We start from the raw sequence: 72089 nt of genomic DNA, 5'->3' as shown, positions 1-72089 counted from the left end.
CTACTGGTCGGGGTGAAGATACCCCGAACAAGCCCCTCAGAGGATTACTTTCCATAATAACAAGTGACAGTAAATTTCAGCACACTATATAAAATTTTCCTTACCAAATTCCACCTACCAAAGGCGCTTCACTCCCCGGCAACAGCGCCAGAAAAGAGTCTTGATGACCCACAAGTATAGGGGATCTATCGTAGTCCTTTCGATAATTAAGAGTGTCGAACCCAACGAGGAGCAGAAGGAAATGATAAGCGGTTTCCAGCAAGGTATTCTCTGCAAGTACTGAAATAAGTGGTAACAGATAGTTTTGTGATAGGATAATTTGTAACGAGCAACAAGTAACAAAAGTAAATAAAGTGCATCAAGGTGGCCCAATCCTTTTTGTAGCAAAGGACAAGCCTAGACAAACTCTTATATAGAGAAAAGCGCTCCCGATGACACATGGGAATATCGTCAAGCTAGTTTTCATCACGCTCATATGATTCGCGTTCGGTACTTTGATAATTTGGTATGTGGGTGGACCGGTGCTTGGGTACTGCTCTTACTTGGACAAGCATCCCACTTATGATTAACCTCTATTGCAAGCATCCGCAACTACAACAAAAGTATTAAGGTAAACCTAACCATAGCATGAAACATATGGATCCAAATCAGCCCCTTACGAAGCAACGCATAAACTAGGGTTTAAGCTTCTGTCACTCTAGCAACCCATCATCTACTTATTACTCCCCAATGCCTTCCTCTAGGCCCAAACAATGGTGAAGTGTCATGTAGTCGACGTTCACAGAACACCACTAGAGGAGAGACAACATACATCTCATCAAAATATCGAACGAATACCAAATTCACATGACTACTAATAGCAAGACTTCTCCCATGTCCTCAGGAACAAAAGTAACTACTCACAAAGCATAAACATGTTCATAATCAGAGGGGTATTAATATGCATATAGGATCTGAACATATGAACTTCCACAATTTAAACCAACTAGCATCAACTACAGGGAGTAATTAACACTACTAGCAACCTACTAGCACCAATCCTGGACTTGGAGACAAGAATTGGATACAAGAGATGAACTAGGGTTTTGAGAGGAGATGGTGCTGATGAAGATGTTGATGGAGATTGCCCTCTCCCGATGAGAGGAGCGTTGGCGATGACGATGGCGATGATTTCCCCTTCGGGAGGGAAGTTTCCCCGGCAGAACAGCTCCGCCAGAGCCCTAGATTGGTTCCGCCAAGGTTCCGCCTCGTGGCGGCGGAGTTTCGTCCGAGAAGAAGGCTTATGATTTTTTCCCACCGAAAGACTTCATATAGCAGAAGATGGCCACCGGAGGGCCACCAGGGGGCCCACGAGGTAGGGGGCGCGCCCCCCACCCTCGTGGGCAGGGTGTGGCCCTTGGTGAAGTTCTTGCTCTCAGTATTTTTTATATATTTGGAAAACATCTTCCGTGAAGTTTTAGGACTTTTGGAGCTGTGCAAAATAGGTCTCTAATATTTGCTCCTTTTCCAGCCCAGAATCCTAGCTGTCGGCATTCTCCCTCTTTATGTAAACCTTGTAAAATAAGAGAGAATGGGCATAAGTATTGTGACATAATGTGTAATAACAGCCCGTAATGCAATAAATATCGATATAAAAGCATGATGCAAAATGGACGTATCATGCCGGGACCAGCATCTTTGTCAGCTGGGGTGTGGCTGGGTCTTCGAGCAGCGATTCCAGACACTTGATCCACTCCGCCTTTGCCGTCCAGCCCTGCACGAAAGAGAGATGATATATTATATCTAAACTTATTTACCGAATAGGTACTCGGGAAAATCATGCTTACTGATGAGGCCGGATTCTCGATGTTGATATTGATGTCCTTGGTCTTCTTTGGCCACGTTTTTTGGGCCTTGAAAAGCAACTTCCAAATGTCTTCCTGCATCGTGCCGAAGAAGTGCTTCAAAGTCCGTGGCTCCTCCAGATTAAACTACCACATGTGAGAGGGTCGGAGTTGGCAAGGGAGAGTCCGGCGGAAGAGCATCACCTGAATCACGTCTGTGAGACCGATGTTTTTGCCTATCATGTTGGTGATGCGCTTTTGCAGCATTTGCACCTCCACCGAGGACCCCCAATCAAGGCCCTTAGCGGTCCAGGAAGTGAGCCCAGTGGGGGTCCGAATTTGAAGTCGGGCGTGGCCGCCCAGTTGGCATTGCGGGGTTCGGTGATGTAGAACCACTCCTGCTGCCACACCTTGACCATCTCCACGAATTCCCCTTTAGGCTAGACGGTGTTGGGAAGCTTGCTCACCATGGCCACTCCGCAGTCCGTGTGCTGTTCATCGACCACCTTCGGCTTTAGATTGAAAACCTTGAGCCATAGGCCGAAGTGTGGTGGGATGCGGAGGAGAGCCTCGCACATGACGATGAACGCCGATATGTGGAGGAAGGAGTTTGGGGCTAGATCATGAAAATCCAGCCCATAATAGAACATGAGGCCGCGGACGAAGGGGTGAAGGGGAAACCCTAGCCCGCGGAGGAAGTGGGAAATGAACACTACTCTCTCGCCGGGCTCCGGGGTCGGCATGACCTCACCCTTGTTGGGGAGCCTGTGCGCAATGCCCGTAAACAGATACACCGCGCCTCGAAGCTCCTTGATGTCTTTCTCGGTGACGGAGGAGGCCTCCCACTTGCCCTTGGAGCCAGATCCAGACATGGCTGGGGAGGTTGGTGGCGGTGGGAAAGATTGAGATTTTGGGCGCTGGAGCTCAAAGGAAGGGAAGGCAGGAGCTAGGAGAAAGGCGTGGCGAAAAAGGACGAATCTTTACCCTCTTATAGGCGATGAAATACCAAACGCCCCCCTCTCAAGCCTTAAAACTCGCCTGTTCCCAAAGAGATCGTGCGAATGGCATGGTTGGATTATGCAAAACTGTATTGATGAGGATCCCGCAATGGGCGGGCACGATCTCTGTTTTGACAAGACGTGCCAATGAGGGCTATGCCTCGAAACGTGAAGTGGGAGGCATGAAAATGGTTCGAAATGTAAAAGAGCCAATGTGACACTTCGCCGAAAAAAAGTTGTCAGTAAAAGACACTGTTTTATCTTGATGTCTAGCCTTCATGGCTAAGGGTTGTATTAATTATACAGAGCCGGATACAGATCCTTTGTGCAGGGAGTTATCTTAAAATGTTTGAAGAGAAGGAACCCACCTTGCAATGCCGAAGACAATCCGCATGCCGAACACATCGTCATCGAAGACTGGTTTAGGGGCTACTGAGGGAATCCTAGATTAGGGAGTCCTCGGGTGTCTAGATTATGTGATATGGGCCGGACTGATGGGTCGTGAATAAGACGTTCCCCCGTGTCCGAGTAGGACTCCTATGTGCGTGGAAGGCAAGCTTGGTGTCCGGATATGTTATTTTGTTCCCCCACAAACCGACTCTGTACAACCCTAGATCCCTCTGGTGTGTATATAAACCGGAGGGTTTAGTCCGTAGAGGCTATCCGAATTCTCATAGGCTAGACAACTAGGGTTTAGCCATTACGATCTTGAGGTAGATCAACTCTTGTAACCCCTATACTCATCGAATACAATCAAGTAGGACGTAGGGTTTTGCCACCATTAAGAGGGCCCGAACCTGGGTAAACATTGTGTCCCACTTGTCCCTTGTTACCATCAATCCTCAGACGCATAGTTCGGGACCCCCTACCCGAGGTCTACCAGTTTTGACACCGACAGTGGCTGCCCCCATGTGTCTCCCCCTTCAATATATATGCTAGGGGCGGGGGAGGGCGTCCAAAACCCTCCTAGGGTCAGCCACATGGGAGAAATCCCTTTAAACTTGGAGATAACATCTTATCTCTATATTCAACCATTTAAATTAAGAGATAAGACTTTATCTCTAGGTTTAAACAACACGTGCCCTAGGGAATGGTGCGTCTAGCCCATGTGGGTTATAGCCCCACCCCTCGGTCCATGTGGGCCCTTCCCGGGTCGTTGGGCCCCATAGTGGAACCCTTGGAACCTTCTAGAACCTTCTCGGTACAGTATCGAAAAAATCAAACTTTTTTCGGAATCCAAAATATGACTTACCATATATAAATATTTATGTTTGGACCATTCCGGAGCTCCTCGTCATATCTGGATTTCATCCGGGACTCTAAACAACCATCGGACTTTCCGCTATTAATATTTCATTACTACCCTAGCACTATGAAATGTTAAGCGTGTGACCCTACGGGTTCGGAACATGCCGACATGACCGAGACTCCTCTCCGGTCAATAACCAATAGCGGCACCTAGGTGCCCATATTGGTTCCTACATATTCAACGAAGATCTTTATTGGTTGAACCACGATGTCAAGGATTGAGTTAATCCCGTATGCAATTCCCTTTGTCTAGCGATATGTTCCTTGCCCGAGATTCGATCGCCGGTATCTCCATGCCTAGTTCAATCATTACCGACAAGTCTCTTTACTCGTTTTGTAATACAAGATCCCATGAATAAACTCATTAGGCACATGAAGCTTCTTTTGATTTTGTATTACCAAGAGGGCCTAGAGTTATCTCTCCATCACACGGAGTGACAAACAGACACATTTGAACATACCTATAGAGCACCTTTATGATCACCCAGTTATGAAGTGACATTTGATAGGACACAAGGCATTCCTCTGGTATCCAGGAGTGGCATGATCTCATGGTCTAGGGAGCTGATACTTGACATGAAGAAAGTTGTAGCAAATAACTAAATGATTTGATGCTAAGCTTACGGTTGGGTGTGTCCATCACATCATTTTCCTAATGATGTGATCCCTTTATCGAATGATAACTCATGTCCATGGTTGGGAAACCTTAACCATCTTTGATCAACAAGCTAGGCTAGTAGAGGCTTACTAGGGACACGGTGTAGTTTTATGTATTCACACATGTATTTAAGTTTCTGGTCAATATAATTCTAGCATGAATAATGAACATTTATCATGAACGGGAAATATGATAATCATTGTTGAGGAAATCGTTAACTGGTAGCTGCTCGGTCGGCTGGTGAGTAGGGGATTAATAGGCTAATCGGCAAGTTAATCGGCCACTTAATCAATTAATCGGGTGATTTATCAGGTAATCGGCTACTCGGGGACCCTATGAGTAGGGATTAATCGGCAAGTTAACTGGTTAATCGGATGAATTCTTGAACAGGGATGATAATAACCAATTTCTTATTGCCTCTAGGGCATATTTCCAACACCACTACCGGCCGCACCATTATCTTTGGCCAAGTGCTGGCGCGGGAGGTCCTCTGATTCCTTCATCATTGTTGTAGTGTGGGCGGATCCGGCCTCCCGCCCCCACCTAGCCACACCTGGATGACCTTTAGGTATATCTTCCTTCGAAACCGGCCTAACTCTACTTCCCCAGCTCGCCACGTCGCTGCATGTGCATCATTTTCTACCTGTCATCCCCACGTAGCTAGGCTCAATCAAATGGTCCAACGTCACCTAAATTTTTTTCTATTGTTAGAGGTAAAGCTACTTCAAGGGTTCAAATCTTGTACTTGGTTCAAATAGGAAATAAAAGGGGGGAAAGATGTAGTATGTACATAGGACTTGGTACAAACAGGAAAGAAAGGGGTGAAAATAGTACATACTGGCCATCGAACCGGTCTCTTGGTCGAAAAGGGAAATATAGGGGAAACGTTGTACACACTCGTATGACCAGGACTAGATTTGCAATCCACACATATGAATAGGTGGATAAAGTAAACAAAAATAGGACCAACCCAGATATGTTGCTTCGATGTTTGTTTCTCGAGGCAACAAACTCTGAGTCGCCACTTTGTGCCCTAGTTAAGGTACATGGTGCTAGACTGCTGGTGCACCCACTGTCCCATGCCCTTATAGCAACTATTTAGCTATTCTTAATCTAATGCCCCTGGTAAAATAAAGATATGTTGTTGTTAAAGTAATATGTTATTGTCTTTCTATCCTTCCTCACTAAGCTAATGAAGGTTTCACCTCATTCCTACTTGTGCAAACAGGGATGATGTTGTGTCAACTGTACATTTTAGTTGAAATGCACAAGAGGATACAATGAACTATGTCCTAGCCAGTGCTTTATATCTGCGGGAAGTTCTTGATAATCTCTTCATATAATCTCACCATTGGTAAACAGAGTGATGTCAACCATACATTGGAAGTGCACAAAAAGATATACTATTGAATAATCCCAATCAGTGCTTTATCTTCTCTTTTGGGATTACTTGAATAAGCTTCCTTGCTCAGGTTGGTACCGTCCTAAGGCCTTCATCCATATTAGTGTGTTGTCATCCCTATTTGTATCATGCTACTGTTTTGCTCATGCCATGAGAAAGTCCTTTATCTTTGCACGTTAAATCTTTGCAACCTATGATACATGGCAATGCTTTCAATGTTCAACTAATTGGCACTGATAAAATAAAGTAATACCTCCCTTTAAGCAAGGCTACTGTGTTGCTAACTTTACCTATTAAGATAATGAGGATGTTTTTATTTGTTAGTGTATGTTTTATCAACTAGTGCCACTATTATAGTAATCTCACTTTCTCAATATATGTTCCAACAGGGATGTTCTATTTCAGTGGAACTGCACAAAAACTTTGGGTGGTTCATTGCCTCAACTGCTTACTTCCTTTCCTGTCAGTCGCTTAGCTTAGCTTCCTGTCAAAGGAAGTAAATTGATATGCTTCCTCACACAGGTTGGTACCAGTCTTCATCCTGGCTATTGTGCTTGTCATATCTATTGGTAATTTGGTATTGTGCTACTGTTGGCCGATTTCATAAAGGAGTAACTTGGAGCCTGAACTCGTAGGAAAACAGTTACATTGGCCGATTTCAGTAGAACTGCACAAGAAGATCAGATGGACAAATACTTATGTTGCTTCTATGTATTCCAAAGTTCACCCTGACAAGCATCAATGTTGACAAGACGAAGTGCCGGAGTGAACGCCAACAATATTGCTTGGCGCATAGCCCAGAAAAATGCAGTCTAGTCTTTGGCCCCAACTTGCGCTTTTTGGTTATCGCCATGTATGCTGGTAGTGAACTGTATGCCATGGAGTCTAAAGATTCCAGACAAGTTGGTTGACGCGTATATTCATATGGCACTTAACCAGTCTGTATGCCTCGGATGCTCCATTTCAGTTGAACTGCACAAAAACTTTGGGTGGTTCATTTTGTTGATCACCTCATTTCTTGTCTGCAATGTAGAATTTTGGCGAGCTACAGGACCAAGATGAGCTAGTAAACTAGTTGGATGAAAGTAGTGGCCAAGTTGCTCAAACCTCTCGCAGCATTGAGGCCACTATCATGAGGATAAACCTACAAGCAAAGTTCATATGGTCTGTGTTGCCTCTTCTGTACTCTAAAGTTTGCTCAGACAAGCATTAATTTTAACAAGAAGTACCACCGAGTGAACATCACTTACCAGTCTGTACCCTGAGTAATTAAACTGTGTCGATGGATGATGTTGGTTGTGATCTCTCAATCATTTGAACGGGTAAACATGTTGAACTTGTGTATATCTGAATCTTTTTGTTAATGTTAGCTATGAATATTGGCTTGTGATCTATCAATCATTTGGATGCATAGACATGCTAAACTTGTGTATATATGAATCTTCTGAGTTGTTGATTTTGAATGTTGGCTATGAATATGAACGTATCCCATGAACCTGAGTTTGATCCAAATGTTTACCTTTTCTGTTGTACTTGTGTGTGAACTTGTTAGAATGTATACTGTGGTATTATGACATGTGAGTGTCACATGGCACACCTTCGCCCCGAGAAGAATGGCACCTGTTTGTTAGGGTAGCAATGGCGCATCAACTCTTCTTTTTATTATTTTCTCAGCCCCCCCCCCACCCGGCTCAACCCCCACCATAATGTTTTCGGCCTAAAAAATAGAGTATTGCATTGTTTTTGGGGCTTGATGAGAATCAAGTGCTGTTTTCTGTAGGTTAGCCCGCCCAACAAATGGGTTGTTGGCCCGCCATCGACTAGGAGGCCAAAAATACAAGTTGTATCGTGCAGAGGCAAGTTAAAAATATGCCATCGAGAGCCATCCACTCAAAAAAATCGCATCTAATGTGCTTCTTCAGTCTTCCCTCTACTTGTTCTTCCGCCGCCCAAACCAGCAGCACGACCGAACTGCCAACTACCGCTCAGGGGCCGGTGGCGCTGCCTGCACCGTGCCCCTGCCCACTCTTAAATCCAGTTCGCTCCATTCCCCAACCGCCAGCACGGGATGGAAGTTTCAACTTCTTCCCCCTCGCGCCACCGGGGGATTGAAGAAGCGCAACATCCAATCCACCACCGGCGATGGCTACATGTCCAAGTGATTTTCAAAGAAAAAACTGTAAGTTTCAATTTCGGATAAGAAATTGCATGTTTCAGAGGCAGAGCGTATCAACGTGCCCTTTTTAAACATGGATAACAGCATGTTGCAAATTTTATTCATGGTCAAAAATGGAACTAACAAGTTAACATCATGCTGATCAACATTCATGTATATCACATCTTCATATGATGCACAGTCAAAAAGATATGCTATTTTTAAAATGCCCAGACAATGTTGAGTGTGCGAAAAATTGAGTAAACTAGGGATGAAATTTTGGCAAGTGGTAGAGGTGGTGTGTGTAGGTGACATGGCGGGACCCACATGTCAGTAATAGCCGAGGCAAAAAATTAGATATTTTTCAACTGCACCAGGTGGAATCAAACACGGGCAGTACAACTTTTGGGTGAGAGGGTTGTAGCCACTAGGCTACCGCAGTATGTTCGAAAGAATGAAGGCACGCTATTTCACTACTCTAGGCGTCTTCCTCAGCTCCAGTTCATTCCCATCCGAGTCCATGACGTCGTCCTCCGGCTTTGTGCATTCGTCGTGGCACCGCTGTCTACCGTTGTCAACATGCTCAACAAATGAGAGGAATCCGGAGAGGATTGTATGTCGAGAGGCTGACAGTCGGGACCCACCAGGTCCATGGCTGTACGCAAACAAGTGCCTCATTGAAAAAAAGCTTCATCTTAATTGTATACCGACGTTGGGGCCCATGGGTTTGTCAAACTAGTCAATAAACGAAATAAATTTACAACGAAGACTGTCATCGAAGAGCTTTTTTATGGTATCGGGGATCTAGTAGATATCATTTTTATTAAAGGGCGAACAAGTATCAGCTTGGTTGTGGCCTACCCAGCCTAGGTTTTATTTTGGAACATGCGCACCCCACGACATACCGACACAGTGGTTTCAACTTAATTTTAGGTCCATCATGTATCAACCGGCCTATGGGCCTCCCAGCCTAGGTTTTATTTTTTCTTAAACATCACCACCTCAATTTATCTTTTTTGAATAAAATGCAGATCTATGTTCTATTTTTCTGTATATAAGAATAAGAATGCCAGGTCCAATTTATGTTTTCCCTTCTAACTACATTATATATGTGTGTGTGTAATCATATATTTAATAGAAATTTATATATACATTATAAAAACATCCCACATCTTATTAACTTATAGAAATAAATGTTTAACACAAGTTGGCAAGGAAATCTTGGTTGTTTTTTACTCTAAGGCAACGAAAATCCTGGTAATTGCGTACAAAAGCTTGCCAAGATTGAAGGACCAATATAATAATAACGCGCTCATTTTTCTTTTTAGCAATAACTCACAAATTAGCTAATTTTATATTATCATGTATCAATTCTAACCTAACATTATATTTACAGCAAGCTCAACAAATTTTGTGTATTCGAAGAAAGTTCAAATGGGCTGTGATTTCTTAAAAAAATGAGCCGCATAGACGCTACATCATTTGTTCACAAAACCAACAAATGGACAGTAAATTCTAGAAAACATGCGTTAAATATGTGACACTCGGCATGCATCTTCAATCTATCGTCTTCTTCCTCCAGCGCTGCTGGGACCGCCTGCTCCGGCCTCCGGCGGCTAGCGGCTTTGCTTAGCACGCATCATTGTGAAGCGCTACCCCACCGCCGGCCATGCTAACCCTCCACACCTTCTGTTATTTTCCACCGATTGCAGCTCCACGCCACACCATAACCAGTTAACCCTCGTACTCCTCTCCATCTGCGACTCCACTCCTATGTCTTCCCATCTCTGACTCGTTCCCGTCCGAGGCCTCGCAGTCGTCCACCGCCTTGGTGTGTTCGATGTTGCATTGTGATGAGGACATCAATACCATTGTTACACCGACAGCCCCTGCTACTATACATACTGGACCAATTAGTAGAGCTCGTGCACGCCAATTAATTTACCAGGTACTTTCGTTTCTTGGTAATGATTATAATGTTAATGAGAATATGATGCTGCCTAAATTGGATACATTTGTTTTGCTTACAAATGAAGGGCCTAGTTTGGAGAAGGATAAACATTGGAGCAAGAACAATCATGGAGATGATGGCATGCGCAAGGGAAACAAGAACGGAGTTTCAAGTGATGATTTCAGGACTATGAAGCCACCGTAATGAGTGCATGAAGTCTTGGACGAAATATACAAGATGCCACTTCACAAATTTCATCCAGAGGCTATTATAGGTGCTGTGTCACCTTATTATTGGGCCAGGCCCATGTAATTTCGAAATACATAAGTATAGGCTGTTTTTAGAATCCGTATGTGTGGGGAAACAAGAGATAGGCACTAGTGCAGAACCGGGCAATAGCACCGGTTCGTAAGGCCCTTTAGTGCCGGTTTGGTAACCGGCGCTAAAATGTAGGCACTAAAGGCCCCCCCCTTTAGTACTGGTTCAGCACGAACCGGTGCTAAAGGGCAACCACGTGGCACGAGCCAGCTTCGGGGGCAGGGAGCCCTTTAGTACCGGTTGGTGTCACCAACCGGTATTAAAATGTTGGGGGGGTTTGGGTTTATGATTTCTTTTTCATTTAATTTTGTGTTTTCCATTTAATTATTTTTCGTTTGCTGGTATTTTACGATACTACATATTGTACACGTTATGCATATATATAAATAGAATTTCTAGTAGAACCGATCATAATATATATATATCATCGAATGTCTCACAACCACCATTAATTAATTCACACATATATACACACATGTATATATATATATATATACAATTTCTCCTAATTGGTGCCTTCGGAGCCAGTGGCATTAGCCTAGCTAATTGGTGCCTTCAGAGCACGATAACAATTGGAAGTGGTTCATGGGGGCGGTGGCGGGTAATAGTATTCTCCTTTGGGATCTATGACCTGGTCGAGCAAAAATCCCGCTATTTCCTCTTGAATTGCTTCTATGTGGTCCTATGCTAGGAGCTTGTCCCGCACCTCTTTGAACTGTTAAGAAGGAGATCAATATGCATGTGTATTAGTTGTGTGACTAGATATCGATAATGGTGTAAAAATTGTGAATAGTGTTCTGACAATCGATATCGTACCCACTCCTGTCTTTGAGATTTTCTCCTTTCCGACACCATCATGCGAATGTTCTCGCAAACGTAGTATGCACATAGATCATTCCCCGGCGCCTGCTTCAGGGCCTTTAGGAGAATGGAATTTGATCAGATAATAATTAATCAAGCATGATAATTAAAGAGATGGCAGCTAGCTAGTACTACTTAATTACTTACCTTGGGTCAATACCATTTCAGACTTTGTTTCCATGGGCCTGGAGTGACCCTGATGAACTTTGCCCAAGCCCTGCCCGCCGACAAAGAAAATGAATAAATGGGTTATTAAATAGTTGTTATCAGGAAATGACGAACTAATTAAATAGGCCGAGATATAGTTAATAATGATTGAAATTACCTGTTGACTATCCCCTTCACGATGGTGTAGTCACTTGCTTTCTTAAGTAGCGAGTCTAGTACTTCAACTATTCCTTCATCAACTTTAATGATTAACAAGATCCAGTGAAATCTGCATGCACACACGTTTGCATGTCTTAATTAAGCGGGCATATGTAAGAAAAAACATGTAGCTATAGCTAGTAGGGAAAAACAGAATTTGTAGTACAAGACAGTGTGACTCACTGGAAGTTGTAAGGAAGTAGTATATCTTCATTGTATTTGAGTTCCTTGAAGAACTGTAGCATGCTTTCCTCTACACATTTTGCGTGATATGGATCTATTTTCCATGTGTATTCATTAATGGTATTTGGGTCAACGAACCCAATGCCATAGCGTCCACCTTTTTTCATTTCATAAATCTTCATCCTGCATAATACCACAGAAAAGAATATAGTGAGGATAATTACAGGTAATGATTGATCAAAATGATCAGCTAGCTTGAGACTTAAATTACAGAAAGAAATCACTTAGATACAATAGCAACTGACGATAGATTTGTCCAGTGCGTCTTTATTGTATAGCTGAAAAAGTTCTGAATACTCAACGGTCACAGCTTTCTTATGGTAGTAATGCTCCTCGTTGACATTCACCATGAGGGACTCTCGATTGGAAATCTTGGTAATGTCCATGTACCATTGATGCAATTCATACATTCTTGTTGGGAGCTTATTGACCTCCTCTGGCTCGACCAAAGGTTGGCCCCGGGCATATTTCCGTTTTATTTCCTCCTCTCTAGTCGGAGACATGGGCTCGATATCGAGGAGTTGTCCAACAGTGATCCCGATCGATTCAGCCTGCGCAATATGCTCCCCGGTTATTACCACATCGCCCACCCCGGGAACGTTAACGGTTTGCCCACAATAATATTGGGCGCGCCTACTCTCATGTGTTGTTGGCACAACAAGTGGGGGATTGATTGTGCCGCCTGTTCTCCCAGCTGGGGAACGGTTTTACCGCTCCTTTTGCTAGTTGATTTGATCGATCTCGAGCTCGCCTCTTTCTGTAGACGTGCTCGATTTAACTTCCTGAGGTGGCGCTCATAGTTTGTGTCAACAGGCTTGGGAGCTGGTGGTCTAGCCATACGAATGAAGTGGTCAATCTTTTCCACGGGCACTTTCTCCCTTGGCGGCGGTGGCGGTTTCGGTGCAAAATGGGCTTCCACCTCGGCCTTCGATATGGCTACGTTTTCCTCCTCGGACTTGTCGTAAGGCCTCTACGGAAGAGGCGCGAGGCTTGGACCATATTGAAATGGCTTGCCTCCGCCTGTACCTGCAGTACTACCTCGACTTGTACCGCTACGCACCATAGCTGAGGCGGCTCTCTTCCGTGATTGTTGAGGCGGCGAAGACGGCTGACGTGGCTGAGTTGGAGGAGGAGGAGTGGCCTGAAGCTATGCCGGACTTGGAGGAGGAGTGGCCTGAAGCTGTGCCGGACTTGGAGGAGGAGTGGCCTGATACTTTGCCGGAGTTGGAGGAGGAGTGGCCTGAAGCTGTGTCGGACTTGGAGGAGGAGTGGCCTGACGCGTTGGTGGACTTGGAGGAGCGGGAGTCTGCTGACTCGGTGGTGGACTGCGACGAGGAGTCGGATGACGCGGTGTCGGTGGCCTTCGAAAGATGATGCAATCATTTCTCCATAGGATGATACGATGGTTGGCCTCTCCTAGTGTGTGCTCATCGTCACCTCCAGGAATGTCAAGCTCTAGCCCCGAATATTGGTCCACCACCTCATCAACCAAGACACGAGCATAGCCCGCTGGAATTGGGTTGCAATGGAAGGTTGCCTCGGGGGGATTTGTAAAAGCAAGGGCGTCCGCCACCTTCATGGATATGTTCTTCATTTTGAAGTGTAGCTCGCAGTTAGTGTTCTCCATGATGTCATCCACTGGGTAGCTATCCAGCAATGCGTCGCCCGGGGCGGAACCCATGCTGCTTCTCGGCATGGATGGGACGATGCTATCCATTGGTGGATCATCCGCTAGCTGCTGAGACCCCCTTTGCTGGCTAAGTGAGTCGATCTGCTCCTGCTGCTGCTGGAATTTGATTGCCAAGTCCGCATGCGCTGATTCTAGGCCTTGAAGGCGTTCATAGTCTAGCTTCCTCTGCTCCTCCTCCATCTTCCTCTTCTTCTCCTCTGCAATCTTCTTTCTCGCACGGGTTCTGTAGTCGGCGTTCCAGTCCGAAAACCCCTCATACCACGGAATAGCGCCCATGCCTCGTGTTCTTCCCGGGTGTTCAGGATTTCCCAGGGCACGCATAAGCTCGTCGTTCTCTCTGTTGGGCTCGAACAACACGGATCGAGCCTCTTCTATTGCAACAAGTAGCTTATCTTCGGCTCCGTCCAGACATGCCTTCTTCGAAACTTTGCCTGTCTTCGGGTCCAACTCCCCCCCCCCATGCGCATAGAACCAAGTCCTGCACCTGGGGGGCCAGCTCAATGTTTCTGGAGTGACACCTGCATCCAGCATCTCTTTCTCAGACTTATCCCACTTAGGCATTCCCACCGCATAGCCACCTGGCCCCAGCTTATGGAACTTATCCTTTTTTGCGGCATTGGCCTTATTTATTCTCGACCGTTCCTTAGATAATTCTGAATCCTTGAATTTCACGAAATCGTCCCAATGAGCACTTTGGTTCTCTAGTGTTCCCTCGAATACTGGAGTCTTCCTTCCTCCGTTGACATACTTGACCCATTCACGAATCTTGTGGTTCTTGAATGCAACCGCCATCTTCCTAAGAGCAGCGTCCTTGACTTTCTCCACATCTGCATCTGTGAAATGATCTGGTAGGGTGAAATGTTCCATGAGCGTTTTCCAAAGCAAATGTTTTTGTCTGTCGTCGACAAAAGTAACTCCTGTACGTGGCTTTGCTGGCTCTCTCCATTCTTGAAGGGAGATCGGGAGTTGGTCCTTCACAAGAACTCCGCACTGACAAACGAACTTGTCCGCAATCTTCTTAGGCGCGAATGGTTCGCCATTAGGTCTGATTGCCTCGATATTGTACTTTACGCCCTCCTTCAACTTTTTGTTCGGGCCTCGTTTCGTCCTGTTGCCTGAAGATTTGCTCGATTCAGATGGCTGAAAGAAGAAAGATCGATTCGTTAATATATCTTCAAGTCATTTAAAACATGTGATGATCACCAGATGCCTGCTTATATAAATATATATACCTCGCCGGTCTTTGTTGTTTCAATATCAACATTTTCTTCGTCATGTTCATAGTTCATGACTTCATCAATTCGGTCATCGCGATCGAATATCATATCACCCTCCCCGGTGTTGTTTAGATATTCGGAGCCATCATAATCTTCTTCATTCTGATCATCATCTGGCTCGCGAGGATTGCGTATGATATTGAACAGGGCCTCTTCTCCCTCTCTGTCGGTATTGTCCGCCATAGGTTTTGTTTAACTAATCCAAAAGAAATATATTCAAATTACAATGCATGGATGCAATCAATTAATAAGGAAAAACTGAATCAATCATAGTACATAATAAGCATCATCGAATATAATCTCGAATACGTCATCTCGAATAATAGACATAATCTCGAATACATCGTCTCGAATAATAGATATAATCTCGAATACATCATCTCGAATAATAGATATAATCTCAAATACATCGTCGGATCATGCGGAGCGGGCGGTGGACACCCAAAGAGAAGGAACCCTCACAGGATCATAGCTGAAGCGAGATCCCTGAAGAAACTGCCAGGTATCGGAGAACCTGCCGCCCTCTAACGCAACCATGTAGCGATGGACGTGCTCGTCCTCCTCCCTGACACGGCGACGTACCACCTCCGGCGGGGCCGGCTCCCTCCGCACCAAAACTGGCCCACGCGAACGCCACCAAACGAGATCAGGGTCGACGACCGGGGCCGGGTTCCTCATCAAGCGGCGCGCCCCTCCAGGCAGCACCTCCCAGTGCCAGCCCGGCGGAGCCCAGTCTCGGACATGGGTCACCCGGACGTCGTCGCGGACGGGTCGACGGCGAGGATGCGGGCCGAGCATCGTCGAGAACAAATACTAGCTATATGCCCGCAAAAAGTAACATTTTTTTAATGATTGGATTTTGATAACTAAAATTTCTAACATTTCTATATAACTAACATTTCTAACAATGCTATATAACTAACATTTCTAATATTTCTATAACTAAAAAACAGAAAAAAAATTATAACATTTCTATATATAACTAACATTTGTATAACATTTCTAATATTTCTATAACTAAAAAAAAGAAAAAAATTCTAACTTTTTTCTAACTATTTCTATAACTAAAAAACAGAAAAATTCCTAACAATTCTAACTTTTCTATAACATTTCTAACAATGCTATATTACTAACTATTTCTATAACTAAAAAAAGAAAAATTTCTAACTTTTTTATAACTATTTCTATAACTAAAAAATAGAAAAATTCCTAACAATTCTAACTTTTCTATAACATTTCTAACAATGCTATATAACTAACTATTTCTATAACTAAAAAAGAAAAAAAATCTAACATTTTTATAACTATTTCTATAACTAAAAAACTAAAAAAATGTGTGTGTGTGTGCTCACCGGCGAGGCGAGAGGCGACGGGGGGCGGCGATGGGGACGGCGATGGGCGCGGCGACAACGGGGATGGCGACGACGGGGACAGGGACGGGGCGGCGACAACGGGGACGGGCCGGGGCGGCGACGACGGGGACGGGCCGGGGCGGCGACGACGGGGACGGGGACGACGCGGGACGGGCCGAGACGGCGCGGCGGTGACGACGGGGACGACGGGGCGACAACGACGGGGATGGGGCGGCGACGGGGGCGGCGACGAGGGATATGGAGATGGGGGCGGCAGGCGATGGGGCAGAGGAGAAGAAGCAGATGAGAAACTGAAATTTTTGAAGTGTTTAGTTATATAGGATGGACCTTTAGTACCGGTTGGAGCCACCAACCGGTACTAAAGGCCTGTTTTGGCTAGGCCAAGCGGCGGGAACCGCACACCCTTTAGTACCGGGTGGTGGCTCCAACCGGTACTAAAGGGGGGCCTTTAGTACCGGTTGGAGCCACCACCCGATACTAAAGGGGGTGCGCTGGCAAGGTGCTGTGCGGCAAGTTTAGTCCCACCTCGCTAACCGAGGGGCGTCTGCACTGGTTTATAAACCCCCGTGCGGTAGCTCTCTCGAGCTCCTCTCCAAAGCAGGCCTACTAGGCCTACATGTTCTGTGCTGCCCTGTGGGCCTACTGGGCCTTTGCGGGCCTGCATCCTGGCCCAACAACAGGTTGGGTTTCTAGTCGTATGCAGGCCGCTCTGGCCCAGTAGGCGGGCTTTTTTTAATTTTTTTTGCTTTATTTATTTTTTAGTTGTTTTTTTGTGTATTTAGAGTTTCTTTGTGAATATTTTTGCTTTAGGTACAAAAAATTACAAACTTTCTGTTAGTGCCCATAGTTTTCAAATTTAAATAGTTTAAATTTTGAATTATTTGAAGTTAGTGTGAATCACTAGTTTGTGAATAACTTAACTTTAAAAATCAGTAAAGGCAGGAAAGAATTTGTTTGCACATAAAATTTCTTCGCGTTTCAAATGCCAAAACACATAACTACCCTAACTATTACAGAGATTCCCTCCTGGGTGTGAAACACAGAAGAAAGTGATGATAGTGAAGCCGATCACATCCCAGATCTTTGGGTGTGAAACTTTTTCTTCACGTGTGTCCCTTTGCGCCGTAACCATGGAAAATCTTCATCATTTAACGGGATGCTCAGGTCAATATTCATTGTGAATGGAGCAATTTCATCAAACTTTTCATAATCTTCTGACATGTCTGTCTTGTCATCCACTCCCACGATGTTTCTCTTCCCAGAAAGAACTATGTGCCGCTTTGGCTCATCGTACGATGCATTCGCTTCCTTATCTTTTCTTTTTCTTGGCTTGGTAGACATGTCCTTCACATAGAAAACCTGTGCCACATCATTGGCTAGGACGAATGGTTTGTCTGCATACGCAAGATTGTTGAGATCCAATGTTGTCATTCTGTACTGCGGGTCTTCCGTTACCCCGCCTCGTGTCATATTGACCCATTTGCACCGAAACAAAGGGACCTTCAAACCACGTCGATAGTCAAGTTCCAATATGTCTTGTATATAACCATAATATGTTTCCTTTCCTGTCTTGGTTTCTACATCAAAGCGGACACCACTGTTTTGGTTGGTGCTCTTCTTATCTTGGGCGATCGTGTAAAATGTATTACCATTTATCTCGTACCCTTTGAAAGTCATTATATTTGAAGATGGTAACTGGGACAGCAAGTACAGGTCATCTTCAATAGAGGTGTCATGCATGGTACGTGTCTGCAGCCAGCTGGCGAAACTCCTGGTTTGTTCACGTGTAATCCAGTCATCAGACCGCTCCGGGTGTTTGGAGCGTAGCAAATTCTTGTGTTCATCCATATACGGAGCCACCAAGGCAGAATTCTGTAGAACTGTGTAGTGTGCTTCAGCGAGAGAATGTCCGTCCATACATATTATTTGTTCCCCTCCTAGCGTGCCTTTTCCATCCAGTCTGCCCTTATGCCGCGATTCAGGAACACCAATCGGCTTAAGGTCAGGAATAAAGTCAATACTAAACTCAATGACCTCCTCATTTTCATGGCCCTTGGAGATGCTTCCTTCTGGCCTAGCACGGTTATGAACATATTTCTTTAAGACTCCCATGAACCTCTCAAAGGGGAACATATTGTGTAGAAATACAGGACCCAAAACGTTAATCTCTTCGCATAGGTGAACTAGGACGTGCGTCATGATGTTGAAGAAGGATGGTGGGAACACCAACTCGAAACTGACAAGACATTGCACCAAATCATTCTCTAACCTTGGTATGATTTCTGGATCGATTACCTTCTGAGAGATTGCATTGAGAAATGCACATAGCTTCACAATGGCTAATCGAACGTTTTCTGGTAGAAGCCCCCTCAATGCAACCGGAAGCAGTTGCGTCATAATCACGTGGCAGTCATGAGACTTTAGGTTCTGGAACTTTTTCTCTGCCATGTTTATTATTCCCTTTATATTCGACGAGAAGCCAGACGGTACCTTAATACTAATCAGGCATTCAAAGAAGATTTCCTTCTCTTCTTTGGTAAGAGTGTAGCTTGCATGACCCTGATGTATGCCGTCTTTTTTGTGCATACGTTGCTGGTCCTCCCGTGCCTCAGGTGTATCTTTTGTCTTCCCATACACGCCCAAGAAGCCAAGCAGGGTCACACAAAGATTCTTCGTCACGTGCATCACGTCGATTGCGGAGTGGACCTCTAGGTCTTTCCAATAGGGAAGGTCCCAAAATATAGATTTCTTCTTCCACATGGGTGCGCGTCCGTCAGCGTCATTCGGAACAGGTTGTCCACCAGGACCCTTTCCAAAGACCACCTTCAAATCCTTGACCATATCATGTACATCAGCACCAGTACGGTGGCGAGGCTTCATCCGGTGATCCGCCTCACCTTTGAAATGCTTGCCTTTCTTTCTTACGGGATGCCTGCTCGGAAGAAATCGACGATGTCCCGGGTACACATTCTTCTTACAATTAGCCAAATATATACTGTCGGTATCGTCCAAACAGTGCGTGCATGCGCGGTATCCCTTGTTTGTCTGTCTTGAAAGGTTACTGAGAGCAGGCCAATCATTGATGGTCACGAACAGCAACGCCTTTAGGTCAAATTCTTCCCCCATGTGCTCATCCCACGCACGTACACCTGTTCCATTCCACAGTTGTAAGAGTTCTTCAACTAATGGCCTTAGGTACACATCAATGTCGTTGCCGGGTTGCTTAGGGCCTTGGATGAGCACTGGCATCATAATGAACTTCCGCTTCATGCACAACCAAGGAGGAAGGTTATACAAACATAGAGTCACAGGCCAGGTGCTATGGTTGCTGCTCTGCTCCCCAAAAGGATTAATGCCATCTGCGCTTAGACCAAACCATACGTTCCTTACGTCATCTGCAAACTCCTTCCCGTACTTTCTTTCGATTTTTCTCCACTGCGACCCGTCAGCGGGTACTCTCAACTTTCCGTCTTTCTTACGGTCTTCTCTGTGCCATCGCATCGCCTTGGCATGCTCTTTGTTTTGGAACAAATGTTTCAACCGTGGTATTATAGGAGCATACCACATCACCTTGGCAGGAATCTTCTTCCTGGGGCGCTCGCCCTCGACATCACCAGGGTCATCGCGGCTGATCTTATAGCGCAATGCACCGCATACCGGGCAAGCATTCAAATCCTCGTACTCACCGCGGTAGAGGATGCAATCATTAGGGCATGCATGTATCTTCTGCACCTCTAACCCTAGAGGGCAGACAGCCTTCTTTGCTTGGTACGTACTCTCGGGCAATTCGTTGTCCTTTGGAAGCATATCCTTTATCATTACCAGCAACTTTCCGAATCCCTTGTCAGATACACCATTCTCTGCCTTCCATTGCAGCAATTCCAGTGTGGTGCCCAGCTTTTTCTTGTCACCTACGCAATTCGGGTACAACAATTTTTTGTGATCCTCTAACATGCGCTGCAACTTCTTCTTCTCCAAATCACTTGCGCAGTTTCTCTTTGCATCGGCAATGGCCCGACCTAGATCATCAACGGGCTCATCCGATGCCTCTTCTTCAGCTTCTTCCCGCATTGCCGGCTCAGCTTCTTCCCGCATTACCGGCTCAGCTTCTTCCCTCATTGTTGTATCATCGTATTCAGGGAACCCATGGCCAGGATAGCTGTCGTCGTCCTCTTCTTCTTCATTGTCTTCCATCATAACCCCTCTTTCTCCATGCTTGGTCCAAACATTATAGTGGGGCATGAAAGCGGACTCAAACAGGTGGACATCAATGGTTCTTGACGTAGAGTAATTGCGACCATTCTTACAGCCAGCACATGGACAATGCATAAAACCATCCGCTCGCTTGTTTGCCTCAGCCGCAAGCAGAAAAGTACGCACACCATTAATGAACTCGGGAGAGCATCGGTCATCGTACATCCATTGCCGGCTCATCTTCAATACACAGCACCGAAAACATCAAATTAATACAATAAATAAAGTTCATACATAAAGATCATACAACACTTAAATGCAACAAACAAATAACTCTCTAGCTAAAGAATTTAAATGCAACAACAAATGCGATCAAGATCGCAACTAAGGTAACAATTGATCCAACAGCATAATGATACCAAGCCTCACTATGAATGGCATATTTTCTAATCTTTCTAATCTTCAAGCGCATTTTCTCCATCTTAATCTTGTGATCATCGATGACATCGGCAACATGCAACTCCAATTCCATCTTCTCCCCCTCAATTCTTTTCAATTTTTCCTTCAAATCCTCGTTTTCTCTTTCAACTAAATTTAACCTCTTGACAATAGGGTCGGTTGGAATTTCGGGTTCAACTACCTCCTACATACAAATATCTATGTCAACTTGATGGGCATAATTTGTCATAAACACGAAATGCAATGAATAGTTTTAAAAGAGAATATACCACATCCGAATCATAACCCGGACGAGGGCCGACGGGGACGGATATCAAAACCATGGCACTATGCATAACAAACAACGTGTGGGTAAGATAATTATAGAGTAACTATATATCCAAATCACACAAACATCATTTTTTATATAAAACTTCATGAACAAGAGGCTCACCACAAGGTGGTGTCAGCGACGGGACGTTGCGAGCGATCGACGGTGGTTACGACGGAGATTTAGAAGGTACTAAGTAAACCACACCTACATATGCAAAACTAAGTGTTATTTTTGACCTCAAATTGCATATAAATCAAATACTAGCACATATATATAATTCCTCCCAAATTACTAAACTCAAAAATCAATCACTATATAAAGCATTGCACGAGCTAATCTAGCAATGAGAGATGAAAGGAAAAAGTTGCTAACCTTTGTGATCATTTGAATGGATGGGGGCCTTCAAATCTTGGGCAAAATGTGTGATGATCTTGAGAGGAAGAGGGAAAAGAACAGAGAGGAGAGGGGAAATGGGAAGAACAGAGCGAGCTCGGGTGGACGAAGGGTCTATGTAGGACGACCTTTAGTACCGGTTCGTGATACGACCCGGTACTAAAGGTGCTGGAGGGGCCCCGGACTGACAACATCCTGCCACCACTCACTTTAGTACCGGTTCGTGGCACGAACCGGTGCTAAACGTTCGTCACGAACCGGTACTAATGAGAGCGGCCCGGCTATCCGTTGGAACCGGAACTAATGTACACATTAGTGCCGGCTCAAATTCAAACCGGCACTAATGTGCTTCACGTTTGACCCTTTTTCTACTAGTGAGGGTTGGTTTCGGACCCCTCCTCCAAGGGCCACGAAATTCCCCCCTCTTCCTCCATATATACAGCCCTTAGGGAATCGTTTTGACTTTGGGTTTTGTTTCGATTAAAAGTTCACCATAGCTGCAACTTCGTGTACTTCGTTTGTGTTCAACGACTAGACCAAGGCGTCACAGAACCCCACCTTGATCAATAAAGCTTTCATCTTTTATTCGCAATATCCAGATTGCAATCTTAGTTTTTTGCTTGTTCTTCATTTGCTTGCAGGAAATAGACCTTCATGGTCAGGTTGATCGTGCTCCGGCGTGGTCAATAACCTCTCGGAGTTGGTTTAGCGATTGCTAAGGCGCGATGTCCTTGCACGTTCGTAGTCCGATCGTGAAAGTCTACTCCCCCGAAACGAAAATTACCATCTTATCGAAAGATAGGACACCTTTGCCTCTATCAAGTGGTATCAAATTTCCAGGTTGCTTGGTGAGATTTTATAGTTTTTCATAGTTTAGACCGAGTTTGTTCTTCATACCTAAAGTCCACAAAAAGCAAAAAATAGGGTTAGTTCATCATATCTAAACCAATCTGAGCCTTTGCATAATCTTTTTAGGGTTTTGCTTTGTTGAATTTGTGGTTGCATCGTCGTGTCTAGTTGCTGGTCTTTGCGTCTAGTTCTTTAGAGTTTCGAGTTCTGTCATAGTTTTTCACGCCGCCGCCGCACCATCTTCATCGCTACTGCCATATACCACCACGGTTGCCATATCTCACCACCGCTGCCATACACCACCACCGCTGCCATATACCACCACTGCTGCCATATCATACCACCGCTACCATATACCACCACCGCTGCCATATCCCACCAACGCTGTCATATACCACCACCGCTGCCATATCCTACCACCAATCGGAGTTCTTTTCATATTAGGTTTGTTTTTGAGATCCATCTAATTTCCGATTCATGTTTCCTTGCCTACGTAGGTTTTGAAAATAAAGAGTCTAGAGACCCCCGAGCAGTTTTTAGGCCAAAATTTTGGCAGGCGAATTTTTTCCCTATCCTGTTTTTAGGCTTTTCTGAGTCTTTTGAGACACTCGCGATCATAGTGATTTTTTGTCGCACTTTTTTGTCGTCGCTGCCCTGATTTCCGAAAAAAATAGTCAAAAAAATTTCGTTCCTATCTTGTCAATTTGACTTGGGAAGAGTTTTGAGACACTTGCCATTATAGTGATTTTCCGCAAAAAAAAGAGGAGTGCAAAAAAAAGAGCGATTTTTTTTCCAGAGTGCGCTTTTCCCTTGTTTCTGTGTCGCACCATGATTTTGTTAGTGTTCTAGGCTCGCGTCTCTAGTACGGTCTAGCCTGAGACCAGCACAGTACCATTGTTGAGCGTTTATTCAACTTTGCATCTCTGATTATTGCTGACCCCTTTTGCTACCATATTATAAGCCTTCCCAGATCCACATACATCTACGTCGTGCGTTTGACTCTCCCTGGTAATCGCTCTATCCAAGCTTTGAGAGTTTTGACTACAACGGTTACCAATCACCACCTGTCGCTTGGTAAGAACTGGTAAGAATTTGAGATTTGCTTGACGGATTTGTGACACACTGCCACTTTCTAGTAGTTTGTAGGATCATATTCTTGTGTGTTTCTATTGCTGCTAACTATGGCAGGACCACAAGCTGACGAGATTGACTGGGAGAACATGACAAAGAAGGAGCTTCATGATAAATTTCAGCAAATGTTGAGTCAACAGGTGGAAGACGTCATGGCCACCTTCGGAAAGGCACTGGAGAGGACTGATGATGTTGAGAAGACAATTGACACCATGTTGGACGCCAAGTTCGATGAAGTACTCGTGCATCTTCCACAACCACTGCCTGCTGCACCTGTCGCACCTCTACATCATCAACAACAACAACAACATCGCCTTTCAAATCAAGTGGGACGAGCATTGCGCGTTCCCCTTGAGCCTGGTCAAAATTCTGGTGCCGCTGTACCTACTGTTGATGCTTCTGTAGCTCCTGCTACTAATGCAGAGGTGGAGGACCATTACGAGGATGAGGTTGATCAAAATCAAAACTACGTGCAACCACAAGCACCACCACCACCAGGTCGTCCTCATGCATATCATCGCGACGGTAGGGCTGCACCACCACCTGAGGTACGAGATCATGACCATCTTCCTAAACTAAGATTGAATATTCCACCGGGTAGATATGTTCCCGATATATATATCTTACTTGGGAGTTCGAAACTGCACAACGTTTTACATGTTTACAATATCCTGAGGAGAGACGTGTTATTACTGTTGTTTGTGCTTTCACTAGTTTTGCATGTGTTTGGTGGTTTGAACATTGTAGATTATATCCTATTCCAGCTACTTGGGTTGCTTTGAAAACTGCTATGCGTACTCGTTGGGTTCCACCATATTATCAACATGAATTACTTCAAAAATTAGAACGTTTAAGACAAGGAATTTTTTTTGTAGAAGAATATTATCAGGATTTACAAACTGGAATGATTAGATGTGGTATTGTTGAGGATAATGAAGCTATGCTTGCATGTTTTATGGGTGGATTAAATAAAGATATTCAGACCATTCTAGAATATAAGGAGTATAATAATATCACTCGTTTATACCATCTTGCTTGCAAAGCTGAACGTGAAGTGCAGGATCGACAGGCATTGGCGTGAACTAACTTTTCTGTAGGTCGACCTTCATCATGGACACCGTGTGCATCCTCTACTCCACACGTCCTACTGCATCACCACTGATTGCAGCTGCCAATTCCAACCGAGATACAAGAAAACAGGCACCACCACCATCTGCCAGGAGTACACCTTCTGGTTCCGCACAGAGCTCTTCTTCATCCATGGCATCAACAGGGCAAACACATGATATTATTTGTCATCATTGCAAGGGTGGAGGTCATTATGCGAGAGAATGCCCATCTAAGTGTGTGATGATTGCTACTGAGGATGGTGGGTATGAATCCGCTAGTGACTATGATGAGGAGACTTTGGCTCTTATTATAAGTGAAGAACATGGTGGAGATGATTCTGATCATGATACGCAATACATGGATCCTAAAGACGCTGACAGGTATGAATGTTTAGTTACTCAATGTGTTTTGAGTGTGCAGGTCACACAAGCTGAGCAAAATCAGAGGCGTAATTTGTTCCATACAAAGGGAGTTGTGAAGGAATGTTCTGTTCCCATCATCATATATGGAGGGAGCATCAACAACTTGGCTAGCATGGAGATGGTGGAGAAGCTATCTCTCACCACAAGACCACATCCACATCCTTACTACATCCAATGGTTCGACAACAGTGGCAAGGTTAAGGTAACACGTACTGTTCGTGTGCATTTTAGTATCTCTACATATGCTGATTATGTTGATTGTGATGTGGTACCTATGCATGTCCCTTATTACTTGGTAGACTATGGAAATTTGATAAAAATGTTGTACACCATGGTAGAAACAATCAGTATACTCTTGTTCATAAGGTAATATTACTTTGCTTCCTATGACTCCTGATTCCATTTTGAAAGATGATATTAATAGAGCTAATAAAGCAAAATAGGAGAAAAATATGAGTGAAAATCAGATTGTGCAAAAGAATTTGAGCAATAAATGAAGCCTAACAATAAACCATCTAGTGTTGCTTCTAAAATTAAATTGAAAAGTGTATGTTTACTTGCCACCAAATCTGACATTGATGATCTAGATTTCAGCAAATCTGTTTGCTATGCTTTTGTGTGCAAAGAGGCATTATTTTCTTTCAAGGATGTACCTTCCTCTTTGCCTCCTGGTGTCTCTAACATTTTGCAGGAGTTCGCTGACGTCTTTCCACAAGACATGCCACCAGGATTACCACCTAACCGAGGGACTAAGCATCAGATTGACTTAATTCTCGGTGCTTTGCTGCTAAACCATGCACCATACCGTACCAATCCAGAAGAGATGAAGGAGATTATGCGTCAAGTACAGGAGCTGCTCGATAAAGATTATATACATGAATCTCTTAGTCCTTGTGATGTTCCTATTATACTAGGCCAAAAAAGGATGGTACGTCGCGTATGTGTGTTGATTGTAGAGGCATTAATAATATTACTATTCGTTATTGTCATCCTATTCCTAGGCTAGATGACATGCTTGATGAGTTGAGTGGCTCTACAATATTCTCCAAAGTTGATTTGCATAGAGGATACCATCAAATTCGTATGAAATTGGGAGATGAATGGAAAACAACATTTAAAACTAAGTTTGGATTATATGAGTGGTTAGTCATGCCTTTTGGGTTAACTAGTGCACCTAGTACTTTCATGAGATTAATGAACGAAGTTTTACGTGCCTTCATTGGACGATTTGTGCTAGTCTATTTTGATGATATACTGATTTATAACAGATCTTTGGAGGAACATTTACGTGCTGTTTTTATTGCTTTACGTGATGCATGTTTGTTTGGTAACCTTGGGAAGTGCACCTTTTGCACCGACCGAGTATATTTTCTTGGCTATGTTGCTACTCCACAGGGAATTGAAGTTGATAAAGCTAAGATTAAGCTATTGAGAGTTGGCCGCAGCCCAAAATGGTCACACAAGTGAGGAGTTTTCTTGGACTCACTAGTTTCTATGGGCGTTTTGTGAGAGATTTAGCACCATTGTTGCACCTCTCAATGAGCTTACAAAGAAGGATGTGCCTTTTGTTTGGGGTACTGCATAGGAAGAAGCCTTCACGGTATTAAAAGATAAGTTGACACCTTCTCCTTTACTCCAACTTCCTGATTTTAATAAGACTTTTGAGCTTCAATGTGATGCTGGTGGAATTGGATTAGAAGGTGTGTTATTACAAGATGGCAAACATGTTGCATACTTTTCTAAAAAATTGAGTGGGCCTAGTCTGAATTATTCTACTTATGATAAAGAATTATATGATCTTGTTCGGACTTTAGAAACATGGCAACATTATTTATGGCCTAAAGAATTTGTCATACATTCTGATCATGAATCTTTGAAACATATTAAAAGTCAAGCTAAACTGAATTGTCGACATGCTAAATGGGTTGAATTCATTGAGACCTTCCCTCGTTTCATTAAACACAAGAAGGGTAAAGAAAATGTTATTGCTGATGCATCGTCTCGTCGCTATACTATGCTTTCACAACTTGACTTCAAAATATTAGTTTTGGAGACCATCAAAGATCAATATGTGCATGATGCTGATTTTAAAGATGTAATGCAGAATTGTAAAGAAGGAAGAACATGGAACAAGTTTGCCGTTAACGATGGATTTGTGTTCTGTGCTAACATGCTATGCATTCCAGCTAGCTTCGTTCGTCTTTTGTTGTTGTAGGAGGCGCATGGATGAGGATTAATGGGACACTTTGGCGTGAAGAAGACGGAGGATGTACTTGCTACACATTTCTTTTGGCCAAAGATGAGACGGGATGTTGAGCGTTTTGTTGCTCGCTGCACTACATGTCAAAAAGCTGTCATGACTCAATCCTCATGGTTCATATATGCCTTTGCATGTACCTAATGTTCCTTTGGAGGATATATCTATGGAGTTTGTTTTAGGTTTACCTCGAACAAAGAAGGGGAGGGATAGCATATTTGTTGTCGCGGATAGATTCTCAAAAATGGCACACTTTATACCATGTCATAAAAGCGATGATGTTGTTAATGTTGCTAATTTGTTCTTTCGTGAAATTATCCACTTGCATGGTGTGCCAAATACTATTGTTTCGGATCATGATATTAAATTTCTTAGCCATTTTTGGAGATGTTTATGGGCTAAGTTGGGGACTAAGCCACTTTTTAGTACTACTTGTCACCCCCAAACTGATGGACAAACTGAAGTAGTCAATAGAACATTGTCTACTATGCTTAGGGCTGTTTTGAAGAATAATAAGAAAAAGTGGGAAGAATGCTTGCCTCATATTGAATTTGCTTATAATCATCCGTTGCATTCTACTACTAAGATGTGCCCTTTTGAAATTGTGTATGGTTTCCTACCTCGTGCACCTATTGATTTGTTGCCTCTTCCATCTTCGGAGAAGGTTAATTTTGATGCTAAACAACACGCTGAACTGATATTAAAAATGCATGAGTTAACTAAGGAAAACATTGAGCGTATGAATGCTAAATATAAACTTGTTGGAGATAAGGATAGAAAACATGTTGTGTTTGCACCTGGAGATCTTGTTTGGTTACATTTGCGTAAGGATAGATTTCCTGATTTGTGCAAATCAAAGCTAATGCCACGTGCTGATGGTCCTTTTAAGGTGTTAGAGAAAATAAATGATAATGCATATAAAGTTGAGTTGCGTGCAGATTTTGGGGTTAGTCCCACTTTTAACATTTACAGATTTGAAGCCTTATTTGGGTGAGAAAGATGAGCTTCCGTCGAGGATGACTTCATTTCAAGAAGGGGAGGATGACGAGGAGATCAATACCATTGTTACACCCACAGCCACTGCTACTATACACACTGGACCAATTACTAGAGCTCGTGCATGCCAATTAAATTACCAGGTACTTTTGTTTCTTGGTAATGATTCTAATGTTCATGAGAATATGATGCTGCCTAAGTTGGATACATTTGTTTTGCTTACAAATGAAGGGCCTATCTTGGAGAAGGATGAACATTGGAGCAAGGACAAGCATGGAGATGATGGCATGCGCAAGGGAAACAAGAACGGAGTTTCAAGTGATGATTTCAGGACTTTGAAGCCACTGTAATGAGTGCATGAAGTCTTGGACGAAATATACAAGATGTCACTTCACAAATTTCGTCCAGATGCTATTATAGGTGTTGCGTCACCTTGTTATTGGGCTAGGCTCATGTAATTTCGAAATACATAAGTATAGGCTGTTTTTAGAGTCTGTATGTGTGGGGAAACAAGAGATAGGGTTGGTTTCGGACCCCTCCTCCAAGGGCCACAAAATTCCCCCTCTTCCTCCATATATACAACCCTTAGGGCGTCATTTAGACTTCGGGTTTTATTTAGATTAAAAGTTCATCATAGCTGCAACTTCGCGTACTTCGTTTGTGTTCAACGACCAGACCAAGGCATCAGAGAACCCCACCTTGATCAATAAAGCTTCCATCTTTTATTCGCAATATCCAGATTGCAATCTTAGTTTCTTGCTTGTTCTTCGTTTGCTTGCAGGAAATAGACCTTTGTGGTCAGGTTGATCATGCTCCGGCATGGTCAATAACCTCTGAGAGTTGGTTTAGTGATTGCTAAGGCGCGACGTCCTCGCACGTTCATAGTCGGATCGTGAAAGTCTACTCCTCCGAAACGAAAATCACCATCTCATCGAAAGATGGGACACCTTTGCCTCTATCACATTTTCAGTGTGGTCAACAAACAAGAGTCGTCGAAAGAGGACAGTGCATGGAGAGGTTGACAATAGGGACGCACCAGGTCATGGATGCATGCATGCAACTGGCTCCTTATTACGCGGAAAAACTATTATTCCCCCCTTACAGCCTGGACCCAACAACTACAACTTCGCATGCAAGGAAGTGCCTCCTTATTAAGCAAAAAAATGTTTCCTCTCCCTGACAGCTGGGACCCAACAACTACAACTTCGCAGGCAAGGAACTGCCTCCTTATTATGGGCAAAAAAGATATTCCTCTCCGTGACAGCTAGGACCCACCAGCTATATCTTCGCACGCAAGGAGGCGGACATGTGGGCCAATAGCTTGAAGCCTATGGAAGGCGTTGTCAACTTAGTCAACAAATGATTTTGACATCTGCAGCCATTGGATGTACATCCAATGACCGGCCTACATCTTCAAACTCTCGTCTTCTTCCTCCAGCACCGACGGGACCTTCTGCTCCCTCCTTCAGCGGCCAGCGGCACTGATTCACACGCCTCATTGCGAAGTGCTACCCCACCGCCGGCCAGGCCATCCCTCCACCCCTCCTGTTATTCTTCGCCGGCTGCAGCCGCAGGCCACACCGAACCGGTCAACCCTCGTACGTCGTACTCCTCTCCGTTTGTGACTCCACTGCCGCATCTTCCCCATCTCCAGGTCGTTCCTGTTCGGGGCCTCGCCGTCGTCCACTGCCTTGGTGAGCACGACGCGGGGTGGTCAACAGAGAGTCATCAGAAGAGGATTGTAAGTGGAGAGGCTGATAGCTGGGACCCACGAGGTCCATGATCGCACACAAGCCAAGTTCCTCCTTATTACGCGAAAAAAAGTTTCCTCCCCCTGACAGCTGGGACCCACCAGCTACATCTTCCACACAAGGAATTGCCTCCTTATTACGCGAAAAAATATGATCCCTCCCACAATAGCTGGGGCCCACCAGCTATATCTTCACACACAAGGATGTGTGTCCTTATCCCCTAGACAGTTGGGACCCACCAGGTTGAAGCGTACGTACGGTTATATGTCTGGTCGCAAACATGTGCGTACATACTGGTCGATCGGTCTCTTTGTAATGATGAACCATGGACGAGTAAGTAGCAGCACGTGTCGTAGTAGAGCCCCTGACATAGCAGTTCAGGCAGTCCCTGATACGTCTCCAACGTATCTATAATTTTTTTATTGTTCCATGCCATTATATTATCTGTTTTGGATGTTTTTATTGGCAGTTCAGGCACCTTGATCAATAAAGCTTTCGTCTTATATTCGCAATATCCCGATTGCAATCTCAGTTTCTTGCTTGTTCTTCGTTTGCTCGCAGGAAACAGACCCTCGTGGTCAGGTTGATCGTGCTCCGGCGTGGTCAATAACCCTCGAAAGTTGGTTTAGCGATTGCTAAGGCGCGACGTCTCGCACGTTCGCAGTCGGATCGTCAAGGTCGACTCTCACAGAAAACGATAGCCACCATCTCATCGAAACATCGGGACACCTTAGCCTCTATCAAGTGGTATCAGATTTCCAGGTTGCTCGGTGAGATTTTACAGTTTTTCGTAGATTAGATCGAGTCTGTTCTTCATACCTACAGTCCACGAAAAAGCCACAAAAAAATTAGGGTTAGTTCATCATATCCGAACCAATCTAAGCCTTTGCATAATCTTTTTAGGGTTTTTTGCTTTGTTGAATTTGCGGTTGCATCGTCGTGTCAAGTTGCTGGTCTTAGAGTCTAGTCTTTTAGAGTTTCGAGTTCTGGTCATAAGTTGTCACGCCGCCGCTGCACCATCATCATCGCCCATCTACCACTTTTGCTTATCCGCCACCGCTCTGAATCCGTATCCATATACCACCACCAATCTGTATCCATATACCACCACCAATCTCTATCCATATACCACCACCGCTACCATATACCACCACCGCTGCCATATACCACAACCATATATCCACCACCAATCCGAGTTCTTCTCATATTAGGTTTGTTCTTGAGATCAATCTAAATTCCGATTCGTGTTTCCTTGCCTGCGTAGGTCTCGGAAAAAAAAAGAGTCTTTAGACCCCCGGGCAGTTTTTAGGCCAAAATTTTCACGGGCAAATTTTTTTCCCTATCCTATTTTTAGGCTTTTCTGAGTCTTTTGAGCCACGTGCCATCATAGTGATTTTTTGTCGCACTTTTTCGTCGTCGCTGCCCTGATTTCCGAAAAAAAAGTTAAAAAAAATTTCGTTCCCATCCTATCAGTTTGACGAGGGAAGAGTTTTGAGACACTCGCCATTATAGTGATTTTTCGCAAAAAAAAAGAGGAGCGCAAAAAAGAGAGCGAAAAAAGAGAGTTCCAGAGTGTGCTTTTCCCTTATTTACGTGCAGCGCCGTGATTTTGTTAGTGTTCTAGGCTCGCGTCTCTAGCACGGTCTAGCCTAGGACCAGCACAGTATCGTCGTTGAGCGTTTATTCAACTTTGCATCTCTGAATTGATTATTGCTGACCCTTTTTGCTACCATACTATAAGCCTTCCCAACTCCACATACATCTACGTCGTGCGTTTGACTCTCCCTGGCAATCGCTCTATCCAAACTTTTGAGAGTTTTGACTACAACGGTTGCCGATCACCGCCTGCTGCTGGGTAAGAACTGGTAAGAATTTGAGATTTGCTTGACGGATTTGTGACACCCGCCACCACCACCACTTGTTAGTAGTCTGTAGGATCATATTCTTGTGTGTTTCTATCGCTGCTAACCATGCCAGGATCACAAGCCGACGAGACTGACTGGGAGAACTTGACGAACAAGGAGCTTCATGATACGTTTCAGCAAATGATGAGTGGACAGGTGCAAGATGTGATAAACGGATTTGAAGAGGCCATGGAGAAGATAGATGGCATGGAGAAACCGTTTGAAACAAAGCTCGATAACAAGTTTACTGAATTGCTTTCGCGTTTTCCACCACCACCACCGGCTGCTCCTACCGCACCTCTGCAACAACAGCAACAACACCGACTACCTCCACGGCGGGAAACAGCCCTCCGCCGAGCGAGCCGTGTCCCTCTTCAGTCGGGCCAAACTGATGGTGCTGCTGTTGATACTTCTGTGGCTCCTACTGCTGATGTGGAGGAGGATGATTATGTGGGAGATTATGAGGATGAGGTTGATCAAAATCAGAACTACGTGCCACCACCAGCACAGCAACCACCAGGTCGTCCACATGCAAATAATGGCAATGGTAGGGCTCACCCTCAGGTACGAGATCATGACCATCTCCCTAAACTAAAATTGAATATTCCACCATTTGAGGGTAGATATGTTCCTGATATATATCTTACTTGGGAGTTAGAAACTGAACAACGATTTACATGTTTACAATATCCCGAGGAGAGACGTGTTCCTCCTGTTGTTTGTGCATTCACTAGTTTTGCATGTGTTTGGTGGTCTGAGCATTGTAGATTATATCCTATTCCGGCTACTTGGGCTGCTTTGAAAACTGCTATGCGTACTCGTTGGGTTCCACCATATTATCAACGTGAATTACTTCAAAAATTGCAGCCATTAAGAAAGGGAAAAAATTCTGTAGAAGAATATTATCAGGAATTACAAACTGGCATGATTAGATGTGGTATTGTTGAGGAGAATGAAGCTATGCTTGCACGTTTTATGGGTGGATTAAATAGAGAGATTCAGATGATTCTAGAGTATAAGGAGTATACTAATATCACTCGTTTATTCCATCTTGCTTATAAAGCTGAACGTGAAGTGCAGGATCGACAGGCATTGGCGCGGACTAACTTTTCTGCAGGTCGACCTTCATCATGGACACCACGTGCATCATCTACTTGATAGAGGCAAAGGTGTCCCGATGTTTCGATGAGATGGTGGCTATCGTTTTCTGTGGGAGTCGACCTTGACGATCCGACTACGAACGTGCGAGACGTCGCGCCTTAGCAATCGCTAAACCAACTTCCGAGGGGTTATTGACCACGCCGGAGCACGATCAACCTGACCACGAGGGCCTGTTTCTTGCGAGCAAACGAAGAACAAGCAAGAAATTGAGATTGCAATCTGGATATTGCGAATATAAGATGAAAGCTTTATTGATCAAGGTGGGTTCTATGACGTCTTGGTCTGGTCGTTGGACACAAACGAAGTACGCGAAGTTGCATCTATGGCGAACTTTTAATCTAAACAAAACCCAAAGTCTAAACGACGCCCTAAGGGCTGTATATATGGAGGAAGAGAGGGGAATTTCGTGGCCCTTGAGGGTGGGGTCCGAAACCAACCCTAACTCTTGTTTCCCCACACATACGGACTCTAAAAATAGCCTATACTTAAGTATTTCGAAATTACATGGGCCTGGCCCATTAATAAGGTGACGCAGCACCTAGAATAGCCTATGGACGAATATTATGAAGTGGCATCTTGTATATTTCGTCCATGGCTTCATGCACTCCTTATGGCGGCTTCAAAGTCCTGAAATCATCACTTGTAACTCCGTTCTTGATCCCCTTGCGCATGCCATCAACTTCATGCGTGTTCTTGCTCCAATGTTCATCCTTCTCCAAGCTAGGCCCTTCATTTGAAAGCAAAACAAATGTATCCAATTTAGGCAGCATCATAATCTCATGAACATTAGAATCATTACCAAGAAACGAAAGTACCTGGTAATTTAATTGGCGTGCGCGAGCTCTAGTAATTGGTCCAGTATATGTAACAGTAGGGGCTGTGGGTGTAACAATGGTATTGATGTCCTCATCATCCTCCCCTTCTTGAAATGAATTCGTTCTCGACGGAAGCTCATCTTCCTCACCCAAATAAGGCTTCAAATCTGCAATATTAAAAGTGGGACTAACCCCAAAATCTGCAGGTAGCTCAAGTTTATATGCATTATCATTTATTTTCTCTAAAACCTTAAAAGGACCATCAGCACGTGGCATTAGCTTTGATTTGCGCAGATTAGGAAATCTATCTTTACGCAAATGTAACCAAACAAGATCTCCAGGTGCAAACACAACATGTTTTCTACCCTTATCTCCAGCAAGTTTATGTTTAGCATTCATACGCTCAATGTTTTCCTTAGTTAACTCATGCATTTTTAAAATCAATTCAGAACGTTCTTTAGCATCAAAATTAACCTTCTCCGAAGATGGAAGAGGCAACAAATCAATAGGTGCACGAGGTAGGAAACCATACACAATTTCAAAAGGGCACATCTTAGTAGTAGAATGCAATGAACGATTATAAGCAAATTCAATATGAGGCAAGCATTCTTCCCACATTTTCTTGTTATTCTTCAAAACAGCCCTAAGCATAGTAGACAATGTTCTATTGACTACTTCAGTTTGTCCATCAGTTTGGGGGTGACAAGTAGTACTAAAAAGCAGCTTAGTCCCCAACTTAGCCCATAAACATCTCCAAAAGTGGCTAAGAAATTTAGTATCACGATCTGAAACAATAGTATTTGGCACACCATGTAAGCGAATAATTTCACGAAAGAACAAATCAGCAACATTAACAGCATCATCGCTTTTATGACATGGTATAAAGTGTGCCATTTTCGAGAACCTATCCACGACAAAAAATATGCTATCCCTCCCCTTCTTTGTTCTAGGTAAACCTAAAACAAAGTCCATAGATATATTCTCCCAAGGAACACTAGGTACAGGCAAAGGCATATATAAACCATGAGGATTGAGTCGTGACTTAGCTCTTTGACATGTAGTGCAGCGAGCAACAAAACGCTCAACATCCCGTCTCATCTTTGGCCAAAAGAAATGTGTAGCAAGTATATCCTCCGTCTTCTTGACGCCAAAGTGTCCCATTAATCCTCCTCCATGCGCCTCCTGCAACAACAAAATACGAACGGAGCTAGCTGGAATGCATAGCTTGTTAGCACGAAACACAAATCCATCGTTAAGAACGAACTTGTTCCAAGTTCTCCCTTCCTTACAATTCTGCAATACATCTTTAAATTCAGCATCATTAACATATTGATCCTTGATGGTCTCCAAACCAAATATTTTAAAGTCAAGTTGTGAAAGCATAGTATAACGACGAGACAAGGCATCAGCAATAACATTTTCTTTACCCTTCTTGTGTTTAATCACATAAGGGAAAGTCTCAATGAATTCAACCCATTTAGCGTGTCGACGGTTCAGTTTTGCTTGACTTTTAATGTGTTTCAAAGATTCATGATCAGAATGTATAACAAATTCCTTGGGCCATAAATAATGTTGCCATGTTTCTAAGGTCCGAACAAGAGCATATAATTCTTTATCATAAGTAGAATAGTTCAGACTAGGCCCACTCAATTTTTCAGAAAAGTATGCAACAGGTTTTCCATCTTGTAATAACACACCTCCTAATCCAATTCCACTAGCATCACATTCAAGCTCAAAAGTCTTATTGAAATTAGGAAGTTGGAGTAAAGGAGCATGTGTCAACTTATCTTTCAATACCGTGAAGGCTTCTTCCTGTGCGGTACCCCAAACAAAAGGTACATCCTTCTTTGTAAGCTCGTTGAGAGGTGCAGCAATGGTGCTGAAATCTCTCACAAAACGCCTATAGAAACCAGCGAGGCCAAGGAAACTCCTCACTTGTGTGACCGTTTTGGGCTGCGGCCAACTCTCAATAGCTTCAATCTTGGCTTTATCAACTTCAATTCCCTGTGGAGTAACAACATAGCCAAGAAAAGATACTCGGTCGGTGCAAAAGGTGCACTTTCCAAGGTTACCAAACAAACGTGCATCACGTAGAGCAATAAAAACAGCACGTAAATGTTCCAAATGTTCCTCCAAAGATTTGCTATAAATCAATATGTCATCAAAGTAAACTACCACAAATCGTCCAATGAAAGCACGTAAAACTTCGTTCATTAACCTCATGAAAGTACTAGGTGCATTAGTTAACCCAAAAGGCATGACTAACCACTCATATAATCCAAACTTAGTTTTAAATGCTGTTTTCCATTCATCTCCCAATTTCATACGAATTTGATGGTAACCACTACGCAAATCAACTTTGGAGAATATTGTAGAGCCACTCAATTCATCAAGCATATCATCTAGCCTAGGAATAGGATGACGATAACGAATAGTAATATTACTAATGCCTCTACAATCAACGCACATATGCGACATACCATCCTTTTTCGGCACTAAAATGATAGGAACAGCACAAGGACTAAGGGATTCGCGTATATAACCTTTGTCGAGCAGTTCTTGTACTTGACGCATAATCTCCTTCGTCTCCTCTGGATTGGTACGGTATGGTGCACGGTTGGGTAATGATGCACCGGGAATTAAGTCAATTTGATGCTCAATCCCGCGAATAGGTGGTAATCCCGGTGGCACGTCTTGTGGAAAGACGTCGGCGAACTCCTGCAAAATGTTAGTGACAGCAGGAGGCAAAGAGGAAGGCACGTCCTCGAATGAAAATAATGCCTCTTTGCACACAAAAGCATAGCAAACAGATTTGCTAAAATCTAGATCATCAATATCAGATTTGGTGGCAAGTAAACATGCACTTTTCAATTTAATTTCAGAAGCAACACTAGATTGTTTATTATTATTAGGCTGCATTTGTTGCTCAAATTCTTTTGCCACAATCTGATTTTCACTCTTAGTTTTCTCCTGTTTTGCTTTATTAGCTCTATTAATATCATCTTTCAAAATGGAATCAGGAGTCATAGGAAGCAAAGTAATATTTTTATCCTTATGAACAAGAGTATACTGATTGTTTCTACCATGGTGAATAGAATTTTTATCAAATTGCCATGGTCTACCAAGTAATAAGGAACATGCTTGCATCGGTACCACATCACAATCAACATAATCAGCATATGTAGAGATACTAAAATGCACACGAACAGTACGTGTTACCTTAACCTTGCCGCTGTTGTTGAACCATTGGATGTAGTAAGGATGTGGATGTGGTCTGGTGGTGAGAGATAGCTTCTCCACCATATCGATGCTAGCCAAGTTGTTGCAACTCCCTCCATCTATGATCACGCGAACAGAACGTTCCTTCACAACTCCCTTTGTATGGAACAAATTATGCCTCTGATTTTGCTCAGCTTGTGTAACCTGCACACTCAAAACACGTTGAGCAACTAAACATTCATACCTGTCAGCATCTTCAGGAGCCATGTATTGCGTCTCATGATCAGAATCGTCTCCACCGTGTTCGTCACGTGTAATAAGAGCCAAAGTCTCCTCATCATAGTCACTAGCGGACTCATACCCACCATCCTCAGTAACAATCATCACACGCTTAGATGGGCATTCTCTCGCATAATGACCTCCACCCTTGCAACGTCGACAAATAATATCATGTGTTTGCCCTGTTGATGCCATGGATGAAGAAGAGCTCTTTGCAGGCCCAGAAGGTGTGCTCTTGGCAGATAGTGGTGATTGTGCCTGCTTTATTGTATCACGGTTGGAGGTGGCAGCCGACGGAGGCGCCGGTGTAGCAGAACGTGTGTAAGTAGATGATGCACGTGGTGTCCATGAAGAAGGTCGACCTGCAGAAAAGTTAGTCCGCGCCAATGCCTGTCGATCCTGCACTTCACGTTCAGCTTTACAAGCAAGATGGAATAAACGTGTGATATTAGTATACTCCTTATACTCTAGAATCGTCTGAATCTCTCTATTTAATCCACCCATAAAACGTGCAAGCATAGCTTCATTCTCCTCAACAATACCACATCTAATCATGCCAGTTTGTAATTCCTGATAATATTCTTCTACAGAATTTTTTCCCTGTCTTAAGCGCTGCAATTTTTGAAGTAATTCACGTTGATAATATGGTGGAACCCAACGAGTACGCATAGCAGTTTTCAAAGCAGCCCAAGTAGCAGGAATGGGATATAATCTACAATGCTCAGACCACCAAACACATGCAAAACTAGTGAATGCACAAACAGCAGCAGGAACACGTCTCTCCTCGGGATATTGTAAACATGTAAATCGTTGTTCAGTTTCTAACTCCCAAGTAAGATATATATCAGGAACATATCTACCCTCAAATGGTGGAATATTCAATTTTAGTTTAGGGAGATGGTCATGATCTCATACCTGAGGGTGAGCCCTACCATTGCCATTATTTGCATGTGGACGACCTGATGGTTGCTGTGCTGGTGGTGGCACGTAGTTCTGATTTTGATCAACCTCATCCTCGTAATCGCCAGCAAAATCATCCTCCTCCGCATCAGCAGCAGGAGCCACAGAAGTAGCAACAGCAGCACCAACAGTTTGGCCAGGTGCAAGAGGGAGACGGCTCGCTCGGCGGAGGGCTGTTTCACGATGTGTAGGTAGTCGTCGTTGTTGTTGTTGTAGAGGTGCGTTAGGTGCAGCCGGTGGTGGTGGTGGAAGACGCGCGAGCAATTCATTAAACCTGTCATCGAGTTTTGTTTCGAACGTCTTCTCCATGTCATCTATCTTCTCCATGGCCTCTTCAAATCTGTTTAGCACATCCTGCACCTGTCCATTCATCATTTGCTGAAATTTATCATGCAACTCCTGATTCGTCATGTTCTCCCAGTCAGTCTCGTCGGCTTGTGATCCTGCCATGGTTAGCAACAATAGAAAACACACAAGAATATGATCCTACAGAATACTAACAAGAGGTGGTGGTGGCGGGTGTCACAAATCCGTCAAGCAAATCTCAAATTCTTACCAGTTCTTACCCAGCAGCAGGCGGTGATCGGCAACCGTTGTAGTCAAAACTCTCAAAAGCTTGGATAGAGCGATTGCCAGGGAGAGTCAAACGCACGACGTAGAGGTATGTGGAGCTGGGAAGGCTTATAGTATGGTAGCAAAAAGGGTCAGCAATAATCAATTCAGAGATGCAAAGTTGAATAAACGCTCAACGACGGTACTGTGCTGGTCCTAGGCTAGACCGTGCTAGAGACGCGAGCCTAGAACACTAACAAAATCACGGCGCTGCACGTAAATAAGGGAAAAGCACACTCTGGAACTTTTTTTTTCGCTTTTTTTTTGCGCTCCTCTTTTTTTTTTGCGAAAAATCACTATAATGGCGAGTGTCTCAAAACTCTTCCCTCGTCAAACTGATAGGATGGGCACGAAAATTTTTTTTTTCCATTTTTTTTTCGGAAATCAGGGCAGCGACGACGAAAAAGTGCGACAAAAAATCACTATGATGGCACGTGGCTCAAAAGACTCAGAAAAGCCTAAATATAGGATAGGGAAAAAATATTTTTGCCCGTGAAAATTTTGGCCTAAAAACTGCCCGGGGGTCTCCAGACTTTTTTTTCCGAGACCTACGCAGGCACAGAAACACGAATCGGAATTGAGATTGATCTCAAGAACACACCTAATATGAGAAGAACTCGGATTGGTGGTGGATATATGGTGGTGGTATATGGTAGCGGTGGTGGTATATGGATAGAGATTGATGGTGGTATATGGATACGGATTGGTGGTGGTATATGGATATGGATTCAGAGCGGTGGCGGATAAGCAAAAGTGGTAGATGGGCGATGATAATGGTGCGGCGGCGGCGTGACAACTTGTGACCAGAACTCGAAACTCTAAAAGACTAGACTCTAAGACCAGCAACTTGACACGACGATGCAACCGCAAATTCAACAAAGCAAAAACCCTAAAAAGATTATGCAAAGGCTCAGATTGGTTCGGATATGATGAACTAACCCTAATTTTTTTTGTGTGGCTTTTTCGTGGACTGTAGGTATGAAGAACAGACTCGATCTAATCTACGAAAAACTGTAAAATCTCACCGAGCAACCTGGAAATCTGATACCACTTGATAGAGGCAAAGGTGTCCCGATGTTTCGATGAGATGGTGGCTATCGTTTTCTGTGGGAGTCGACCTTGACGATCCGACTACGAACGTGCGAGACGTCGCGCCTTAGCAATCGCTAAACCAACTTCCGAGGGGTTATTGACCACGCCGGAGCACGATCAACCTGACCACGAGGGCCTATTTCCTGCGAGCAAACGAAGAACAAGCAAGAAATTGAGATTGCAATCTGGATATTGCGAATATAAGATGAAAGCTTTATTGATCAAGGTGGGTTCTGTGACGTCTTGGTCTGGTCGTTGGACACAAACGAAGTACGCGAAGTTGCAGCTATGGCGAACTTTTAATCTAAACAAAACCCAAAGTCTAAACGACGCCCTAAGGGCTGTATATATGGAGGAAGAGAGGGGAATTTCGTGGCCCTTGAGGGTGGGGTCCGAAACCAACCCTAACTCTTGTTTCCCCACACATACGGACTCTAAAAATAGCCTATACTTAAGTATTTCGAAATTACATGGGCCTGGCCCATTAATAAGGTGACGCAGCACCTAGAATAGCCTATGGACGAATATTATGAAGTGGCATCTTGTATATTTCGTCCATGGCTTCATGCACTCCTTATGGCGGCTTCAAAGTCCTGAAATCATCACTTGTAACTCCGTTCTTGATCCCCTTGCGCATGCCATCAACTTCATGCGTGTTCTTGCTCCAATGTTCATCCTTCTCCAAGCTAGGCCCTTCATTTGAAAGCAAAACAAATGTATCCAATTTAGGCAGCATCATAATCTCATGAACATTAGAATCATTACCAAGAAACGAAAGTACCTGGTAATTTAATTGGCGTGCGCGAGCTCTAGTAATTGGTCCAGTATATGTAACAGTAGGGGTTGTGGGTGTAACAATGGTATTGATGTCCTCATCACTACTTCCACACGTTCTGCTACACCGGCGCCTCCGTCGGCTGCTACCTCCAACCGTGATACAATAAAGCAGGCACAATCACCACTATCTGCCAAGAGCTCACCTTCTGGGCCTGCAAAGAGCTCTTCTTCATCCATGGCATCAACAGGGCAAACACATGATATTATTTGTCGACGTTGCAAGGGTGGAGGTCATTATGCGAGAGAATGCCCATCTAAGCGTGTGATGATTGTTACTGAGGACGGTGGGTATGAGTCCGCTAGTGACTATGATGAGGAGACTTTGGCTCTTATTACACGTGACGAACACGGTGGAGACGATTCTGATCATGAGACGCAATACATGGCCCCTGAAGATGCTGACAGGTATGAATGTTTAGTTGCTCAATGTGTTTTGAGTGTGCAGGTTACACAAGCTGAGCAAAATCAGAGGCATAATTTGTTCCATACAAAGGGAGTTGTGAAGGAACGTTCTGTTCGCGTGATCATAGATGGAGGGAGCTGCAATAACTTGGCTAGCATGGAGATGGTGGAGAAGCTATCTCTCACCACAAGACCACATCCACATCCTTACTACATCCAATGGTTCAACAACAGCGGCAAGGTTAAGGTAACACGTACTGTTCGTGTGCATTTTAGTATCTCTACATATGCTGATTATGTTGATTGTGATGTGGTACCTATGCAAGCATGTTCCTTATTACTTGGTAGACCATGGCAATTTGATAAAAATTCTGTACACCATGGTAGAAACAATCAGTATACTCTTGTTCATAACGATAAAAATATTACTTTGCTTCCTATGACTCCTGATTCCATTTTGAAATATGATATTAATAGAGCTAATAAAGCAAATCAGGAGACAAATAAGAGTGAAAATCAGATTGTGGCAAAAGAATTTGAGCACCAAATGAAGCCTAATAATAAACCATCTACTGTTGTTTCTGAAATTAAATTGAAAAGTGCATGTTTACTTGCCACCAAATCTGATATTGATGAGCTAGATTTAGCAAATCTGTTTGCTATGCTTTTGTGTGCAAAGAGGCATTATTTTCATTCGAGGACGTGCCTTCCTCTTTGCCCCCTGCTGTCACTAACATTTTGCAGGAGTTCGCTGACGTCTTTCCACAAGACGTGCCACTGGGATTACCACCTATTCGAGGGATTGAGCATCAAATTGACTTAATTCCCGGTGCTTCGCTACCCAACCGTGCACCATACCGTACCAATCCAGAGGAGACGAAGGAGATTATGCGTCAAGTACAAGAACTGCTCGACAAAGGTTATATATGCGAATCCCTTAGTCCTTGTGCTGTTCCTATCATTTTAGTGCCGAAAAAGGATGGTACGTCGCGTATGTGCGTTGATTGTAGAGGCATTAATAATATTACTATTCGTTATTGTCATCCTATTCCTAGGCTAGATGATATGCTTGATGAATTGAGTGGCTCTACAATATTCTCCAAAGTTGATTTGCGTAGTGGATACCATCAAATTCGTATGAAATTGGGAGATGAATGGAAAACAACATTTAAAACTAAGTTTGGATTATATGAGTGGTTAGTCATGCCTTTTGGGTTAACTAATGCACCTAGTACTTTCATGAGGTTAATGAACGAAGTTTTACGTGCTTTCATTGGACGATTTGTGGTAGTTTACTTTGATGACATATTGATTTATAGCAAATCTTTGGAGGAACATTTGGAACGTTTACGTGCTATTTTTATTGCTCTACGTGATGCACGTTTGTTTGGAAACCTTGGAAAGTGCACCTTTTGCACCGACCGAGTATCTTTTCTTGGCTATGTTGTTACTCCACAGGGAATTGAAGTTGATAAAGCCAAGATTGAAGCTATTGAGAGTTGGCCGCAGCCCAAAACGGTCACACAAGTGAGGAGTTTCCTTGGCCTCGCTGGTTTCTATAGGCGTTTTGTGAGAGATTTCAGCACCATTGCTGCACCTCTCAACGAGCTTACAAAGAAGGATGTGCCTTTTGTTTGGGGTACCGCACAGGAAGAAGCCTTCACGGTATTGAAAGATAAGTTGACACATGCTCCTTTACTCCAACTTCCTAATTTCAATAAGACTTCTGAGCTTGAATGTGATGCTAGTGGAATTGGATTAGGAGGTGTGTTATTACAAGATGGAAAACCTGTTGCATACTTTTCTGAAAAATTGAGTGGGCCTAGTCTGAACTATTCTACTTATGATAAAGAATTATATGCTCTTGTTCGGACCTTAGAAACATGGCAACATTATTTATGGCCCAAGGAATTTGTTATACATTCTGATCATGAATCTTTGAAACACATTAAAAGTCAAGCAAAACTGAACCGTAGACATGCTAAATGGGGTGAATTCATTGAGACTTTCCCTTATGTCATTAAACACAAGAAGGGTAAAGAAAATGTTATTGCTGATGCCTTGTCTCGTCGTTATACTATGCTTTCACAACTTGACTTTAAAATATTTGGTTTGGAGACCATCAAAGATCAATATGTTCATGATGCTGAATTTAAAGATGTATTGCAGAATTGTAAGGAAGGGAGAACTTGGAACAAGTTCGTTCTTAACGATGGATTTGTGTTTCGTGCTAACAAGCTATGCATTCCAGCTAGCTCCGTTCGTCTTTTGTTGTTGCAGGAGGCGCATGGAGGAGGATTAATGGGACACTTTGGCGTCAAGAAGACGGAGGATATACTTGCTACACATTTCTTTTGGCCAAAGATGAGATGGGATATTGAGCGTTTTGTTGCTCGCTGCACTACATGTCAAAGAGCTAAGTCACGACTCAATCCTCATGGTTTATATATGCCTTTGCTTGTACCTAGTGTTCCTTGGGAGGATATATCTATGGACTTTGTTTTAGGTTTACCTCGAACAAAGAAGGGGAGGGATAGCATATTTATTGTCGTGGATAGGTTCTCGAAAATGGCACACTTTATACCATGTCATAAAAGCGATGATGCTGTTAATGTTGCTGATTTGTTCTTTCATGAAATTATTCGCTTACATGGTGTGCCAAATACTATTGTTGCAGATCGTGATACTAAATTTCTTAGCCACTTTTGGAGATGTTTATGGGCTAAGTTGGGGACTAAGCTGTTTTTTAGTACTACTTGTCACCCCCAAACTGATGGACAAACTGAAGTAGTCAATAGAACATTGTCTACTATGCTTAGGGCTGTTTTAAAGAATAACAAGAAAATGTGGGAAGAATGCTTGCCTCATATTGAATTTGCTTACAATCGTTCATTGCATTCTACTACTAAGATGTGCCCTTTTGAAATTGTGTATGGTTTCCTACCTCGTGCACCTATTGATTTGTTGCCTCTTCCATCTTCAGAGAAGGTTAATTTTGATGCTAAAGAACGTTCTGAATTGATTTTAAAAATGCATGAGTTAACTAAGGAAAACATTGAGCGTATGAATGCTAAATATAAACTTGCTGAAGATAAGGATAGAAAACATGTTGTGTTTGCGCCTGGAGATCTTGTTTGGTTACATTTGCGTAAAGATAGATTTCCTAATCTGCGCAAATCAAAACTAATGCCACGTGCTGATGGTCCTTTTAAGGTGTTAGAGAAAATAAATGATAATGCATATAAACTTGAGCTACATGTAGATTTTGGGGTTAGTCCCACTTTTAACATTGCAGATTTGAAGCCTTATTTGGGTGAGGAAGATGCGCTTCCGTCGAGGACGACTTCATTTCAAGAAGGGGAGGATGATGAGGACATCAATACCATTGTTACACCCACAGCCCCTACTGTTACATTTACTAGACTAATTACTAGAGCTCGCGCACGCCAATTAAATTACCAGGTACTTTCGTTTCTTGGTAATGATTCTAATGTTCATGAGATTATGATGCTGCCTAAATTGGATACATTTGTTTTGCTTACAAATGAAGGGCCTATCTTGGAGAAGGATGAACATTGGAGCAAGGACAAGCATGGAGATGATGGCATGCGCAAGGGAAACAAGAACGGAGTTTCAAGTGATGATTTCAGGACTTTGAAGCCACTGTAATGAGTGCATGAAGTCTTGAACGAAATATACAAGATGTCACTTCACAAATTTCGTCCAGATGCTATTATAGGTGTTGCGTCACCTTGTTATTGGGCTAGGCTCATGTAATTTCGAAATACATAAGTATAGGCTGTTTTTATAGTCTGTATGTGTGGGGAAACAAGAGATAGGGTTGGTTTCGGACCCCTCCTCCAAGGGCCACAAAATTCCCCTTCTTCCTCCATATATACAGCCCTTAGGGCGTCATTTAGACTTTGGGTTTTATTTAGATTAATAGTTCATCATAGCTGCAACTTCGCGTACTTCGTTTGTGTTCAACGACCAGACCAAGGCATCAGAGAACCCCACCTTGATCAATAAAGCTTTCATCTTTTATTCGCAATATCCAGATTGCAATCTTAGTTTCTTACTTGTTCTTCGTTTGCTTGCAGGAAATAGACCTTTGTGGTCAGGTTGATCGTGCTCCGGCATGGTCAATAACCTCTGAGAGTTGGTTTAGCGATTGCTAAGGCGCGACGTCTCGCACGTTCGTAGTCGGATCGTCAAGGTCGACTCCCACAGAAAACGATAACCACCATCTCATCGAAACATCGAGACACCTTAGCCTCTATCACCTCCACATAATTAGCCCTTTATAGATGATCCCCTCTTTCCGCTGATTGCAATTGCATTGTTTGGGTGTGCCCAGCGAGATGAGAACGGCACGTGTTGGTGAATGCAAAATTCAGAAAGTGAATGTAAAGATGTTGGTGAACGTTACTCTCGTTTTGGACTTTTGGTCAATGCCATTGTTGAAGTTGATGTGGTTTTGTAATCTGAGGTGCTCCAGGCGTGGTTCGTACTGACATTTGCATTACAAATCCGATATATGTTGCTGGCAAATTTTGCGTATGCTACTTCTGCTACTAAACACCTAATAGCGGAACTGAATCATCGAACTCACTACCTGTAAATTGATAATGATTAACTCACAGACTGACAGAGTTACAAGAAGAGCATGCTTCCGGTTTTGAGCATTTGTCCCGATTGATTACAACTTCAGTAGGTAGGTTCAGAGTGTTTGAACACATGCCTCCATCTCAGCTTGATATACATCTGCTACTTTCTGAAGATTACCAAAAGACATCATAAATGGTTGTCCTTCCCTCAGTTAAGTTTGCAAGGTATTGTCCAGTTCCGTGCCATCACGCATGCATTTACATGATAAATCTTCCAAACAGTAAGTTCAGTCCGTTTTCTGCAGATGTTAGTGTTCTAGGGAGACACATCACAGCAAAGGAGATGGATCTTCAGTCTAGATTAATAGATAGGAAGGAAAATTTAGGGCGTTGTGATCACTAGAGGGAGGAGGGCAAGCAGATTCCATCCGTTATCATCAAATAAGATTAGTCGTCCTGAACTGTGGTAACCGCAATGGTGCTGCTTAGTTGCAACACATCGTAGGAGGTGATTTTCTCAGCCATGCCGTTCAGAACGATCCGAGGGCCGGAGGTGGGAGACAAGCCCGCGGGGTGAGGGTCTTTTTTGCAAATCGCGTGGGTGTGCTAGGCTGAAGGCGGGCGTCTTATTGCAAGAATTGCTTCAACGCACTATAGATGGAGGATTTGAATCCAACAGATGGCAGCGACAGGATAGAGGGGTGCACGAACTTAAGTGGATTCATAAAATAGGACGCCTAAATAAATATAGTACTACATACTACATAGTGTTAAAAAGCTACTTACGATATGAGATGGAAGGAGTAGACTAGTAGATAGAAAAAAAGACCTAGTACTACTCTTCTCCGATCATCGGCAGGTCTAAAAAGGTCAGGCGGAAAGCAAACCAAAGCAAACCTCCCCCGACTCCTAAAACCTTAAACCCTAGCTCCGGTCACTCCCCCATGGCGGCCATCCGGGTCATCCTCCCTCATCCCCACCTCCCCATCCCCTCGTGGAGACCCCAGCTCAAGCCCTCCTCATCCTATCCCCGCCGCGCGGTCGCCGCCCCAGCTTCGCTGTCTCCGTCGCCCCTCACGGCTTCCCTGCAACTCGGAGATGTGATCGAGGCGCAGCAGTTCGATCGGCAGGCGCTTAATGAGATCTTTGAGGTGGCGCGGGAGATGGAGGCCGTGGAGCGCAGCTCCCACGGGTTCCGGAGCCGCGTCCTTGAGGGGTACCTCATGGCCACGCTCTTCTACGAGCCCTCCACCCGCACGCGCCTCTCCTTCGAGGCCGCCATGCGCCGTCTTGGCGGGGAGGTGCTCACTACCGAGAACGCTCGCGAGTTCTCGTCCGCTGCCAAGGGCGAGACCCTAGAAGGTGAGTTGCCTAAAAGTATCTTGTCAGGCCTTGCCTTGAGCATTTGTGCTAATTGCTGCCTGGTGACCTTCACGTGGAATGGACAAGCTGAAATTTTAATTCTAATTGTAGTTATTTTGAGAGTGAATGAGGATGGGTAGTGGTTGGGCGATGCCGGTTGGTGGTGAGGAAATGCAAATTTTGTGGGTTATGGAGGAACATCGGTTTTGATTTTCAAGTGAGATTTTAACTAGGCACTAGTTGTGCAATAACTGCGAGTTGTAGCAAATTTTGAAACTTTGAGGACCTGGGATTTCCTTAGAACTATTGTGAAGATTATTTGAGGAGGTCATCATCACTTCCTTGGATCTGTAAAGTAGAAAATTTTGGGTAGTCTGTATACGACTTACAGTGAAACAAACATGGGTTATCTGCCATGTTTGGTGAGGCCATCAAAGAAAAGTCAGCTACTGGAACTAGTTGGCTCTCAACCTTAATTATTTAACAATTGAGTAAATTCTTACATGCTGGTGTGGAGTGAACTATACAGATGGGGGTGGGGGGTGGATGCTTATATAAATTATTGGGCAGCCCCAGTGCATGTAGCTCCTGCTTGCGCAGGGTCTGGGGAAGGGTCCGACCACTTTGGGTCTATTGTACGCAGCCTTTCCCTACATTTCTGTAAGAGGCTGTTTCCAGGACTTGAACCCGTGACCTCATGGTCACAAGGCAGCAGCTTTACCACTGCGCCAAGGCTCCCCTTCATGCTTATATAAATTATTATGAACTACAATTGGGAACATCCTACTTTAATTATAGATTGGCTACCATGTTCATATAATTGCGTCCATCCAATTCCATTGTTAAAAGATAGGGCCACCCTTACTAGTTTACTTCAATCATTGTGAATTTATTTTTCTTGGATGATATGAATGTGCAGTTCCTGCTGGTTTTGATGTAGGGACCACACGGTTGATTAATCCTACTTTAGTGATCTACGCTCTTATATTTCTTTACAGAGGGAGTATTATTTAATTTTTTAAATAACGTTTCCCAGATTATACCTGGATTTTTTTTTTTGGATTCTTAGAGCATCTCCAGCAGCTTCCCTTTTGCCAAAAATTTCATTTTATAGAGGAAGTTTGCACAGAAAACACGCTCCAACAGATTCCCTATTCCCACCCCCCCCTCTCTCTACATAGAGTGGAAGTTCCCAATACCTTTTCCAATACATGCCATGTCAGCGGGCCGCTGCCAATCACCGCCGACCACTGCGCCGCTGCCGCACGTCGCTGCCGGACTGCCAAACTGCGCCGCCCACCGCCGTGCCGCACCACCACCATGTTAAGAGTAATCCTTGGAGCAGTCAGTCAGTCTTTCCTTAGGTACTATGCTAGCGAGTCAAGACTGTGTCTTAGGCTACAAGTCAGTGGGTCAAGATGTCTTAGGCTGTAAGAAAGCCATGGAGGTGGTTCTGTACTAGTTGCTTTCAACTATAAATATGGGGTGAAGCCTAGCCAGCTGCATCCATCTCAGCCCAGAAACTGAGTTCCCAATCAGAATCACCTGTGCTCTTGCTAGTTGCTGCTAACAATTAGCATCAGAGCTGATTAAGGTGAGGATCCTAAGAGATGTTAGTTTTAGGTCAGGGCGCTGCCCGTAGTCCAACTCCCTAGCCACGGTGCCATTCCCCCTCACCACCACCAAGACAACCGCGCCACCGTGATGTTGGAACGTGCGAGGTTGTCGTTGAGCGTGTCATTAAGAATCTTGGCGGTGGCAAGTACCCGACGCTGACACGAACGAACAACGCCGAATAGAGCCTTCGCATGAAAGTCATGCTGCAGGCTCGGGGCCTCCGGGAGGCTATCGAGCTTGGCGCTTACGACTTGTAGGAAGGTCGAATGGCGCTGGAGGCCATCTTGCACGCGGTACCGCCAGAGATGATGGCCAGCCTGGCTGTCAAGCGGAGCGCGCAGGAGGCTTGGGAGGCAGTCCGAGCCATGCGTGTCGGCATGGATCGCGTGCGGAAGGGCAAGGCACAACAGTCGAGGAAGGAATTTGAGACGATCTCATTCCATGAAAGGGAGTCCGTCTCCGACATTGCGCTGCGCCTCACCAACCTCGTCACAAGCCTCGCCACTCTTGTAGAACCGATAGATGAATCTGAAACCATCGAGAAATTCTTGTGACTTGTGTCACTCAAGTTCTCCTAGCTTGCTCTTTTGATCGAGATCCTCCTCGACATCTTTGAGTTGTTGTTTGAAGAGGTCACTGGTTGGTTGAAGGCGGCGTAGAACCGTCTCGAGTCGCAGGAGCCTCCACATGGGCATGACAGGCTTCTTCTCACCAAGCAGCAGTGGCTGAAGAAGATGAAAGTTCGCCAAGGGAGCAGCTACTCCCGGCCTGCGTGCGGCAGTGTACAACATCGATGGTGACCGCAACGGAAGAAGGGTGGAGAAGGTGGTCATGATCACGCGGCACCCAGGGATGGCGCACACGATGACACATGCCACAATTGTAGGCGTCATGGCTGGGCCAAGGAGTGCAAGCAGCCTAGGAGAAACAGGGCTCTCCTGGCCCAAGCAGAGGAAGATGATGAGCCTGCTCTCGTCATGGCTCAGGTCCGTGCCGCTCCAGCCCTAGCAACAGAGGTGCAGGACAACGTCACTTCAGCCCCAACCATGGAGGTATAGGACAACATCACTCCACTTCAGCCATGGTGATGCATGACAACATTGTTCTAGCCTCAGCCATAGTGGTGTAGGATAGTACCACTCTAGCTCCAGAGCATGCTCCCCTTCACATCGATGAGCCGAAGGCGAAAGCCTACCTCGGCACAAACAACGACGATGAGCGAATCGAGGGCGGGTACCTCGACAGCGGCGCCACAAACCATGTAGAGGCCATGGCGATGCCTTTGCTGAAATTGACCTAACGGTCACTGGCACTGTCAAATTTGGCGATGCTAAAATCGTCGAAATCAGGGGCATTGGCACCATCATCTTCGCTGGCAAGAACAACGGAACACAAGGCCCCTAGTGGCGTTTACTTCATCCCATGGCTGAAGAACCCAATCAACAACATTGGTCAGCTTGATGAGAGCGATGCATGTGTGCTGACCAGAAGAGATGTGCTTTGAATTTGGGATCAACAAGGTCGACTCCTTGTTTGGGTTAGGCATGGCCAGAATTGCCTTTACCTCCTACATCTTCAGGTGGCCTGCCCAATATGCCTCTCTGCCCGCCATGACGACATCACTTGGTGGTGTGATGAGAGATATTGGCATCTCAATTTTGACGCATTGGAGAAGATGGGACACCTCACTATGACACGCGGGCTGCCATGGCAGGATCACGGGGAGCAGCTCTGCGACATGGGTGTCATCACTAAGCATGGCTGCGGCACATTTCCTCAGCAAGCAAGGTACCACACATAGGAGCTTCTTGAGCTCGTCCATGGTGACCTTTGCAGTCCTGCTTTGCCGACACCTAGAGGATGGCGCTACTTCTTGCTGCTGGTGGACGACACCACTCGCTACTTGTGGGTGAAGCTCTTGGCTGCCAAGAATAATGCACCTGATGCCATAAAATAATTCGAGCAGAAGCAGAAGCTTAGAGTGGATGTAAATTGCGCATGTTCCGCATGGACAATGACGATGATTTTACCAAAACGGAGTTTGCTATCTATTGTGTTGTCTATTGTGCTGATGAAGGCACCCAACGCTACTTCTCCGCACCTTGCACCTTACACGCCGCAACAGAATGGTGTCGTCGAGTGGCGGAACTAGAAGGTGGTGGCAATGGCATGTGCTCTGCTGAAACAGAGGAGCATGCCAGCTGAATTTTGGGGGGAGGCTGTGAGCATTGCTGTCTTGCTTCTCAATTGTGCTCCCACCAAATTCCTTGCTCGAAGACGCCTTACGAGGCGTGGCACGGCCGCAAGCCGGCTGTCCGCTACCTTCGCACCTTTGGGTGCTTAGCATATGTTAAGGAACTGGGGACCTGCGTAAGCTCAATGACCGGAGCTCTCCTACTGTGTTCATTGGCTTTGAGGAAGGTGTGAAAGACCGGCTGCTGGACCCTAATCGGCGTCGGTGTACGCAACGAGCTCGAAGGAGGCGGATGCACGGAGATGAAGGCCGAAGCCCGGCGTGCCGCGGATGTACCGAAGTATCTGTTTGATGAGCGCCTAGTGCACGTCATGAGGTGCATGCATGTGCTGCCAAACCTGCTGCACGGTGTAGCAGATGTCAGAGTGAGATATTATCACACACCGATAATGCTGTGACATTATCAGCGGGCTTGCCGTCGGCGGCAGACAGCTTGGGCTTGGCCTCGGCCGGCGTGGAGGCCGGTCTGCAGCCGTCATGCCCACATGATCAAGTCGTGCCCACGTGATCAAGTAGGTCGATAGCGTACTCCTCCTGATGGAGGAAGAAGCCGGGGGCGTTGCGGCGGCGGACATTGATGTCGAGGACGAAATGCAGAGCGCCGAGGTCCTTGAACTGGAATTTGGCACTCAGCTAGGCGATGACATCATGAAGAAGAGCAGCGTGCGATGCGATGATGACAATATCATCGACGTACAGGAGGAGGTAGGCTACATGATCTCCGTGATGAAGCATGAACAACAACGTGTTTGATGTTGTCGCGCGGAAGCCAAGTATGCCGAGGAACACAACAATGTGATGGCACCATGCGCGTGACGCCTGCTTGAGTCCGTAGAGGGAACGAGATAACACACAGACGTCGTCGGGGTGAGCGGCGTCAGCGAAACCGACCGGTCGGCTGTTGACACATAATACACTCCTGTAGGACCGCGTGAATGGAGGAAGCGAGTGGAGGCCAACTTGACAACGGGGGAGAAAGTCTCCGAGAAGTCCGCGCTGGCGGGCTGAGCGAACCCGCGCACGATCCACCTCGCTTTGTACCTGTTTAGGGAACCATGTCCAGGGAACCATCGGGGTGAAACTTCTGACAGAATACCCACTTTATGGTGACGAGGTTGGCGCCATGGGACCAAGGGACAAGCGTCCAAGTCTGGTTGGCGTGCAAGGTGTCAAGCTCCACCTGCATGGCCGCAGTCCAGTGAGGATCACGCAGGGCAACACGAGCCGAGCGGGGAACCGATGAGATCAAGTCGGAAGCAAAGGTTGGCGTAGCGACGGGGCAGGAAGATCCCACGTTGGTCGTGCGTCACCATGTTGTGCTTCGGGAGAACCGGACGGTGAGGAGGGTAGCGTTGAGGGTAACATACACCATCAACGCTAACAGTCTAACTAACTGAACCTATTCTAGTTGAGAGGATATACATTACCAGAGAATTGGGAGGAGGAAATCAGAAATGCGTGTGAGCAGGTGGTGGAGCAACAACAGTGAAGTGCATCCTTCGCTATGTCGCTAGCACCAGCCACCATGGTCTATGCTATAGGCGGAAGACTGGAGAGACACGGCTGATTTGTTAAAGTGACAGTGACCTCGCCGGTGAGCACGAGTGGCACGGTGTTCTTGGTAGTAATTTGGTGAGCTGGCAGTCACTCAAGTAACGAGTGGTGGCTCTGACCTCCTGTGAGGCAGAGTATGTGGTTGCCACATCTGCCGCAACACAAGGACTTGGCTGGCTTGGCTGCTTGGTGAACTCCATGGGAGAGAAGTCGAGGCAGTCGGGCTAATGGGGGACAACAAGTCCGCCTTGGCGCTGGCCAAGAACCCGGTCTATCATAATGCAGCAAACATATCGACTTACGGTACCATTTCATCGGGGACTGCTTGGTGAATGGGAGTGTCATCAACGACAGCTACATCAACACCACAGACCAACTCGCTGACATTCTAATGAAAACACTAGGGCGGGTGAAATTCCATGAGCTGTGTGCTAGGATTGGGATGGTCCAAATCAATTCAAGTCTGATTTGCAAGGGTGGGGGGGAATTGTTAAGAGCAATCCTTGCAGCAGTCAGTCAATGAGTCGAGTCTTTTCCCTAGGTAGTAAGCTAGTGAGTCAAGCCTGTGTTTTAGGCTACAAGTAAGTGGGTCAAGTCAAGATGTCTTAGGCTGTAAGAAAGCCACTGAGGTGGTTCTGTACTAGTTGCTTTCCCCTATAAATAAGGGGTGAAGCCTAGCTAGCTGCATCCATCGCAGACCAGAAACTGATTCCCAAATCAGAGTCCCTGTGCTCTTGCTAGTTGGTAATAACACACCATGCCACCGCTGCTGCCTGGCGCAGTGCCGCCGCCGCACCATCGCCACCTTGTCGCCCGCCTGCCGCCGCCCGCCCGCTCTGCCTGCACTGGTCCCCTGCCCCACCGTGCCACCTGTCGCCGGAGCTCCGCTGGTATCTTCCATGCACATGAGAGGGAGAGGGGGAGGGAGGGAGGGAGGGAGGGAGAGGATCTGCTATAGCAGTACACCTATGAAACCCAATAAATTTAGTGGGAGAGCCCTAATAACCGCTTATTGGGGAAAGAGTTTTTGGGTGATCTGCTGGAGATGCTCTTACTTGTACTCCATTCAAAATAATGCGTGTTTTTTAAACAAACATTATGTCAAACCATGTATAACCAATGCAGATACCATAAGAACCGTTGAAGGTTATTCTGATATTATCGTTCTGAGACATTTTGAAAGTGGAGCTGCCAGAAGAGCAGCGGCTACTGCAGAAATTCCGGTTATTAATGCAGGTGATGGGCCAGGGCAACATCCTACTCAGGTAATTATTATGTTGCTAACTCTTCCTGCTCCTTTTATTGGGAAGCACCGAAGCAATGTCCACATTCTTAGAATAAGACAGTTCTTCTAACAAGGAATTTGCAACTTTTATTTGAGGGTAGGTGCTATAGTGAATGGTCAGTGAACCATGTGATGGCATTCCCTTTTTTGGTAGTATTAGGTGTTGATCAGATATTGTCAATTCATACTATAGGCTGATTTTGGATCCAGTTTCTGTTTTGCCATGCTTTCTTTGTAGAATTGAGTTGATGAATGATGCTTCATGGTAGGGTGATGATGGCAATTTTGTTGACAGTTCTGCAGCCTTTCTTTAATCGTTAGTATAAATGAGCGATACACTTCTGTGTCTGCCTCTAGCACTTGGTTGAGGCTATCCTAGTATTTCCCAATTGGCCATATTATTTGGAAGAATAAAATTATCTATAGTAATGTCGACAAGTCATGGATTATAAACCTTTCTGGAATATGCAATGTGCTGTCCTGTACTTTTGAAGGTTTCTGTGTAAATTGAGCAGAATTTCATTCTGTTGGCATCACCGTACAAATTTCTGCTGTGACAACCCCATCCCCGTTTGTTTCTTTTTATACTGTATTTTTACCAGGATCATTGTTTATAAGGTGGTAAAGAGACCTAAGGCAAGCATCACCTGCTCTGACGCCTAAGCGGCGCCTAAATTGGGCATATTTCTAAGGTGCTGCCAGAGCGCCTTATCACTTAAGCAACGCCTAAGCGTCTAAAGCAGGACGCTTTACAAACAAGGACCAGGATTATGTATTAAAGAGGCTATTCGGCCGCGATAAACTAGAAGTTGATGACCACAATACCCATGTATTCATGTGTTATGATCACGAGAGAGAATAGTTGCTCGTAAATATTGATTTGAGGGGGAAGATAAATTGTGAAAGAAAGAGAGAACATACATTAAACTCGCTTGCACGCCTTATGTACTGAAAGTGTATCTGTACGCCTTCTATATTGAATGGAAGTCAACGGGTTTTCAGCTAATTGTTTGTGCCCATTACCCATTAGTTCGTCCACCACCTCTTTGTCTAATTCATCATGTTGGTAAATATAGTTTGTTTGTGCTCATTGGAATCTACTTTCTGTTGTTACATCATGCTGAAGTACCACTTTTGCATTCTTTGTAGTTGATATGTTCATTCTTTCATTCAGGCTTTGTTGGATGTATATACAATAAAGAGAGAGATTGGTAGGCTAGATGGAATCAAACTTGGTTTGGTTGGAGACCTTGCCAATGGGAGAACTGTTCGTTCTCTGGCCTATTTGATCGCTAAGTACCAGAACATTAAGATATACTTCGTATCTCCAGATGTTGTAAAAATGAAGGTACTTTTATCCCCAATAATTAATATTGTCTGGCCTCTTTTCTTTTGAATTCTATTGTAGTCCGATGGAATAAATGGATTGTTGTTTGTATTTCTTCTTGTTCAAAGGATGATATTAAGGAGTACTTAACTTCACAAGGTGTTGAATGGGAAGAAAGTTCAGATTTATTGGATGTGGCATCCAGGTGTGATGTAATTTATCAAACACGCATTCAAAAAGAAAGATTCGGAGAGAGGATCGATCACTATGAGGCAGCTCGTGGGAAATATATTGTGGATAAGAAGGTTTTAGGTGTGCTGCCAAAGCATGCTGTTATCATGCATCCCCTTCCAAGGCTGGATGAGGTCAGCAGTTATCCTTTCACATACATCGCAGAAATGATTGTTTATTATTATGAGTGTCACCTTATGTTGCATCTCAATCCCGTTGTGTCACTGGGGAGTTTTTGATTGTCAAAGGCTTAATCCAATATTTAACGAGTCTTTGAATTGGGGTGCTGAAGTAATCTGTTATGTCTAATTAGTACTCTCTCTGTTCACAAATATGAGATGTTTTGGATATTTCAATATGGACTACATAGGGACTGAAATGACTGAACAAACACACTAAAACATGTCTATAAACATCCGATTCAGAAAAAAGTTAGAACATCTTATATTTGTGAACGAAGGTAGTTACCATGTCAAATGATATGGCTTGGTGTAGTATACTGGTCAATTTAGTTATGACCAATCCATTCGGAGCTCGGGAATTGGTTAGCCAAAAGTAGTTCTTGATATTAAGCAAGTAGCAACTTGGATTCCCATGTGACCATAGGTATATTATACACGTATGAGTGAGGGAAATATTCAGAAAGCTGTTAGACCTTTGAACCTGAGCATTGATAGTTGTGGATGACACTAGGAGAGTTGGGACAATTTTCGTTGGTTTATTTCTCACACAATGCCATGCCAACCTGAGGGTTGGGGATACATACTTATAGGCTGCTAGCCAGCCAAGCATATGCTGAGATGTTGCTAAGATGCCAGTCTAAGATGCTAGTCTAAGATGTCAGTCTAAGATGCTATCCTAACTGCCAGTCCTTGATGGTCAGGAACTCTATCCTAACTGCCACAAGGACCATGTGCTGCAGCCCCACAACGACCCTAGTACACAGACTTATCCATCATTCTCCCCCTAAGTCTTGTACGTTGTCTTGTGGGAGAGTTGAATCATCCCGATCCTGGAGCAAAGCTCGAGGAACTTGACCCTCCCAAGAGGCTTGGTGAGCAGGTCTGCGAGCTGGTCCGTGGTGTTGATGTAGCTCGCCTCGATGCTCCCTTCTTCCACACAGCTGCGGATGAAGTGATACCTCAGTCAGATGTGCTTGCTCCGTTCGTGGAACACGGGGTTCTTTGCCAGGGCCATGGCGGACTTGCTGTCCACCAGGAGCTGCACCGTTCTGGTGTCTTGAACGAGAAGCAGTCGAGTGAGCCAGAGCGCCTGAGTGCAGGCGGTGGAGGCCGCCATGTACTCAGCCTCACAGCTGGACAGGGCCACCACCTGCTGCTTGACTAATTGCCAGCTCACAAGACACTTGCCGAGGAAGAAGAGGATCCCGCTCGTGCTCTTGCTGGTGTCGATGTCGCCGGCGTGGTCGCTGTCGCTGTACCCGACGAAGTGTGCCGCCCCCGGGCACCTAGGGTAGTGGAGGCCGTGGTCGAGGGTCCCTGCTACATAGCGGACGATCCTCTTCACTGCCTGCTGGTGTTCCGACGTCGGTCGCTCCATGAACCGGCTGACATAGTCGACGGAGAATGCAAAGTCCGTCCGTGTGTGGGTGAGGTAGCGAAGGCTCCCCACAAGGCGTCGGTACTGCGTAGCATCCACTTCCTCCGTCGTGCTGTCGCGGCTCAGTTTCAGCCTCTCCTCCATCGGAGTGAGAGCTGGGTGGCAGTCGGTGAGCCCAGCTAGCTCAACGATGCGCTTGGCGTAGGCGGACTGTCGAAGCGCGATCCCGGAGTGGTCCTGGTGCACCTCAATCCCTAGATAGAAGGAGAGGAGCCCCAGATCACTCATCTGGAAGGTGGCCTTCATGTCTTCCTTGAACGCCGCCACCTCTGCATCTTTGGTGCCGGTGATCACCAAGTCGTTAACATAGACGCCCACCAGCAGGGCATTTCCTCCACTGCCCCGTCGGTAGACGGCAGCCTCATGCGGGCTTTGCTCGAAGCCCATCTTCTTTAGCGTGGAGTCCAGCTTGGCGTTCCACGCCCTAGGTGCCTGCCGTAGGCCATAGAGAGCCTTGCGCAGGCGGAGTACCTTGCCCTCCTGGCCGGGAATCGCAAATCCCGGTGGCTGATGCACGTAGACTTCCTCCTTCAAGTCGCCGTTGAGGAATGCCGACTTGACATCCATGTGATGGACACGCCAGCCCTCCTGGGCAGCCAGCGCAAGGAGAAGTCGTACGGACTCCATCCGTGCCACGGGAGCGAAGGCGTCGTCGAAGTCGACTCCTTCCTGCTGCAAGATACCTCGGGCCACCAGGCGAGCCTTGTGCTTGATGATGGCGCCGGCTCCATCCCTCTTCAGCTTAAACACCCACTTAAGGGTGATTGCGTGGTGACCACGAGGGAGGTCAGCGAGCTCCCAGGTGCGGTTTTGCTCGACCGCATCCATCTCCAACTGCATCACGACGCGCCATGCCGCATCTCTCTCGGCCTCTGCAAAGGACCGTGGTTCGCCGTCCTCACACGCGAGTTGTAGCTGCGCCTCCAGGTCACGTAGGCATCAGTCCCGGCACCGGCTGGTCGCCGAGTAGATCATCCATCGTGCGATACCGCAGTTGTTCGCCTTCATACCACGTGTCGACACGCTCCTCGTCGTGAGTGAGCAGGGAAGCGAACTTCATCGGGTTGTGCTCTGCGTGAGCTGGTGTTGATGAAGACGAACCCGGAGTGGTGACTGCCGGGGCTGGAGTATGTGGCGTCGCCAGGTGTGGTGCCGTCGGCGTAGCAGGCACCGGAGTCGATGCAGTTTTGGGGGCCGGGGTAGACGCGCCCGGCGAAGAGGAGCTGCTTGCTCCCCCGGCTTCCTTGAAGTGGGCGTACTCGACAATGAAGTCGTCATACGTCAGCGTCGAGCCGTTGTCCACCGCCTTGTCCCATTGCCACCCTCGCCCTTCATTGAACACGACGTCTCGCGCCATGCGCACACGCTGTGTCTTTGGGTCGAGGATGCGGTAGGCCTTTGAGCCCTCCGCGTAGCCGATGAAGACTCCCGGAGTGCTCCTGTCGTCGAGCTTGCCGATGTGGCCGAGCTCCTTAGCGAACGCAAGACAGCCAAAGACCCGCAAATGGGAGACTGCCGGCTCCCCGCCCATGCCAGGCCTCGTACGGTGTCCTGCCGTCGAGTGCCTTAGTAGGCGAGCGGTTGAGGATGTAGACGGCCGTCAGCACCGCCTCTCCCTAGAAAACAGCCGGCATCCCTCTCTGCTTGAGGAGAGCCCGAGCCATCCCCACAACCGTCTGGTTGCGCCGCTCGACGACTCCGTTTTGCTGCGGGCTGTACGGCGCGGAGTAGTGGCGCTGGATGTCCTCATCGGCGCAGTGCGACGCGAATTCAGCTGCCGTGAATTTGCCGCCGTTGTCAATGCGCAACACGCGCAATTTGCGGCCGCTCTCCGCCTCCACACCAACCTGCGCGCGCCTGTATCCGCCGCTTCTCCCTTGCTGCCGAGAATCATCGCCCACATGTAGCGAGAGAGATCGTCGACGAGCAGCAGGAAGTAGCGTCGACCTCCTGGTGTGGCTGGCATCACCGGGCCGCACAAATCTCCGTGCACGAGCTCCAGCTTCTCCTTGGCCCGAAAACTCGCCTGTTGGGGAAAGGGGAGTTGTCTCTGCTTCGTCAGTACGCAGATGTCGCAGAACTGCTCCACATGGTCGAGGCATGGCAGGTCTCGTACCATCTCCTTGGCACTTAGACGCTTCAAGGCCTCAAAATGAAGGTGCCCAAAGCGCTCATGCCATTGCCACGCCTCGTCGTCCCGACGGACAACGAGACAGACCGGTTGTGCCACCTGCACATCAAGGACGTAAAGTTGATTTTCACCTCTGGGTACCTTGGCGAGAAGGCGACCCTGGCGATCCCAGATGCGTAGGACCCCATGCTTAATCAGCACGCGTGAGCCGTTCTCATCCAGCTGTCCCAAGCTGATGGAGTTCCTTAGCGCGGGGATGTAGTAGACATCGGTGAGCAGCCGGTGTTCTCTCGTCTTGGTGGTGAAGATGACGGAGCCGACGCCCTTAATTTCCACAACGGAGGCATCCCCAAACTTGACGGAGCCTCGCGCATCGGAGTCGAGCTTGGCAAAGAATTCCCTTCGACCGGTCATGTGGTGGGTGGCGCCGGTGTCGGGGCACCACCCCGTAGTCTTGTCTTTCCCGGAGCCATCTCCGAGAAGGGCGTGTGCTTTTGGCTCGTCGAGGTGGATGAGAGCTTTTGCGACTGGTGTCGCTGAAGATAGCCCAATGCTTGCACGCGCCATGAACAGAGCCGTCTCCTCCTCCTTCGCCTGTGCGACGTGAGCCTGGCCTTGTCGTGGTTGCCGACACTCATTGGCCCAATGGACAAACCGGCCACAGTTGTGGCAACTGTTGTCTTGTGCCGGCTTGGGCTTGCCAGCGGCGCCGTCCTTGGCGCCTCCGCGGGCGTCACCTTCGGCACGTCCTTCTGCCCTGCCTGGGGGGCCTCTTCGCGTCTTACGCTGCTTGCCATGCTTGCGGCCGCCCGTCGTGGAAGAAGGCTCCCCCTTCTTCCTGTCACCAAGGCTGGCATCCCACGGCTCCTGAGTTAGGAGCAGCTTCCCGCCGGTGGTGACGGGCCCCGAGGAAGGATGTGGCTCGTCGGTGTCGACGACCTTGAGGCGACCTATCACCTCCTCGATTGTCATCGTGGAGAGGTCCAGCAAAGACTCGATCGACCGAGCCATCTGCTTGTACTTCTCAGGGATGCACCGAAAGAGCTTCTCGACAGCTCTCTCCTCGGTGTAGGTGGCATCACCAAACTTCACCAACTTCTGCAGCAGAGTGTTGAGACGGAGAGCAAAGTCATCAACGTCCTCACCTGGCTTGAAACCCAGGCTCTCCCACTCCTTACGAAGTGCCTGCAGAGTGGACTTGCGAGCACGGTCGCTGTCGATGCGTGCCGCGGCGATGGCGTCCCAAGCTTCCTTGGCAGTCCGCTAGCTGGAAAGCGAGAATTGCATTCCGGGCGGGACTGTGGCGATGAGGGCGTCCAGCGCCCGTCGGTCCTCTTGGTGGTCGACGTTGCTGTCCTGGATTGCCTGATCTTCATGATCCCGGCCCACTCGACGTAGTTGGTTTTAGTGAGGGTAGGCCACCCAGCACTGGGACCAACATCCCTGACCACAGTCCGGACCTCGTAGAGGCCGCGGTCCTGGTCGTTGCAGCCGCCGTCGCGGTGCGCACCTCCACCTGGAGCGCGGGCGTGCACGGCTGCCCACTGCGCCATTCGCTCTTGCGCCACTTTGGCGCAGTCTGCGTCAGCGCCGTCGTCCGCAGGCGCGGAGCTGTTGGAGCTGCCGGAGCCGCCGCGGAGTGCCTTGGCATCCGCCGTAGCCTCACGTGCTGCTGCTGCTTCTACCTCCGCCCTGGCTGCTTCTACCTCCGCTCTGGCCACTTCCAGCTCCGCTGCAGCCAGCCTCGACACCCTTGCTGCCGCAGCAGCTGTTGCTATAGCCGCTCGCTCACGCTCCTCTGCCACGTCGCGCTCGGCCTCCTGCCGGCGCCGTATGCTCGAGGTAGCCGTGTGTTGAGAGCGACCTGCAGACATGGCTCACTGCAGGGGGGCTGTTGCGTGAAGAGGAGGCTGTTGAAGACGAACTGCTGCTCGACAGTCCGGAGGGAGGAAGATAACCAGAGGCAGACGGAGCAGCTGCTGCTACCGACTTAGGCTTCTCACAGGAAATGCTCAGGGTACAAGATAACGAGGCTCTGATACCACTTGTTAGACCTTTGAACCTGAGCATTGATAGTTGTGGATGACACTAGGAGAGTTGGGACAATTTTCGTTGGTTTATTTCTCACACAATGCCATGCCAACCTGAGGGGTTGGGGATACATACTTATAGGCTGCTAGCCAGCCAAGCATATGCTGAGATGCTGCTAAGATGCCAGTCTAAGATGCCAGTCTAAGATGCTATCCTAACTGCCAGTCCTTGATGGTCAGGAACTCTATCCTAACTGCCACAAGGACCATGTGCTGCAGCCCCACAACGACCCTAGTACACAGACTTATCCATCAAAAGCCGCTTATACTATGCCAAATGATATGGCTTGGTGTACAACAACAACAACAACAAAGCCTTTAGTCCCAAACAAGTTGGGGTAGGCTAGAGGTGAAACCCATAAGATCTCGCGACCAACTCATGGCTCTGGCACATGGATAGCAAGCTTCCACGCACCCCTGTCCATAGCTAGTTCTTTGGTGATACTCCAATCCTCCAGGTCTCTCTTAACGGATTCCTCCCATGTCAAATTCGGTCTACCCCGACCTCTCTTGACATTCTCCGCATGCTTTAGCCGTCCGCTATGCACTGGAGCTTCTGGAGGCCTGCCCTGAATATGCCTAAACCATCTCAGACGATGTTGGACAAGCTTCTCTTCAATTGGTGCTACCCCAAATCTCGTATATTATCATTCCGGACTCTATTCTTCCTCGTGTGGCCACACATCCATCTCAACATACGCATCTCCGCCACACCTAATTGTTGAACATGTCGCCTTTTAGTCGGCCAACACTCAGCGCCGTACAACATTACGGGTCGAATAGTCGTCTTGTAGAACTTGCCTTTTAGCTTTTGTGGCACTCTCTTGTCACAGAGAATGCCAAAAGCTTGGCGCCACTTCATCCATCCGGCTTTGATTTGATGGTTCACATCTTCATCAATACCCCCATCCTCCTGCAGCATTGACCCCAAATATCGAAAGGTGTCCTTCTGAGGTACCACCTGCCCATCAAGGCTAACCTCCTCCTCACACGTAGTAGTACTGAAACGACACATCATGTACTCGGTTTTAGTTCTACTAAGCCTAAACCCTTTCGATTCCAAGGTTTGTCTCCATAACTCTAACTTCCTATTTACCCCCGTCCGACTATCGTCAACTAGCACCACATCATCCGCAAAGAGAATACACCATGGGATATCTCCTTGTATATCCCTTGTGACCTCATCCATCACATAAGGGCTCAGAGCTGACCCCTGATGCAGTCCTATCTTAATCGGGAAGTCGTCAGTGTTGACATCACTTGTTCGAGCACTTGACACAACATTATCATACATGTCCTTGATGAGGGTAATGTACTTTGCTGGGACTTTGTGTTTCTCTAAGGCCCACCACATGACATTCTGCGATATCTTATCATAGGCCTTCTCCAAGTCAATGAACACCATATGCAAGTCCTTCTTTTGCTCCTTGTATCTCTCCATAAGTTGTCGTACCAAGAAAATGGCTTCCATGGTCGACCTCCCATGCATGAAACCAAACCGATTTTTTGGTCACGCTTGTCATTCTTCTTAAGCGGTGCTCAATGACTCTCTCCCATAGCTTCATTGTATGGCTCATCAGCTTAATTCGGTAATTAGTACAACTCTGAACACCCCCTTGTTCTTGCAGATTGGTACTAATACTAGTCGAATACCCGTGCGTTGCCACGGGAGAGATGTTACCGATCAAATTATTGCACTATCAATGTTTGATGTGCTTTACTTTGGAGTATAATATAATTTGATCAGTTTGGTTATAGCGAATACATTATTTATTTAGGCGTATCATAGAAGTTCTATGAGCTCTAAGTTTTATGAATAAATTTTTTAGATAACAACTTTCAAAGACTAAAATTGAATCTGAAACTTAAGTGACAACTCTATTACTTAGACAATTCGTTTCCTTCTCCATGTCACACCATTTTCTTTGCGTCGCAGACAAAAGCTATATTGAAGCAATCTGTCACATGGTGTAGTTGGCAGTGTAGATCATAAAGGTTCCATGTACAGTCTATGTACATCAGCCAACACCATAAAGATTAGAGATGCGTGCATGACGCGGTAAAGAAAAATTAATCACTAAATTTGGTACTTTATTTGAAACAAAATAATTAGATATTAAATGACACCAATAAAATAGTACTCCCTCCTGTATATTAATATTCATGGTGATTTCGTGTCATTATCATTAACAAAATAACCTGTAGAAAATTATTCCCTTCTCTTGATCATACCATGCTACCCATTAGTACTCTCAATGTTAGTGAATAATGACAAATCATAACGTCAAAGTGTAAGAACAAACTTGTTTTGGTGACCAGAAATAAATTACCTGCACAAGTCGTTCTTAAAGCTACAGGATGCAAGAGGAAAGCATAGTTAGAGCTACAGGATATAAGAGGAAAACATAGTCACACAGGACGAACAAAAGGGAGAGACGAACAAGATGATTACATGAACACAACGTGTCCTAGGTCCTCTCCCGCCGCCCTGGCTACTGCCTGCCCTGCACTCGCGCACGCCGCTCCGCAGCTGTCCCAAGCATCAACCATGTGCCTCGCCCGCGCCCTTCAGTAGCCCCACGAGCACCTGGCAGCCGTCACCGGCGCCCTCGCCGGCGATTCTGCGATGCCGAGACGAGCGGTCCTGCACCGGGATGAATGTAGCTAGAGCGATGGCCATGTCTGTACGCGCAGCCGTAGCACGCCCTTGTAGACCACAAAGAGAGAATGAGCATAAGAGATGAGGGAAAAAACTACCTGGATTGCAGCCGCCACTGCCCTAGCTCAGGCACGCTGCCGGCTTGTTTTCTGCTCCTCCATGAGTCGTGGCAATTCGAGGGGGCTCCGGGCCTCAGCCGCTTCCGCCTCGACGATCAACCCTGTCCAGGGCTCGGGGCTTTATAGAGGACCACCAGGAGCATCTCGATGAAGACGATAGAGACAACGCCGCCGCGGCGACCGATGCTGGTGAGTTCAGAGGCCAGGAGGTAGAGCGCGATGGCCACCCCAAACGTAGGCGTGAACCCTGCGCGTCCACCACTTCCCCGCCCGCGTCATGCTAGTGACGCGCTCCTCGAGGAGGAACACCATTGAAACGGTGCACATGGCGGCCTCCCGTCTGGCACGATGGCGAGCATGACTAGGAAGGAGGAACATGCATGGTCAGGTCGTTAGGAAATAAGGAGAAGCCCTAGCAGATCGTGCATGTATAGATGTGTGCATACCGGTGCGTTGATTTTGCCTGGTCTAGCGGCAGTTCTGGATTGCATAGGAAACGTGCATGCGTGGGTAGGGTTGTTTCTTTTTTGTTTTTTCCCCTTGTAAACCGGAGGGTTGGAAGTGTGGGAGGTGCTGTAAAAAGATCGTTGCGGTTCTCGCGAGAGGCGATCATGGTCTCGTGGATGGATCGTGGGAAGGAGGTGGCCCAATGATACATGTCCAACGAGGTGGGGGGATCGAACGAGGTGTCGAACCACGAGGGGAGGTCGAACCATCACGACGTTCGATCCCCCTTTAATAGTAGAGATACTCCGTCTCCATTCTTCTGGCATCTTGTTTGCCCGAAAAATGAGGTTGAAAAGCTTGGTTAGCCATACTATCGTTGTGTCCCTGAGGCCTTTCCACACCTCAATGGGGATACAATCAGGGCCCATCGCCTTGCCTCCTTTCATCCTTTTTAAAGCCTCCTTGACCTCAGACTCCTGGATTCGCCGCACAAAACGCATGTTGGTCTCATCAAAGGAGTCGTCCAGTTCAATGGTAGAACTCTCATTCTCCTCATTGAACAGCTTGTCGAAGTACTCCCGCCATCTATGCTTAATCTCCTCGTCCTTACCAAGAGTTGGTCTGCTCCGTCCTTGATGCATTTGACTTGGCCAATATCCCTCGTCTTCCTCTCTTGGATCTTGTCCATCTTATAGATGTCCCTTTCGCCTTCCTTCGTGCCGAACCGTTGGTAGAGGTCCTCATATGCCCGACCCCTTGCTTCACTGACAACTCGCTTTGCAGCCTTCTTCGCCATCTTGTACTTCTCTATGTTGTCTGCACTCCTATCCAGGTATAGGCGTCTGAAGCAATCTTTCTTCTCTTTAATCGCCTTCTGGACGTCATCATTCCACCACCAGGTATCCTTATCTTCGCTTCTCCTTCCCCTGGACACTCCAAACTCCTCTGAGGCCACCTTACGAATGCAAGTCGCCATCTTCATCTACACATTGTCCGCATCCCCTCCTTCCTCCCAAGGGCCCTCCTTAATGACCCTCTCCTTGAACGCCTGAGCTACCTCTCCCTTGAGCTTCCACCACTTCGTTCTAGTGACTGGCACGCTTATCCCGCTGGACACGAATCCGAAAGCGGAAGTTAGCAACCACCAGCTTATGCTGAGGTACAACACTTTCTGCAGGTATCACCTTACAGTCTAGGAACGCACGCTTATCTTCTCTTATCGAGAGGATGAAATCAATCTGGCTAGAGTGTTGGCCACTACTAAAAGTCACCAGATGTGGTTCTCTCTTTCTAAAGAGGGTGTTAGCTACAATCATGTCTTAGGCTAGAGCACTTAAGACATCTTCTCCTTCTTGATTCCTGATGCCATAGCCAAACCCCCCATGCGCCCCTTCAAAACCTGTGTTAGATGTACCCACGTGGCCATTGAGGTCTCCTCCTATGAAGAGCTTCTCGCCAATCGGTACACTCCTAACCATGTCTTCCAGGCCTTCCCAGAACTCCCTCTTGGTGTTCTCATTGTGACCTACTTGCGAGGTATACGTGCTGATAACATTGAGAACTAAGTCCCCAACTACCAGCTTGACCAGGATAATCCGGTGCCCACGTCTCTTGACGTCTACCACTCCATACTTGAGGCTCTTGTTGATCAAGATGCCTACGCCATTTCTGTTTGCGGCCGTCCCTGTGTACCATAGCTTGAAGCCGGTATCCTCCACCTCCTTCGCCTTCTGTCCCCTCCATTTGGTTTCTTAGACGCAAAGGATATCAACACCTCTCCTCACCACTGCATCAACTAGCTCTCGAAGCTTCCCTGTCAGAGACCCTACGTTCCAGCTACCTAAGCGAATCCTCCTAGGCTCGGCTAGCTTCCTTACCCTTCGCACTCGTCGAGTCAAATGCGAAGACCCTTGCTCATTTTCCACTATATCCGGGCGCCGATGTAGCGCGCCACTAAGGGCGTGTTTGGTAGTTGTCTGGCTTCTCAAATCCACATTTCCGGCCGTGGAGTCCAGCCGAACGGGTCCACTCCTGGATTTTGGAACGAGAAGCTGGCTCGTATCTGCGTGTAAAATCCACGGAGCGACGGAGTTGGGAAAACCTGGCTTTGAGGAAATTGGGAAGCGGGATTTGGAAAGAATTACGTGACTGTGCAACCGCGAAGTGATTGATGGACCCGCCACGCTCGAGCCCCTCCAGTCCTATGCACCTGCGACTCCTCTTCCCCCTCCCCAACCCTAGCCGCCGCACGCAGCAGGCGATGGCGCAAAGCACCTTGACCGCCGGCGGCCGCGCTCTCCACCGTCGTGACCCATGCTCGAGCCCCTCCAGTCCTCCACACCCGCGACTCCTCTTCCCCCTTCCCCGCCCCTGCTCGCCCTCTTCCGCCACCGTCGTCGACCAGGTCCGCCGCCGTCAGCGACGAGATTCTCTTCAGTGAATCGAGCTTCGCCGCCGCGATTCGACCACTGACCATCAGCGACGAGCTTCTCTGTCGTCAATCGAGCTCCCTCGCCTCCCCGTCCACCTCTTCCAATTTGGTCAGTAGCCCACGTATACCCAGGCCACAGAGAAACGAAGCCTGTCAAAATGGGCCGAATAAACACTTTCTGGCCTTTTGGCCTTGTTGATCGCTGGCTGCGAGAAGCTGCCGCACCGAACAGATTGGTCGATCCAGGAGTTTAGGTGGGAAGCTGGCTGCTGGATCTGGGCGACGGAGTTGAGGATTTTGCAGCCGTGGTGAACTACCGAACACGCCCTAAGGATGCGATGACCCGATCCTCGCTCACTTGCCACCGTATCCGGATCAAGATACGGCGCGCCACCAGGGGGTGACGGCCCGGCCCTTGCCCATTTGCCACCACACGCGGGTTCCGATGTGGCGCGTCGCTGAGAGGGTTACGCCCAACGAAAATCTTTTGGGTTTCATCTTCATAAGAGTGGCTGAGTTTTTACATTGGCTCGCCAAGCCTATCACAACCCTCCTCCTTTACCCGGTATTGGGACCGGCTATGTTGAGACAACATAGGCGGAGTTGGCAGATAAATATTATAATGAGTTCTCCTTCAGTATGGAGTATACTGGTCCATTTTTCTGTCACGAATCCATTCTGAGCTCGGGAATTGGTTAGCCAAAAGCAGTTCTTGGTGTTAAGGAAGTAGCAACTTGTATTCCCATGGGCCCATAGGTATATTATACACGTATGTTTGAGGGAAATATGCACAAAGCCTTTTATACTATGGGGAAAATACAGATGCTGTACATGGCTATAAATATAAACACCCCTGTCAACCTCTTGGTGGATCAACAACATCGAGTTCCAAGAGATAGAAGCCGTACTGTACCAATTTTGGGGGGGGGGGGGGGGGGTGTCTTGGAAAGTTGTTCAGCTGTGATGTTTCCACATCCGAGCAGCAACATGTACTAATTACCTAACAATGTGAAAGTTATCTTTTCATGAGAATCACCTATGATTTCCTTCATTTCTCTGAAGGAATCAACGTTCGTGGCAGTTGACATGTTATTTCTTGGTTGCTTGGGTATTGTATCATAGTGATACATGGGTTTAATTGGTTCCTAGCTCGTGTCAAATTGGAATGTGCAGGATTCAATGTTTGTCGTTTTGCAGATCACAGTAGATGTTGATAGTGATCCAAGGGCTGCATATTTTAGGCAGGCTAAGAATGGCCTCTACATAAGGATGGCACTGCTCAAACTTCTGCTTGTTGGCCATTGACATTCTTTTTCCTGGTGCGTGAGCTTTGCGATGTCAAAGGATCAGAAATGTAGTCTTAATCATTGGCTCCAAGTTCAACTGTTCGGTGCTGTGCAAGGTATAAGAAAGTTGGATCCTTGCAAGAATAAAGCAATGATTGTATGATACATGCTCCATAGGAATATTCTCTGTTATTATGTGGAACATCCTTTTCCCCAGGATGGAATGCAATGTTCGAAAAGAAAATTATATTTTACCTACGAAATTCACTTGCTGATTATGGTCCAGTACAAAAAGGCAGCCATGTTTGCTTCCTCATTTGCTGATGGACACTCTGCTGTTTTGGCTTGCTGAAGCTCGACAGCTTTTACCTCAAGTTGCTTTTGCTTCTGGCTGCATGGTTCAAGTCTACTTCTCACAAACAAGTTTGAGACAACTATTTGAGTTACTCTTGGTTAGAAATATATCACTCACCTTTCAGAATTCACATGTTCAAAGTTTGCAAACTTCCAAAATGTTGAACTTCCATAATTTGGGAACCCAAGAACCGTCCTGGGTCTTTTTTGTACCCCATACCTCTTAGGCCTTGTTCGGCTACAGTGTATTTAATCCTCTAGTGGATTTAATACTCCGGAGGATTGGGTGACCCCCACCGTACACCAAATCCGCTCGGGGACTAAATACATGTCACCATGCAATCCATGATGCATTCGGTTAATCCTCCACAGGAGTATCAATTAACAGCAGGACTTTAGGCTGGCATCGCCAACGCCTTGCTGCAGGTAGAGAGAGAAAAGACAGTAGATGGGAAGCAGGCAAACACGGAGAGAAAGAGATAACCAACCTGAAGATCTCGTCGGCAGCTGCCTCCTCTTCTCCGGCGTGAGGTGGCGGAAGAGATTGGATCGGCCGGGCTCCATGGTTGTTCTGGGTCGCCGGCGAGCTCATGCCTCTTCGCGCACGTCGCCTCCATCTGCTCCGGTAGCGTCTCCGGCGCCCGCTCCGCCGTCGCCAGATCGAGAGAGGGAGAGAGTCGGGGGAGAGAGAGATGCACCGTAACGTTTCGCGGGAGGGTTTGCTTCCTCGGGGTGGGACGCGTGGGTCGTTTCCCAGCGATTTTCACGGGGTTTGGGAGAGATTTGGTCCAGACTGGGTCTAACCGAAGGTTGTCACCAGCGAGACCGGGATTCGACCCCGGCAGGGGTGAAATCCGCGTGGATCGGCGGGGTTTGCACCCAATCCCTGCGGGGCTGGGGCTAACCGAACATAGCCTTAGGAGGATTCTTACTGAACTTCTACCTTTTCAATGAAAAGGAATGCAAAGGACGTCGTCCTTTGCGTTTTCTCAAAAAAAGAACCGTCCTGGGGCTTACCAGTAGACAGCACAGAGGTTACTATTGCCAGCCCGGGTTTGAGTTCCCCTATGCAGTTTCTCCTACGAGAATAAGACTCGAGCATGGACGCAGTGTCTGCACCCGAGCTCACTGAGCTTGGGTGAACAGTAAAATTAAAAAAATTCATGAAATTCCAAAAAAAAAATTTTGGGCGAAACATTGACAAGTTTTAAGTGCTTGCAAAAATTCCATCAAATCACATTCCTAGAAGGCGTGGAAAAAAAAGAATTGATACTCTGAAAATAAGAATTAAGAACATCTTCAACAACTGCCCTAATATACGGCAATGAAAAACAATTTTAAGGCATGAAGTAAGTTTTAGGGCTCCTTTTCTCCAGCCGTTTCCTTCGAGCTCTCCCAGCATTTTCAGGAGGCGTGTGCCCGGATCTAGGAGTGAAAGGCGCCAAGCGCTCACGAAGGCGCCCGTTAAGCTTGGGCGATGCTCCAAACACATTATCCTGACTTGGACGTCGGCCAAATCGCCAGGGCTAGCCCCAAAGGTGTCGACGGCAACTTTGTTCGGATTACCGAGAAGACCTGCCACCTCTAGAGGATCATAAATTAGTCGTACGCACTTGATATGCCGAGGAGTACTTTTGTATAAACCTTTAGGAGTTTGACCAACTACTTTGTGTATATATGTGGGCAAAGCAAAATCTGGCCTTTTAATTAATTTAAGTGCTTCGATCATGATGTTAAATGCTTGGTTAGCCAGTCGTTGGCTTCTGCCTCTAAGATAATTTCTTGAGTGTTTTCGAGGTCAGCTTCTTAGCTGAGATGTGTGCGCCCGGATCGGCTTGACCGAAAAACCAGGCAATCGGACTTGTACGACCTAAACATAAGCTGTCAGAGAGCTTCATGGGCCGGGCATGCAGCCTCGAGTAGGGTTCTTATAATCCAAGGACCTCCCTTGCTTACCGGTCTTTAGTGGCTAGTATGGTCTAGCCGTTTTTTCGTCTATGGTGTCGAGTGTGACGAGCACCTACGTGACATTAGTTTTGACGACTTATCGGAAGGCCGACTTCGTATTTTCGTCAACTCTATGTTTACCCATTTCTTCTTCCGACATGCTGATTGATTTTTGTGCATTTGTGACAATCAATTTTCGGCTGCTCTCACATGAGGAACTTTTCTGGGTACCCAGAAGTAACAATCATAGTGGTGCTTAAAAGTGCTAGTTATTGATTAGAGGGGGTGAATAAACGATTTTTATGAAAGTCTTCAAGACATGAAATGTCTTCGAAGACTAGCAAGCAAACAACACCTACACAACATACAGTGGAAGATGAACTACACTAGACACGTTATAGTCAAAGGAACATTTCGAGGTAAGCACGAGGACAACTAGCTGCTAGATAGAGTATATCAGAATAGGAAGATAGTGTGAAGCCAAATATGCAATCAGAGAGAATATCTTCATTAAGTGAAGTCAAACAGGGCAAGCAAGCAATGACTTTACGAAGCTAAACAGAAAGTAAAGGGTGAAGTGATAGAACCAGTAGTTTGACGAAGACAATGATTTGATTGACCAGTTTCAGTTGCTATGACAACTGTACGTCTGGTTAGGGGGGCTGAGATTGAACGCAGAAGACCACATCTTCACCTTATTCCTCTTAACCTAAGGACACTTAGTCCTCGCCCAATCACTCTGGTAAGTCTTCAAGGTAGATTTTCAAATCTTCACAGACTTCGTTCACCGGTGATCCATAATGACTCTTAGATCCTCAGCACGCGACGCCTAATCGACTGGAAAATACAGTCTTTAAGTGTAATAAGTCTTCAGATCACGCGGACAGAAAGACTTCAGTGATGCCAAACACTCTTTGGGCTCTGGGTGTTTTGGACTTTGTCCTCGCAAGGATTCTCTCTCAAAGGCTTCGGAGGTGGCTTGCTCTCAAACAACAAAAATCGTGCACTTACTTTGAGCAACCACTGATTTATGGTGTAGGGGGTGTGCTATTTATAGCCAGGAGGCAACCTGACATGATATGTTCGAAATGACCTGGGTCACTAAGGAACTGACACGTGTCTAACAGTCGAATTTCAAACATACTCGGCAGGTTGACTTGGGCTACAAGCAAAGCTGACTTATCCAACT

General features: G+C 46.1%; 1 protein-coding gene and 2 pseudogenes across 1 annotated transcript; 2 read left to right on the top strand and 1 right to left on the bottom strand.

Annotated features, from left to right (window-relative positions):
• The first annotated feature begins 47008 nt into the window (after positions 1-47008).
• On the top strand, positions 47009-68862 carry PYRB (PYRIMIDINE B). The gene is made up of 5 exons (XM_048673231.2): positions 47009-47548; positions 54099-54238; positions 55433-55606; positions 55714-55950; positions 68511-68862. Exons 1-5 carry the CDS (start codon positions 47131-47133, stop codon positions 68616-68618), a joined length of 1077 nt encoding a protein of 358 aa, XP_048529188.1. The 5' UTR covers positions 47009-47130; the 3' UTR covers positions 68619-68862.
• LOC147970922 (uncharacterized) lies at positions 48760-53879 on the top strand (annotated as a pseudogene).
• Positions 59978-61441, bottom strand: LOC147970921 (uncharacterized; annotated as a pseudogene).
• Positions 68863-72089: the final 3227 nt, after the last annotated feature.

The sequence above is a fragment of the Triticum urartu genome, chromosome 5A, assembly GCF_056163025.1.
Source record: "Triticum urartu cultivar PI428250 chromosome 5A, HENAU_Tu73, whole genome shotgun sequence".
Classification (NCBI taxonomy): Eukaryota; Viridiplantae; Streptophyta; class Magnoliopsida; order Poales; family Poaceae; genus Triticum; species Triticum urartu.
This window is presented reverse-complemented; position numbering and strand designations above follow the sequence as displayed.

Bases quoted from the DNA above. Each gene is read 5' to 3' on its own strand.
- PYRB (XM_048673231.2), top strand. From the start codon at position 47,131: ATGGCGGCCATCCGGGTCATCCTCCCTCATCCCCACCTCCCCATCCCC. The intron at 54,239-55,432 runs GTAATTATTATG...TCTTTCATTCAG, and splicing joins CAGGGCAACATCCTACTCAG to GCTTTGTTGGATGTATATAC. The intron at 55,607-55,713 runs GTACTTTTATCC...TCTTGTTCAAAG, and splicing joins CAGATGTTGTAAAAATGAAG to GATGATATTAAGGAGTACTT.